This window comes from Triturus cristatus, chromosome 3_2 (genome assembly GCF_964204655.1).
Source record: "Triturus cristatus chromosome 3_2, aTriCri1.1, whole genome shotgun sequence".
In the NCBI taxonomy this organism is placed as follows: domain Eukaryota; kingdom Metazoa; phylum Chordata; class Amphibia; order Caudata; family Salamandridae; genus Triturus; species Triturus cristatus.
In genome coordinates this window covers 383,080,952-383,153,040 of record NC_140584.1, presented here as the reverse complement: position 1 = coordinate 383,153,040, position 72,089 = coordinate 383,080,952, and the positions used below count along the sequence as shown (strand labels likewise).

The 72,089-nt window shown below is 45.7% G+C and overlaps 1 long non-coding RNA gene across 2 annotated transcripts; it reads left to right on the top strand.

The window, feature by feature from the left end:
- The first annotated feature begins 44,717 nt into the window (after nucleotides 1–44,717).
- Nucleotides 44,718–58,156, top strand: LOC146857412 (uncharacterized). Of its 2 annotated transcripts, XR_014979905.1 has the most exons (5): nucleotides 44,718–44,827; nucleotides 45,312–45,417; nucleotides 45,551–45,652; nucleotides 50,765–50,882; nucleotides 55,825–58,156. It is a non-coding gene; the product is annotated as an uncharacterized LOC146857412 (long non-coding RNA). The 2 variants fall into 2 exon arrangements; XR_014979904.1 differs by lacking the exon at nucleotides 45,551–45,652.
- Nucleotides 58,157–72,089: the final 13,933 nt, after the last annotated feature.

Below are 72,089 nucleotides of genomic sequence, written 5' to 3'. Positions count from 1 at the left end.
GTTGCTCGACGTTCGGGGCGTATAAGGAGCCTCATAATATGTGTTGGCCATTAAGCCTCCCGCGAGCTAAGGTGTATCGCCCTGCCGGGTCAACTACTGCATCCGTGCATGTAAACGGTGTGCCCGCCCTCACCCAGATCAATGTGCCTCGGGCGTGTGCGGAATATGTGGTCCTAAAGAGCTGACCCCTCCAACGGGCACGCAGCCGGTCTATTTCAGGCTGTGTCATGTGAGTCTCTTGAAGGAGGGCTATGGCCGCCTTATGTCTTTGCAGATAAGCAAAAATGGAATAGCAACCCACTGGCGTGTGCATACCCCGTATGTTCCATGTGATTACGTTGGTGGTGGCCATCTAAAGTAAGTAAGGGCTGCAGGAGCGACGGGGCGGGGGTCTGATCGGTCGGGGGGGGGACATAGGCTCTAGGTGTCATGTCGGTGGGCTGCAACAAAGAACAGAACAAAAGAACTTTTGTGTGCTGCCGAGCACACGTAATGGAGATCGAGAACTGTGTAACTACCAGGGCAAATCCCCGTACAGGCATTCGTCCAAACTGCAAGCTAAACGCTTATGGAGTGAAACTAAGCCAGGTAATGGCTAACAGGTGCGCGGCGTGGCTATAGCTTACATAAGCTGCTCCCCTGCCGCATTACCCCTGCATTCGCCATAGGTGCCTTCTGTGATGCGGGTTTAACTGAGCGTGTGTGAGTAGCCTAACTGTATCCATCTACACCCCCTGCCACAGACCCCGCGCAGCTCATGACCCCCCAGAGCAGGACTTCCCACCACCACCCCACTCGCACGAGATGACCCAGTGAACTTAACTGCGCCAGCACACAGCACTGCACCACAGCACACATAGGAACCTGTAAGCAATCAGTCAACATGACACATTGTCCATCCCATGTTGACACGCATTCCAGTGGGCGCCGCCACCTCACTGCTCTTGACTCACACGATCTGGTTGGCAGTCTGGGGTGTCACCAGCAGCATAAGTTGATCTTCTGAGAGCATGGTGGACGGGGTAGACGATCTGCTGGTCTCGGGTTCGCTATGTCTGTGAACTTCCCCTTCGCCCTGACTACTCGCAGACCCAAGGGTTGCCACCGCCTCCACGGCTCCCTGATGCTCCAGCCGCATTCTCTCCTGGCTTATCGCCACAGCAGGGCCCGACTCCGCATCCGTGCGGGACTCCCTTCGTCGCTGCCGCCGCGGTCTCCTCTCCTATCGGCCACCAACTCCCAGGTCTGGGGCTTCTGTCTTCTGCACTGCCCCATCTCCTCCAGCCAGTCCCAGACATCCGATGGGGAGAGGAGTTGGCCTAATGGTTAGGGCGCTCAACCTCAGACCTAGGGGAACTGGGTTCGAGTCTCGGTAATGACGCTAAACCTCCTGTGATTCTGGGCAAATTACTTAATCTCCCCATGCCTAACAAAAAAAAATACAAAGAAATGTCCTCATGTAACGTAACTAGTGCTATGTAAAGCGCTCTGATACCTGATTGGATTCGGGTCAAGTTCGCGCTATATAAAACTCTGCAAAAAAATAAACAAAAAAAAAATGAGTCCCCTCCTTTGTGACCACCCTGAGACGCGACGGGAACAGCAGGGAATATGGGATCTCCAGGTCGCGCAGCTGGCGCTTCACTGCCAGATAGCTGCTCCTCCGCTTCTGCACTGTCACCGTGTAATCCGAAAAGAGCATCACCTGCCCACTTCCCACTGTGATGGTGCCCAACTTCCTGGCCTCACGGAGCACCACGTCCCTGTCTCGGTAATTGAGGAGTCTGAAAAGGAAGGGACGGGGCCGGGCCCCCGGCCGGGGCTTCTGCGCAGAGACCCTGTGTGCCCGCTCCACCACAAAGTACGGGGAGAGCACCCCCGGGGGGAGCATGTCCCGGAGCCATCCCTCGACATACTGTTCTGGGTTCCGTCCCTCCTCACCCTCCGGTAGTCCCACTACTCGAAAATTGTTGCGCCGGGAGCGACCTTCCGCATCCTCGGCACGATCCTCCAAGGCATGGACGCAGGTCTTGTAGGGCTATAGTATGATTGCTCACCACAGGCTGGACATCCTGGAGCGTTTGGTGTTGTTGGGCAACTGATTCAGCCAACTTGCGGTGGTCCGCATGGAGAAGGGTGAAGTTCATCACTTTGTCAATCCGGGACTCCAAGGAGGCCCTTGTCTGCTCCAAGGTGGAGCCAATCCGTTCCACTGCCGCTAGCACTGTGTCCATTTTTGCCGCAAGTGCCGCCGCCTGAGGCTCCACACCTCTATCGTGGTGTCCCGGCACGGAACCCCGGCCGTCCGCCTGTGACCGGCCCTCGTTCGACTTATTCTGCAGCCGGCCCATGACCAACTGCTGTGCTGAAGGCATTCGCTGACAACCCCGGCACCAGATGGGCGACCCGAGCTTAGGCCCCTGTTCCACCGCAGTGTGGGAGAGTTGACGCCACGTTCCCTCCACTAGTGTGGGGAAGAGGGAGGGGGTGAAAGATAAAGAGCAAGGACCCTCCCAAGATCGCCAGGAGACACCGGCTTTCTGCTACTCCCAGGCTCCGGAGGCCACCAGGCACGCTTCGTGCCGTCCCCGCGATGAACCAGGATCCCCTGCCGGGCACCTCTCCCCCGCCTTAGCGTCTATGTCCCGCACCGATCAGTTCTGGCAATTGTCCGCCGCTGCTGCCTACAGCCGCCGCTCCTGGGCCACCGTCAACTGAGGGGCACGCCCCCGCCACTACCGGCTCGGTACAGGCAGCAACACGGCCCAGGTGGCACTCCAGTCTCAGCTATGTCACGGCCCTCCACACAGTCTTCGCCAGTAGGGATGCTCCCTATGCAAAGAGCCCCCACTGGCCCGCCACCGCCAGCACCCGCAGCCCGGTCCGCCTCTCTCCCGCCTTCTCAGCTCCACGCTGGATGTGAATGGCCTCAGGCACCACCGCTATGCGCCGGCACCCCAGGGTACGCTGCAGGCCCAGATGCTCTTCTCTTCCCAGCACCAGGATGGCCCCCCCGCCTCCGCAGCTGCTCACCCCACTGTCCGTGCCCCATCCGTCCGCTGTCCGCTGACAGGGCCTCGGGCTGCAGGCCCCTCAAGTCCTGGGCCCCCGCTTCACTGCTGCGGGTATTAGGGCAGTCCACTACACCACAGTCGTCCTCACTGACCTCCGCCGGGCCCACCGCTCCACTGCAGCACACAGAGAGGCCCGCCGCACTCCCCAGGCCGCCCCGCTGCACCTCTCAGCCTCGCCAGTGTGCTGAAATCAGTCCCTCGCAGCTTATCCAGGTGGCTCCGTCAATCAGTCAGCCAGTTACCGTGCTGAGGCGCTCCAAGCGGCCTTGCAGGAATATCGTATGGCACCCCGGGGGTTTCTCAGCAGGTCCGCTCCACAATAGCACTGCGAAAGTGCGTGCTCTGCATCGCCGCCAGCAGGCTGCGGCCGCTTCCATGTCCTCCCCGCACTCACCACTTCGCTGATCACATCTCACGGGCCGTAGTGTTCCTGGCAGGTCACAGACGGGCAATCCTGCCTTACGCTGCTGCCACTGGTACCGGCCACCACGCAGGAGAAGCCAGTCGCCGTCCCGCTTCTACCACAGAGATCCCGACCAGCGCGGCCTAGTCACCTCGTGGCAAGCCACGGGCTGGAGTACCCACCGTGGCCGGTCGCGGCTCACCACCTGCTCCGCCTCCCTCACCGGCTCCAGCTCCAGCGTTGCATTACTGGAGCAGCGGGTGGCCGTTTCCTCCGAGCTTTGCTGTGGGGTGGCAGACAGCCTAGGTGTCATGGCTGACGGTGTCCAGCATTGTTGGTTAACCCAGTTGGCAGGATAATTATCAGGATGATATCACCGGGCGGCAGGAGCTTCACCTACTTACGATCATATTGTAAGTGCGCCACCTAGCGCCCCCCCTACTATTCAACCAAGTTAACCTCAAATCCTTTTACTTCCACACATCCCTGCGCCCTCAAGTCATACTCATCTCCCTTTACATATACATCTACACATCCCTAAAGGCTCAAGTCTTTCTCACCTCCCCTTACCTCTACCCCTTCCTGAGCCCTCAAGCAACCCTCACCTCCTTTTACCACCACCCACCCTCGAGTTCTCAAGCCCTCCTGGCCTCCCTTTGCCTTGACCCAAACCTGAGCCCTCGAGTCACCCTCGCCTCCCTTTACCTCTATCCATCCCTGAACCATCAACTCACATTCACCCCTTTTACCTCTACCTATCCCGAGCCCTTGAGTCACCCTCACCTTCATTTACTTCAACCCACTAGAGCCCTCAAGTCACCCTCACCTCCCTTTACCACTACTCATCCTGAGGCCTCAAGTCACTTTTACTTCCCTTCACCTCTAACCACCTCCGAGCCCTCAAGACACCCTCCCTTCCTTTAGCTCTATCCACTCAATCCCTCAAGTCACGCACACTTCCCTTTACCTCTACCCACCTGAGTTATCAAGTCACCCTCACCTCCCTTTACTTCTGCCAACCCCCAACCCTCAAGGCACCCTCACCTCCCTTTACCTCTAACCGCCCCTCAACCCTAAAGTTGCCTTTATCTTCCTTTACCTCTACACATCCCTAAATCCTAAAATCACTTTTTTTATGTAACATATAAATATGTTATTTAAAAGAAATACGTACGTGTGTGGTAAAGTACTTCATGGTAATGAAACAAATACTTACCTACGTGGTAAAGGAACAGAGTGGTAAAGGCTACAAGGTGAATGCTGTTTTCCCTAAGGCAGACACAAATGATTTGGGGGCACTTTGGGTTGTTCTATGCCCTTGAAGATGTTTAGTGTTTGTCGTTCTGCCCTTCAGCTGTTATTGCTTGCCACCAATCACCTTCCACCCCTTTCCTCTTCAATGCTTGTCCCCTCCTGTCCTGCCAGAAAAAGAGGTTTCCAAAGGTCACACCAACGGATGTCAAGATGCTACACAAATGCAAACTGGGCTGTACTAGCTGCTCTGTATTGCCTTGAAGATGATGAAGGCAAATTATAGTGCGCACAGCTACTCCATGGAGTGTCCTGGAGCGAAAAGCATAGGTCGGAAGGTGAACGACAAAAGTTAGTCCTGCACAGAAAGCTACGCTTTTTCTTGAACACTGCAACATCACTTACTGCATGCTGCTCTAGAGGTAACTGATTCCATGCAACTGAGCCCAGTTAAGTGAAAGAACTTCCACCCACTCTTGTGCGCTGATTTCTGGGGAGCGTTGCCAAAAGTTTGTTTGCAGATCTCAACTTTCTGGGAGGATTATAAAATCCAAACCTGGCTCTGAGATAAGCGCAAGTTTGATACAGGGCACTGTGCACTAGAAAAATAATCTTAAATCTAAGTCTTTTCCTGATGGGCAACCAGTGTAAGGTTTGCAGATAAGGCGAGATTCGTGTTCTCGCTGGCCAGTGGTTAATTTTTAAAAATATAAGTGCCAGCGCTCTAGTCAGGAGGCAGCTTTGACAAGCCCGTTTCTCCTGTTAGTGCTGCCTACCATAGAACCAGCCAACCTTAAAAGTGGGGAGAGAATGTGCCATAATGGCCCGAGCTGCCAACTTCAGAGCTGCGGAACCTGGTTTGAGTCTTGGCGTCGGCTCAACACCCTGTGATTCTGGGCGAATCACTTAATTTCCCTGTACCTACCATATATTAATGTGTCCTTAACTGGTGCTTAAGCACCCGTGTTGATTATTAAGTGCCAATGATGAGCACCAGAAACCACTGGCTCAAATTAAGCACTGTTGCTGGCATATTTCATAGAAGGTTGGAAGCAGCATTTTGGACCACTATTCAGCCAATGGTCCAGTAGTCCAAAGTATAAGGAATTTGCCATAATTATGTTATTAGAGCCTGAATGGCCAATTTTTAAGCTGGAAAGGACAAAAATGGAAGACATTATTTTAGGGGTCACATGATGCCAAAACAGGTGCTTGTCAAAGCTTTAACTTGAGATTTAAAGTACAAGCTGCTATCAAATGTAATCCCCGGATTTCTAACTATGTCACTTTGGGGTCATGAGGGGGAGGCATCATAGGGCCTGAAATTCTGCCAGAAGTCTGCTGGAATGTTACTAAAGAAGAGAATGTCCATTCTTTATTTATCATATTTGTGTTGATAGGTTGTTAACCAGTAAAAAAAGACACTGGAAAACAGGTTTTAATCTGTGTGACAATCAACTCTTCTCCCTTCCCTGATGAAAATAGCAGTTGTGTATCGTCTCCATAGGTGAATACTTTGGCTCCAAGGTCTTCTGTTGGTTGGGCCAGAGGGGTCAAGTAAATGTTAAAAAGGGTAGGACTTAGGGCAGAGCCCTCGGGGACTCCCACAGCAATTTGTGTGGATTGGCAGAACACAGGGGATTCAGACTTGTTGACCCCTATTTGCCAGAAAGAATGCTAGCCAGTCCAACGCCTGCCCTGTTACACCAATAGCCTGGAGGCAATCCAGCAGATTGGAATGGGGAACAGTGTTGAAGGCTGCTGATAAATATAACATAATCAGTACAGCATTTCCCACAGTATCAATAATGCCTTTATATGTTCTGAGATCTCCATCAACGCTGCATTAGTACTATAATGTGGTCTGAAGCCTGCATCTTTTTGGTGTTATCTTCATGGATCAACCTGTATCCAGCATGCTGCTTCCCTCACCACCATCCGGCCTTCTACCCCAATGGACATCTCCATCTCGGTGGATCCCTCCAGACCCAAGACCACCACCCTTGAGTGCAACACCACCTGAACACCTGGCTGAACGATGGCAAGAATTTCCTGCTCTGAAAATATGTAATATATAATTGTCCAAGCCTAATCGCTGTTAAAATGTAATCCTGAGTGAATTTGCAATTTGTATATATTTATATCTCCAACCACTAGTATATCTAGTAGACCTTTGTACTTACTACCATTCCTATGTCATTTTAGAGTTTTTCTGTTTGTATCTCCTCCTTGAGTGACTTTGCAACTTGTACATTTGCAATTTTTCCCTCCTTTCACTCCACTTGTATATATATATCTAACCACTAGTATATGTAGTAGACCATTGTACTTACTACCATTCCTATGTGATTTTAGAGTTTATCTGTTTGTATCTCTTCCTTGAGTGACTTTACAACTTGTACATTTGCAATTTTTCCCTCCTTTCGCTGCACTTGTACATTTGCATTTTTTTTCCTGCTTATATCTCTTATGTAACTCATGTAATCCAAAGTCCCTATGTAACGCAACAGTTTTTTTTGTAAAGCGCTCTGACACCTTCGGGTAATGTTCGCATTATATAAAATCGCATTAAATAAATAAAAATAAATAAATATATGGGTGCCAAACTGGCAAAATTCAGCTCAGACAGAAGATAATTTTTAGTGAAGGCAGAAAATAAACCTAGTCTAATATAAAGGATCACTGCTCCTCACAGTCAGTGCTGGCCACATCATAATGTTTTTTTTTGTCTAACTTTTAGCCATGCTGCACATCAGTGTGCTACTGTACCACATGGCTAAAAGAAATTGGCAAAACTGAATAGCTCTCCAATAGGTGACGCATATTGGCTTTGCCAGTGTTTGTTGATTGAATGAGTTGCATACTTCCACCTTTGATGTGGGGGAATATTTTGTATTTTATTATAGCACTCCATGTGAATGCATCACTTTTTTTGTTCTCTTCCTGTTCCCCCACAGCCCTGTTTAATTAATTTCTTTACTTATTTTATCAGGGCCTGACAGCTGCACACTGCTATGGGCTGCTTGTTTTGGCAATTGGCTCTTGCATCATTAAATCTCATCAAAGCCAATAGGTGGCACAGGGAAGGCTTATTGACTTTTCTAATGATTGTTCTTCTTTCAGTTGTAGTAATAGCTGAGGGTGTGTTTTTTTATTAGCCCTAGGATATGTTGTTGGAGTTGATAGTCTGTGCAATGAACCTTCCTGGGCTATTGTTGATTAGGTTTTGCCCCATTTGTTTAGAACTGTTATGCTCTCACCATTTCTGCTAATTAAGGTATTCTAAGATCAGCTTGCATAATTGATCTCAGAATTATTTATTTAAAATTAGAATACTAGCCAAATTAGTTGGAATAATCTTGAATTTAATGGACTACCCAATTATCATTGGGAGGTTACTGCCAAAAACAGGCATTTTTTGCTTAAAAAGAGTGCAAAATCAGACCCTCCAAGTGACTTTTGCAGTCATTGTTTCTTTGCCAGGTCATTGTGGGCGAATGTCAAAAAGGGCAGGTAAGGTTTGTGTTAAAGAAAGATTTAAAGGTTACTTAGCAGCTGTGACTGCTTGGTGATGCACTCTGACCACAGACCTAAAAATGTTACGTTGGTTGACACAATTATTTTTAACCTTCTACTTCATTGAGGACTAGACTGTTTTTGCAGATGGCCTGTGGTGGCTGTTCAAATAAAGCCTGAGACTTATGATGACAGCCATAGAAGAACTTTCTTCTTTCATATGTTAATGGATGGACAATGGATCTGAGCTATGGAAGGCACCAGGATTGCGGACTGCAGGTTAACCTTTGTTGGCTATCCATCCTTGTGTTGAGTAAGGGGGACACTCTAAAATCATTTTGGGATTTCTCCACATCTAAAAATGCTGGCTAGAGAGGACTTGGTGTCTACACCAAGATAGGCAATTTCTTTAGGTTTACCTAAAATTGGGCTCTACCTCCTGATTTGTTTTGTTTAAATGATAGGGATAGATGCCTAGGGATGCTTCTGATATAAACAGTCATACACAATGTGCTGCTGAGGTCTAGAAATGTGTTATCTATGGTGAATCTAGATAAGCAGTGCAGGGAAGGGTAGAGAAACAGGGAAATAATCTGGGTTAAGGGAATGTTTGGTGAGTCAGTTATTATCCTGGATTAGATCATTAGGAGACTTGGATATTGCGAAGGTGATGCATTATCTGGTATGAGAGAAGATTTTGTGGTAAGTCCATTACTGGGTATAACAACAACTGAGGTACATTTAGGAAATTAATATTGAGGTTTGGAGGGTAGAAGTGGTTTGATGCATCCTCAGATTGTGGATCAAAAGAATGAGGGGATTGTAGAGATAGAGTGAATTTCCTGGTCCGAAGTTGTACAATATGTGGGTGGGTGGAGGAATGCTATAAGTATTGTGGTATCAGTGATGATGTAGACAAACGGAGAGGGGAGATGTATCCTCAAGAGAAGCAGGTTTGAGATGAACAGGTTTTACAAGGTGGTATGGTAAGACGAGGTCAAATTATTGAGGGAAGTTAATGGTGAAAGTTGATGTACATAATGGGATATCAATAGTGTTGAGTGGTAGTCCAATCTGCTTTGTAGATAGGATGCTACTGTGCAGGACAGACCTGGGCCCAGTTTTTGTCTCGGCATGATCTGGTAGGGTGGTGGAAGTGTGCAAAGGCTGAGTAGAGTTTGTTATATCACATCGTGGTATGTTCATTTTTTGATGAAGCACATTATGCCATTGAAGGAGCATTATGCTGATGAAGAACTGCTGGAAGGACAGATGTAATAGAAATCAATTAGAAGAATGCTTCAGGCAGATTCGGACTCTCAGGAGGCCTTCTGTTGATTCTAAATGTCTGTGTTGCCAAGTAATAGGAGGAGCAACTGCCCATTTTGTTCCAATCTATGTATGGAGCAACCATCAGGAACTGGTCATCTGGATGCATTGAATGAATTGACAGTATTGGGTCAGCTTTGATTTTTAAAAAAGCCCCAGAAAGCACTGTGGACCATGCCTGGTTCCTTCAAACACATCCACCATCCCATCTGCAGCCAATAAAGTTGATTTAGTGATGTTGAAATATGCTTTACACATCTGATGTTAAGAAACAGCTGAGCAGTGTGGTACCTGTTTGTCATGCTCATGAGAACTCTGCAGAAAGTTGCAGATCCATCAATAATAACACCTCCCAAGGAAGAGCAGGCAGCAAGGTTACACCTGAACTAGCAATGGGATCATTGGAGGTATGTGAGTATGATTTGTTTCACAACAGAATTATTATGGCAGTAGTTATTTATCCCATTTGAGTAATGAAATATAGTTGCATTGAACAGATTGAGAATTTTAATTGCTCGGACCTGGGTTCTTTGAATTTAAGATAACTTGATTAGCATTTCCAAAAGCCAAATTTGTCCTTCCTGGGCAATTTATAAATGCCATAACAGTACTGTGCTGTTTGGTTTTACAAAATGCACTTGTCTACTCCTGTTAAAAAATGCTGGGGCCAAATTATCAAGGAACGGCGATAACATTATCGCCGCTTTAGCGGCAGGAAACTGCCGCTAAAGTGGCGATAATGGGCTTGATAATATGCCCTTGTGAATTCCCATAGAAGTCCATGTTCTGGTGTGAACCTGGGCTTCTATGGGAATTCACAAGGGCATATTATCAAGCCCATTATCGCCGCTTTAGCAGCAGTTTCCTACCGCTAAAGCGGCGATAATGTTATCGCCGTTCCTTGATAATACGGCCCCTAATTTTTTGTCTGCAGGTATCTGGAAAGTATTTACATAGTTATTGAACAAGATATGTAAGCTTCTTTTATTGGCTCATATTTTTTGTTTTTATTTAATTATTTATTTCATGTTTTGTAGAAGAGTGTGAACATGACCCATTTGAGTATCAGAGCGCTTTACAGGTTGCTTACGAGATTCGGAATAGGCGATCATGAGAACACTGCAGAGATAACAAGCTATTTACAAAGAGTAGGAATAGGCTATCATGGGTACACTAGAGGGAGATAAAACAGACGTTAGCGGGAGCAGAGGAGGACTGCACAACACCAGCCTCTGCTCAACAAAGTGAAAGTGAAGTAAGAGTGATGCAAAATGATGAGCAACGACCATGGTAAAAGAAGCGCATGGTTACAGCAATTAAATCAAAACCAGTTTACACAGGTAGAGTTCAAGTAGAGAGCAAAAGCATATCGCTGGGCCGCTGAGCTGTATATGCACCAAGAGTGTTCATGGGAGGAATTTGCCCAATATGAAAGTCTTAGCTTCCTTTTTGAATCGCGACAAAGGAGATATTCTTCTGATGTTAGGCAGGAACAAATTCCAGATTCCAGGAGCGGCCCCAGAGAAAGCTCTGGTGTATGTTTTTGTCTTCCGGAAGAGGAGTGGTTTCAGCACAAAATCCCTGGCAGACAGGGAGTGCCTGCCTCCTCCAGATACCATGATTTTCGGGGCAAGATACGCAGGAGAATTAGAGTGTAACGCTTTGTGTATGATACAGGCCAATTTGAGTTGGATTGTGGCTTTGTATGAAAGACAGTTCAGCGCCTTCAGGTGCAGTGAGATGTGGTTGAATTTTTGGGATCCTGTTAGGAGTCTAGCGGCTGCATTGAGACAAGCTTTTAGGGGAGCCATTGAGATCTTTGGTACACCAGAGAGGGTTGAGCATCCGTTTTTGATCCTAGAGATAACTAATGCCTGTGCTGCCATTTTTAGGTCCGATGTATCTAGGCATGGTTTTAGTTTTCTCAGGTGGCTCAGGTGAAACCTGGCATTTTTGGCAAGTGAGTTGATGTGGGCTCCCATGTTCAGGATTGTGTCCAGAGTGATTCCTAGTGATTTGGCTGAGTCCACTATGGTCGGGGTGCAATTCAGCGTGGTGATCGAATTGGTCCATTCCAGTATGTCAGTGGAATTTTTAGCGGGGAAATTAGCAAAAATTCAGTTTTTTGTGCATTAAGTTTACTTCGATTGGGGAGGTGTGGTGGGGTGGGGGTGTTTGTGAACAAACTCAAATGTATTATTTTTATAACGTACTTGTCAGTAATATAATCAAATCAGTTTTACAAAATAAAAACAACGAAATACTGTGTGTAGCTTGTGTTCTCATCTGAAGGACAGCCAGCCTGGCAGTTCAGCCTAGTTTATTCCTAGCGAAACAGAACGAAGACTGATTTCATTAAGATGGGACTATGTTTTGAATGACATAGTGGCTGAAAAATGATGGTCTTGAATGTGGACCAAGAAATTGTCAGTATAATATATTAATTTAAGCATTCCTTGAATCACCTTGTTGTGTCTGCAGTGAAGACCCTTAGTGTGACTGTATGCCCAGACCTGGTTCCCTTGCTCACTGTGCCTTAGGACCCAGCCTATACCTCACTGATAAGACCTAAAAAAGTCAAATCAGTCTAGGATTGCTTGTGTTTCCATCTGGAGGGGACCTCGCCTCGCAGTTCAGGTTGAACTGTTCCTACTCGGGCAAGACCAAGACTCATTTACATAAAACAAGCCTCTGGCTAGAACGACACACTGGGCAAAAAACAATGGTCTGGAATATGGCCCAGATCGATTTCCACTGGCTGAGGTTAATTTAAGCATTCCGTCCATCAACTTATTGTTTTTTCAACAGATGCCCTAAGTGCAACGGTCATGCCTAGACGTGTGTCCTGTGCTGACCTTACAGAAAGACTCAAGAAATACTTCACTGATGAGACCTAAGTAGGCTGAAACTGGTTTGTGGTTGCTTGTCTTACCATCAGGAGGAGGCCTGGCCTGGCAGTTTGGGATGAATTGTTGCTACTAGAACAGGACTACGGCTGGTTTGCATAATGTAGATCTCTGTCTAAAATGAGTCAGTGGGCAAACAACTATGATCTGGAGCATGACACAAAGCAATTTCTAGTGGCTGAGGCTAATTGAAGCATTCTTTCCATCACCTTGTGTTTCCAGTAGTAGAGATGTGTAGTACAGTAGAGAAGTGGCACCATTCGTTTCTTGACTGAAGGTCCATGGCAAACAATCTGGATCTAAACTTCTGCAAAGACAATACCCTACCTTTGTCCATTATCAAACTACTCAATGTAAACGTCCTCAAATACATTCCCCACATCATTAACCCTTTGCTTAATCAAGGAACATTTACAGCTACTGTCTCCTGCCATAGAAACCAACCGTGAATGAATCCGACCTTACTAACTTCATCCCCATAACCCACCTGCCAGTCTTGGAGTATATAATTGAAAAAGCAGTTGCCAGCTGGTTACACAGGCTCATCGATGAGAATACTCTTCTAATAATAAAGATTCAGACCACAATGCAGTACTGAGAGTTCCACACTTCAAGTAATCAACAACTCCTGCCTCTACAAAAGGAATGACCCCTGCTCTTTGTCCAGCTTGACTTCTCCTCAGTCTTCAAGACTATTGATTATCTTCTTGTGGTCTATACCCTGAGAGCACAAATGAAACTCTTAGGCACTACCCTAAAATGGGTTAGATGCTACCTCACCAAATGAAGCCATCTTGTACAAATGAGTTCCACAAGATCACAAACACTCCACATCTCCTAGGAAGGTCCACTGCACTCCATGCTCTCTCCTATCTTTAACTCACCTTGGAACTTCTTAGGTCCCATTAGTGAAGATAGCAACATCAACATTGATTAATATGTTGATGAAACCCAAAGCTAACTAAAAATATCCTCAGTGAATGACATGTGGAGGCTCTGATTCTGCCTCAGACTTATTCAGTCCCAGATGTCAGCTAACTTCCTAAAGCTGAATCCTCAAATAACCCAAGGTTTAAGCCAGTCTCTCCAGCTTTAATCTACTGGACTTTACCTCCTAACTTACAGATGATTCAAACTATTTGGGATTCCCCAGTCTCTAATTTAAGAACACATCAGCAGGAACGTCAAGATAGCTTAGCTTCAACTCTCCCTCCAGAAGAAAGGGAAGCTCTTTCTTTCAAAAGGCAACTTTTGAACAACAGTATATAACCTTAGTTCTCGCCCACCTAAAGAAAGGCAATGAGAGTGTTACCCATGAAAGGTATTTTACATGCAGCAGCTTAGCTCTTCATGTGCTCGAAGAAATATGACCACATCACCCTCACATTAGAAGACCTGGCTCCCTTTACCTGCCAGGATCATCCTCAAGACGAGGTGCATCACATATAAAGTCCCTAATAACATGACACTGGCTAACCTGGCTAACAAACATACCACATTCAGAGGAAATCACCAGAGCAGGAGCTGGAATAGCAACAGACTGGTGACAAAGCCCTGCAAGAAAGAGAGAACCTTCCATCCAAGCTCCCAACATCTTAATAGAACAGAACCAACTCTCCATAACACTGCTGCAGCTCTTGTGCAATTCAGAAAAAATATAAGGACTCATCTCTTCAGTCGCTCTGCCTCTCCCAGCTGTCTACCATTAATCTCCCCCTACAAGTGTATCTTACGGGGCCCATGTCCCTATATAGCACTCTACTGCTTTCAAAAAGATCTCTGCTCTATAAATACCCGCACATACAAACAAACATGCATATAAGGCCATCCCATAGATTTCAAAGACTCCAAAGTAATGCACTTGTCAAAGAACTGGATAAAGCCTCCAATATAAGAAGTCAGAGCTTGAGTTAGATTGGTTGAAAATAAAAATCTCTATTTTCGTCTGAGGCTTAGCATACAACGTTTGAACATGACTTCCAAATTACTCAGTTTGCCATCCAGATAGAGCACAATCTTGGAGGTGTCTCTGTCCATATACAGCCTGAAACCTACATTACATATAAGCACAGCTTGTGGCCTTATGTATAAGTTAGAGAGTAGTAACATCTCAAACTTCAGCTCTCTATTAAGTCATTCATTTGTTAGAAGCATCTCATATTGACATTGATCTGTGGAGAATGACAGAAGGTGAAGGTCTAGTAGAAGCTGAGGCTTTGTCAGGATACCCGGGAGTGAGCAGAATGAGGGGAATGAGGTGGCATTCATTGAGGAAAGAAAAGGTGATCCCCAGTTTTTAGGAAAGAATAATCAATCCCTCTATGAAGCCTATGCTTGGCAACCAGTTTGGAATATAGCCAGCCCCATGCTTGGCCCAACATCAGGGAAACCATAAATGGAAGGGAATGGAAGACTAGGTTAGAAAAAGAAGAAAGGAAGGTGACTCCAACTAGGCAGGTTTTGTTGCCCTAGATTAGAAGACAGGTGGGTTCTTGGATCACTAGCAGATCGAAGAGCAATTGCTGGAAAAGGTGGAGCCAATATTGGCTATTCATTACGGGCAACATCTTTGGGTGCTATCAGGATTCTAATAACTAATATCAGAAAAAACAGACACTTTTGATCCAACAGGTTTCACTTTTGCTAGCCGGCCAGAAATCAAGGGTGAGAGGATGGTAACCTGCGTTTTCAGAATGAATTTTTCTGGCTTTTGTCTCTGCATATGTTGTCATACAAAGTTCAGCCTGATAAACACTCTTCATATTTGGGTCAGTCAGCCAGGTGGTGCAAATGCACTAAAAGCACATGCTACAAGCTACCTGAGCCGAACTTTGGCAGGTTGGCAGGCTGAAAATTTCAGAGCCTTGTGGACATGAGCACCTCGGCATGGCAAAGAACTGTGTGATTCTTCTCCTCATGACAATGGGGGTGCATCACAATTACTTGGTCCTGGGCACTTCAGTTTTAAGCCCTGAAGTGCCCAGGGCTGACTGCTAATTAGTGACACCTCCTCACAGAGGGGTGGAGTCAGCAAAGTCTCTCTGACCCCATCCCACTCTGTAACAAGGAAAAAGGGTTCTTCTCTCACTGACTGATCCATGACAAGGTCAGCCAAAGAGCGTAGACCGCAGTCCCTTCCTCAGTCGTCTGGTAACCCATGAGCTTCCCTCCTGCCACCTGAGGTCACCACAGTGGCCCGAAAATCTTTATTAATGTTGGGTGCATGTGTGAATGTATGTCTATCTGTGCATGCGTGCTGTGAATGAGTGTGTGCATGTGTATGTGTTTACGAATGCTGGGTGTATGTGTGCACACTTGTGAATGGATGGGTGGGAGTGAGTGTGCATGTAGATAAGTGTGAGTATGTATGTGCGAGTATGGACTGCCCACCCCCCTACTTAGGCGAATTACCAGCTGCCACTGGAGTACACTCAAACCTTACATTTATAGACTGTCTTAATATATTATGTCTTGCAACCTCCATTTCGAAATAGAAAGAGCCTTGGACCTCTTACCCAGAGAGCAACATAAAAGAGTGCAATTGCTGAGCCCTTAATGAGGACTTTCCATTGTGCAATAAGAGGCATGGAAGTATGCTTTTTCTTACCAGTGGTTCTTTCAATACTCTGATGATACTATTCTACGTCTCATTAAATTATTCACCCCTAACATGTGTCTCTTCAGGTAAAAATAAGTCTGTCCAATACAACATTTGGAAAAATTCCCAGCATGAATAAATGGTAATCAAGGTTCTATTTACATTCAGATCAGTCATTTATCTTAATACCACGACCTCTATCCACCTGATGTCATGATCGACAACCACCAAGGTAGGTCTTGCATCAGAGGATGTGGATGGGCCAATAGGACAGATACTGTCCACGGAACACTTTGGAAATGGACACCAATTGCTGGCAGTTGTAGCAAATATGTCTTGCCTTAACACTATTTTCAATTGTTAGCAAGATACTGCTAGACAGCTATTCTTGGTGAGTTATCAGCCTAGCTGAACTTTCTGTACATTACTGTCTGAATTGTTAAGTAGATCACCCACTAAACTGTCCTGAATAATGCCCTCGAACCTTGTCACAATCTCCACATCCTAAAATTCATGACTGCTGTCCAGGACAATCTGTCATTCACTTAGTTTTCTTCACATGCTTTTTCAGCCACACCCCTAAATTGAGGTCTCTCTGATCTGGCCTTTGAATGATTTCCATCAGGGTATATTCATCTTGAGAAACTTATAGCACTATTCAAGCTTATTTCCTTCTCTCTGCCTTGCATGGAGATGCTGACATTCCTAACTTTGAAGGTGAATTGTAACGATTGTGACACTGATGTATATCATGTTAACCTGCTAAAAGAAGATAACACATAGGCAGGCGAAAAAAGGATTTTGTACCTCATCTTCCCATGGACCCTCAGTTACATAACTATAAGTAGCATAGCACCGTGGTATGAAACTTGGGAGCTTGGCAGCAAATCAGGATGCACACCTAGTGGGTTATAACTACTGTTAGAGGCTCGCCAAGGAAACCTTCCGTACACTCTGCAAACAAAAGCTGGCTCTTACCTGAAAGACAGTTGAAGAAAAAATGCTTCCCCAGCGCTCCCGCAGCCTCTTCTGAAGTAGCCATTTTACACGTGGCTGTTCTCACTCCTCCCTCTGATGCTGCTGCTTTGGGAAGCCAAATCAGTTTTGAGTCAGCCTCCAGCTTCAGAAGAGGCTGAGGTAGTGGCATGAGAGATGCAGCTCTTGCTCCTGCACCAATCCCTATTATTGACTGTTAATAGCCTTCTGCTTCCTATTTGTGGTCAATAACAGCTGTTAATTACTCTCCTTTTTTAAGTGCCCATTCCCGCCTTTCAAGGTGATAACTGCAGAGTGGGTAAATGACAGCCACTATTGTCTATAAGTGCGGGCAATAATGCTGAAGCAAACATTTCAATTTCATCTTTATATGGATATCTGATTTTTCTGGTGTGAAGCTCTAAACCCCCTCAATTAATATATATGTAATCTGCCCATCTCTGCCAACGACTTTTCTTTATCTTTATGGAGAGCCACATGGCATGTACCCCCTCATCGTCAGCATCTGGATTACCAACTCAACCTTGGTGATATTGCCAAATGCATTTGATGAGAAATACCACCACATTTTAGGACCATGATGTAGTTATATCTGTAATGAGAGTGGATAGGAGCAATTAGAAGGTCTGCTGTGGAAAAAACAACTTATTCTGTGTTTCAATGCCTTTCTCCCTGTCTGTTTCATGCAAGAGGTCTCACTTGATGTGCTGTACCCCTCTATGACCATTTCCATCAATGGAGCTAACAGTTAGCGAGGTGAGTGGTGGACTACGTTGAAGGGTTTGGAAAATTTGCTGTGTTCTTCAATATCTCAAATCAGAGTAATCACCTGTCTAGTCAGATGGTAAATATCAATAGGAGTGGGGGAAAGTGTGGGTTGGGAGGTGCTGGGCAGGGGGTGTGGAGGGATTTTGGAATAAATGGCGACTGTGGACTCGCTGAGGACAGTGCTGTCTGCTCCTCCAAAGGTGCTGAATGGGACAGACAAGGATTGGCTGCAACACTGCCCACAGTCTCAGGCCCTCTTCAACCACAGTTTCACGGGATGCGGATCCACAGCAGGTGAAACTGGATCCTGTGTCTCTAGACCCAGTAATTTCAGCTCACGAAAAACTGGACCTCTTATACAATGGTAGATTGTTATGAGCCTTAGACACAGACCCTTTTTGTATTAGAAAACACCTAATGTGAATAGAGTGTCATTACAAGACCAAGCTGCTAATGGAAGACTAGTTATATTGCACCAAACTTAATAGAAACTACTAACAGAAAAGTCAATATTTATTGTAAAAGAAGCTCTGAACAGTAAATTCTTGTGTGTTTGAAAGTTATTACAGTGGAAGTATTTACAATTTGAGTGAAGAGCTGCCAGATGTACTAAGGGATTTTGTAGTGTCAAACCATAAAATTCACAAAATCATAGGGTTTCTGACTGCAAAATCATTTTTTCCAAAGTATTAACCTCATTTTGTGGTTTGGAAAAGTTTTTCTAAATCACAAAATGGGGATTCCAACCCTTCTTAATCTCAGTTTTTAAGGGTCGTGTTCTGAGGTACAGATTAATAGTTTGTGACCTCAAAACCATTGATCAGTTACCGACTACTACGTTGGTCTGGTAACTGATTTGAAAAAAGGAAGGGGTCCACTTTGGATACCTTCCTCTTTGGGAATCAGACTGGTAAGTTCAGGGAATAGGCAGTGGTCCAGGGATCTATTTACAACTCTCACTGAAGGTTTTAAAAATAAAAAATATTTTAAAAAAATGTTTTACAGGGGTGCCATTTCCTTAAAGGAAACCATACTGCTTAAAAAATGAGGTTTCAATTATGTAATACAATTACGGTGATGCTTGTCTGCTGTCTAATGGAGGCTACCATCCCTCGGACTGTAGCCAATCACAGGGTGTCACAAATTGTGCACTGCCAAATGCATATTAATTAGGCAGGTCATTCTGCAACCCTCTGTGATTCCCTATTTTGCAAACCCACCTGCAAGAACATAGGTCAGTTTGCTAAATCAGATTGAATTCACTAAAATGTAGTATACTTTGCCTATTCTGAGCCTGATTTATTCAGAATTCATGAAATGCAGCGCTGCAACCAAAGCTGCATTAAAGAGAGAGACAGTGCTGGGCTGGACTATCAGGCATTCTTGCATTGCCACCTGGGCTGACTTAAAACGACCAATGTGTGGACCATTGTTTTGGTCCTGTGAGCCAGGACAGGCCCAAAAACACCAGCCCAACCCTGACTCTTTCAAAGCGGCCTACCTAGTGTGTCAGAGTGCCTGATAGGCCAGTCCAGCACTGGCGAGTGAACAGACCTGCATCACCTCCACTAAGATATGGTGCTGCTACTCTCTTTCCCAGTGCTCATGCACTTTAGGCTGCCTTGCGCCACTCATACACCCTTGCATCCTTGTGCATGATATCTAGCAAAGGTTTATAGTTTGGTAAGGATGACCCTTCCGTACAAAATACTATGGGGAAGATTTACAATAACTGGCGCATTCCTGCATATCAGCAGGGATGCGCCAGTTATTGTGCGTTGCATCCCTGCATATCAGCAGGGATGCGCCAGTTATTGTGCGTCACGGCTCCGCCACCATGGATAAGCCATATTTACAATGCGGTGCACCATGGGGCAAAAACGGACAGATGTGTGACGCATCTGTGCCGTAAAGGCGGTGCATTGCTGGAGTTGACTCACAAGCTCGACGCAGCTCCAGCAAGGCTCTGGGGTGCCCTCTCGTTACATTGCTGTGTCAATCCTTATGCCTGCTTCAAGCAGGCGCAGGATTTTGACGCAGCATGGGCTCAAAAGTGACTGAGTGAAATCTTGTAGATTTCGCTCTGCCACTTTTAGGAGGCGTTCCTGCGATGGAACGCCTCCCCCCCCACCCCCCCCCCCCTGCACAGGAACGCCTATTTCTGGCGCAGGGCTTTACAACGTGATAGTAAATAGTTTACCAAGACTTTGCACCTGTTTGTGTCACTTTATGTGACACCAAACCAGCACAAAGGCTTAATAACTCTCGCGCCACGAATACAATAGTGTAACATATATAGAAAGCCTCCCTTGTATGAGTTGCACAGCGATTTGAAACCCACAGGGTTCAGCCCATGTTTTATAAAACATAAAGAAATAATGTTAGCCTCCAAAACCTAATACATAATCAATGAACCATGGAGAGCATTAATTATCTACAGAGAAAAGCCAAAGCTGTTCTTCATTTATGAAAAAAGTTTGTGGCATGCAGAAACTGTGATGTATTATTCTTCCTCCATGCAAAAGATCAACTTATGTTTTAAGTAAGTAAATGAATATTTCCTCTTGTTTGGAGATAGGGATATTTCTGGTTGCCATCCATCACGCACCCATCCAAACAGTTTGGTTTCCATGAGCAAGATTTTAAGAAAAATACCAGCTCATGTTGCCGCTTCCTGAACATGTTTTGAGTGTTTATTTTATAAAGCCTGTCTAGTCGTGTTTCCCAAAAAGTTAGATTCTTCAGTGACTTCTGAAGGTGGTGCTTTGATCGGCTAGTCAATGCTGAGCTGTAAATCACAGTGGATGTGAGCCGGTTGGATTTTCCTTTTTTTTGTAGAAAAATCTGATTACAATGAAAACAATTGCCTTCTTCGATGCTGGCCGGGATCAGTGACGTGCCAGCAGAGGGAGTGCAGCAGACCAGCAGCTTGCCATCTTGGACATCTGACATGCATTCTCTGCTTGGATTAATTTTTAAGACCACAAATTAAGTTTGAATCCGCCTGCAGTGTGCTGATTAAACTGTGCAGTTGCCTTTCACTTGTGAAGAAGCTGTGCTGGATAAATAGATGGATGAACGTGGCGCTAACGGAAATGTGGTTGTCTGGCACTAAGGAGCTAGACCCGTGTATATCAGGATATTTCTACGTCAGATTTCGAGGCAATCACTTTACACAGTCAGTAACACGCCTCCCCCCTACTCCGGTGCAAGGATTTTTGAAGCCCTGAGCAAAATGTTATTCCATTTTTTTAGACGTCCCTTTCTCCTCGCAAATAAGGTAATTTTAAGTCGAAAAAGCAACATGGGCTTCCAAATTAAGTACTAGTGTGCAAAAGGAGCCTCTTAGAGTCACTTCAGTTATCTATGTGCTGAACAATTTTGCACACCTTCTCTTTCATATTTGGTATTGGAGCACGTTTGTGATATACTTTTTGGTCGGAATATTCATTACTCAGCTATTTGATTTCTCTGGTCACAAATGCCTGCATTCCTGTGTGTCTAGGTCATTTGGATTAACACCCCTTTGTACACTATTTAATGCAGGCAATTTTTCGACAGATCTAATTATTTGCACATTTTCACTTTTTTGAGGTCTATGGCTATGAATTCAATCATTACATTTGCATGTCGAAATTCTTTTTTTAAGTTTAGTGTATTTGTCGAAGAAAAAAGAAATTACAAATATGTTCTGACATACCAATATATAGAAAGAACCTTGAAATAATTTTCAATTCACGGGGATTGAGGCAACAGGGGCTGCACTTATCTAAATGTAGGGATAGTCTGAACTGATCTTTGGTGCACAGAACCAGAAGTTCAATATCCTTAAACCTCCTGAGTTAAGAAACCCTTCAACATATGAATCCACTAATTTGGTCCAGCACCCATCATTGTGCCATAAACATGATTTCATTTTCATTTGAGTTCAGCAAAACATCAATACAAATCGTATACCATGAACCCGATGCTATCATTATACAAAACCACCAATCAAACATGTCTGTTTTAGGATCCTTTGTTCATGATTCTTCTTCCTCACAATTGGTTAAAAACGTAGCCAATGCGTTTCGTTCTCTCTGACTTCTTCAGGGCATTGGATATGATTTCTTGTAACTTGACTACACAATGTGTATACCAATTCCTTTTTTCTAAACACATATTGTTTTAACCTCCTGGATAAAGTATCTTCAAGACCTGATGAATCAGAAAAGAATGTTTAAGCAAATGTGGGCGTTTCATACAACATATACAGATTGGGCATTTCACTACAGTTAGTGGTGCCCCATAGTTCCTGAATTGAGACTGCCGATCGGTAGGCAAGCAGGGTTCCCACAATCGTTTGAGGTGAAAACGATTGTGGGAACCCTGCTTGCGTACTGATTGTCCGAGAAGACGAAAAGCATTGGCTACATTTTTAACCAATTGTGAAGATGAAGAATCATGAATAAAGGATCATAAAACAGACATGTTTGATTGGTGTTATGTAAAATGATAACAAGGGATTCGTGTTATACTATTTGAATTGGTGCTTTGCTTAACTCAATTGAAAATGAAATCATGTTTATGACACAATGATGGGTGCAGAACCTTGAAATAACATTGCAAACATCAGAGACGAAAGTCAAACCACTATCAGATAAACTATTAACTTCATTATATTGGTGACCGGATTAAATATAGAGTGATATAGGAAAGTGGGAAAAATAACAGAAATAGAGAAAGATGGAAAAATGGAAAGAAATGATAAAAGAAGAGAGAAATTAAGTATGAATACTATAAAATTGTAGAAATAGCACCATAAAATCATGTAAATAAATAATACATTATGTACTAGGTAAGAACATATTTAGTTATATAAAGATAAATCATCAACTAACAATCCGAAATCCGAAAAGAAAAGCAATATGTAATTAAATTGGAGCACGAGCATGCATAGACAAGTATTTAGTCAAAGGTTCCCAAATTACATCACTCCTGCCAACAAAGATGAAGAGTGTAGATAATAGTGATCTAAACTGTGATTATGACAAACTAAATTATTACACTGTTGTAGGGTGATATTCGCTACAGATTTCCAATTAGCAGTGATAACCTGCAATGCAATAGCAATAAGTAGATCAACAAGCTTACAGATTGATTTATTCATAGGCTATATACAACTTAAGCCGCCTAAAAATAAAACATTACTAGAGAATGGACAGTGAACTTCAATAATATGTACTATCCTTGTCCACAACTGTTCACAAAATAATAACAATTTAGGGCATAGGAAGAACATATGAAGGTAAGAACCTGAATTAGAGTTCACTGTCAGTAAGAGTCAGCTTGAAGCATTTTACACTTGAACAAAAATGCAGGTGCACTGTATAACCTATTATAAAAATAATAAAATGTTTGAGTGAGGTTGGTAGGACCAACTGTACTGTGAAATTTCTCCCATATATTCTGCCAGAGTGTGGAAGGCCAACTAGAGTGTAAGTCGGATTCCCGTAAAAGTTCTAATTTCGATTTTGGCCTATCTAAAGGCAGGGAGAGCAAAGTTCTGTATAATACTGAGGCCTTGGAGGATTGAAGTATTCGGCTGAGAGGGGATTGCGAGTAAGAACCTCGATCAGAAGAGGTAGGGTGTGACTGCAATATGGGGCCAAAAGAGACACTAAAATTTGATATTGTTGGAATGACTTCGAAGGGAGATTAAAGGAAGAGGAAAGAGGTGAAAGAGAATAATGGAATTATTGTGTTGGACAAATGGAGAAACAGTAAATATACATTTCTTTAGCCAAGTCCGCCAAAATAGTGGTTTACCATTAACAAAAAGACATTTATTATATCAAAGAGGACTGTGGAGAAGCTCGTCAGCTAAAGAAAGAAGGGCAACCAAGTAAGGCTTGAAGAGAATACAAGAATAAGATATGAATGCAGGTACCAAGAGCCTAATTTATGAGGCCCCTCGCGTCGCCGTAATGTCTCTTTTTGTGATATTCCATGGTGCAAGAGCCAGCTGCATATTTACAAGGCAGCACTAAGCCACTCTTTTTGGCTTAATGTTGCCTCACAAATATTGTTCCCTTTAACACAGTTTTCTGCATTAAAGGGGTGTGCAATGGGTCGCTTTTTGACACTGCCCCAGATTTATGAGAGGTCGTAAATCTGTGCCAAAGCCCAAAAGGTGTGCCTCCCCAGGGGAGGCGTAAGGGAGGCACAAGGAGGAGCAATAACTTTGTTTCTCCTCGTTTTTTCTTTTTCTATGTGTTCTGCATTATGCAGCACACTTAGAAAGATGAAAAAGCCTCTTGTGATTATTTTTGTGCAGTAAGGTTTCCCTTTCTGCACAAAAATAATCATCCCCGCAACACAGGTACTGTTGCACCATGGATCAAAGGTGCCTGCATTGGCACATGGAAGCCCATTGTGCACCAGCGCAGGGGAAAAGGACAGGAATGCGCCATATCTAATAGGTTTGGCGCATTCCTGCCCTTATCTTTTGCCGTAAGGCAGCGCAGCAAGAAGGTCTTAGGCGCTTCCCTGTGACAAAACCTCATAAATGAGGCCCCCAGTGTTTAGGGAGGTGGAAGATGTGAAGATGTGAATAATATGGAAATGACAAAAGGGGAGAATAAGGTGTAACTCCAGGAAAAACCATAGTTTGGGTGGGCAGTCTGAAAGGGCAAGAAAGCTATTTTGACATTGTTTGATACTGAAAGCTTTATGATAAGAATACACATTGGGAAAGTTAACTCCACCAACTGATTTAGTTGATTTTAGACAATGTAAGGAAATATGAGGAGATTTACCATTTCAGTCTATAAATAGCTGTAAAGTACTTTACAGGAATTTTGATAGGTAGCATCAATATGTAAAAATTGATGATAGGAAGTAGCATCATCTTAATACTGTCCTAGCATCCCCACCAAGTCAGAAATAGAGGGGGGCCAACCCTGCGTCAGCTTAGAAAAGATGGCCAGAAGGATGTCCATATTAAAGTGCAGGGTATCTCTAAGGGTTTTGCTGTGAACTATACCTAAGCACTTGATCTTATCAGGATTACAAGCAAGACCCATTCCAACAAAATATGTTTGAGACAGAACTTAATCAAAGGCATCACTTCAGATTTTTCAATGTTACGTTTATAGCCTGAGACTTCTGAATATTCATAAAGGACTTAGAAAAATGTAGGAAGTGATATTTCGGGCTTTGAGATATAAAAAAGAATATCACCCACTTATGCCATTAATTTAACATGGATCTTATTCAGCTGAAAGCCAGAAATGGCATCTGAGTGTTTCAACTTATAGAGAAAAGGCTTGAGGGCAAGCATTAAAACCATGGCCCCTAGAGAGCATCCCTGCTACATGGCCCTATGAATGGGAAAGTAGGAAGACTGAAAACCATTGACCAAAACAGAAGAGCATAGGGAGGAATACAGGAAGAAGATTAATTGCTCGAGATGGTCCCCTGATTGCCTCGCACACTTGAGGGGACAATAGTTTGGGGTAGCACAGTGGTGGCGGCGGCTGAAGTTGGAGCCGGCCTCAGTTCTCCCTAACAGAGTTTTTCCGGGGGAGGGTGGTTACTCTCTCCGGGATGGGTTGGGCGACAGGCGCTCTGCTAATTGGGGCAGTGGGTAGTTTAAAACCTGCGGAGCAGGGGGCAGGGTGGGGGGGTTTGTTTGGGGGGATGTTACAGTGGATGTCGTAGGGTTGTTACGAATGACGGGTGCGGGTCCACTTGAACTGGCCCTAATTGTGATATGCATCGCTGTGGTTTGTTGGGGGGGTGAGTGGGAGGGGGGGACGTTGGACGGTTGGTATGGTCACACACTGATGGTCGGCAAGGGGTGGCGGGCAGCGCCGGTTCTCGGAGACAAGCGGGGTTCTACAGTAAGGACTATGGCTAGTTGTGGGGGGGACAGCCTTAGGGTCCTCAGCTGGAATGTCAACGGGCTGGGGGATGGGCTCAAACGTACCATTGTCCTGCAGTTTATTAAACGCCACCTCCCGGATGTAGTGTTCTTGCAGGAAACGCACTTGATGGGGAATACATGTCAGGCCCTCAATAGATGGGGATATACTCTAGCGGTGCACTCCGGCTTCACCTCTGGTTCTAGGGGAGTGGGGATCCTGTTTTGCCGTTCCCTGCCCCTCCACATCGACCACACGGAGACAGACCCACTGGGCCGATTTGCGGGCCTGTCGGGGAGGTGGGCGGGTCGCCGGGTTAACTTCATTTCTACATATATCCCCCCCGGCCTTCAGACTCAGGCGTACGTAGACTTGGGTAGACTCTTGCTCTCCCTCCCTGACGGAAAGTTGTTCATCGGGGGATGACTTTAATGCTGTGGCCTCCGGCACCCTTGACAGGCATCCACCCAGGGAAACGCTCTCGGGGGAAAGGTGTTTGGCGAATTTCCTCGAAGCTTTCGGGTTCACGGACGCCTGGCGGCTGATGCACCCCACGAGTAGGCACTTCACCTTCCACTCTGGTCCACATCGCTCTTTTTCACATCTGGACTACGTCTTAACTTCCATACAGCCAGACATGACCAACCGGGAGGCCTCCCTCCGTGCGTGTGGCATTTCTGATCACTCGCCAGTATACATACAGTTCGCGCTAGGGGGTGGCCGGGAGGGATGTGTTTTCCCCATACCCGCTTGGCGTCTCAGGAGTGAGGACATGCGGAAAAAGCTGTCTAGCTCCATTAAGCGCTACTTCGAGCCTAACGTCGGATCGACGAGCTCCTCGGTCGCCCTGTGGGAGGCTTTCAACGCGGTGCTACGGGGGAGGCCCTTTCGGCCATCGCCGGCAGCCGTAAGGAACGAATGGCGCAGGTCGCCTCGGTTGAGGCGGACCTAAGAGCACTTGAAGAGGCCACTTGTGAGGATACGGAGCCGGGTGTGCAACATCGGCTGCGCCTTAAAACCGCAGAGTATAGAGAGCTGGTCACGCACGCTGCCCAGACTGCCATTAAGGACAGGGTGGGCAGGATATATGACCAGGGAGACAAGGCAGGCAAACTTATCGCCTGGCTGGAAAAAAAACAGCGGGCCACGACAGTGGTGCCGGAGGTCAGGACGCCGTCGGGAGACACGGTAACGGAGCCCAGAGAGATTGTTGCGGAATTCGCTGGGGGTATACAGTAGGGGGTCGGACCACCCGGAGGAGGACTCTGACGACTTGCTGGCAGATATTCGCATGCCCTGCTTGTCGGAGGCCGACCGTGATGCCCTGGAGGCCACCCTCGCCGCGACCGAATTGGAGCGTGCGATCGTGGACCTTCGCCCGGGGAAAGCTCTAGGCCCCAATGGTCTGCCTATCGAGCTCTACAAGTTGAAGCCTGACGTCCTTGGTGTGCATCTCCTCCGTATGTTCGAGGAAAGCTCAGAGGTGGGGAGACTGCCGCGCGATCAGCGCCTGGCCACTATAGTGGCCATACCAAAAGAAGGGAAACCAAGAGATGCCTCCTCCTCGTATAGGCCGATCTCTCTGCTGAACGCAGAGCCGAAAATACTTGCTAAGACTCTTGCTAACAGGCTCCACTCAGTCCTCCCCACGCTGGTCCATCCGGACCAATCCGGCTTCATGCCCCATCGTAACGCGGCGCTAAACATCCGCCGCCTGCACGGTGTATTGGGGAGGTGCCACACGATTCAGGAAGACGCGGTGGTGGTGTCGCTTGACGCCACCATGGCATTCGACACCCTCGAATGGCCCTACATTATGGCAGTACTCCGCAAAACGGGCTTTGCTACGCGCTTCATGGCTTGGGTCCGCCTCCTGTATTCGGAGCCCTTGGCCCAGGTGGTGGTCAACGGCAAGGTGTCTGAGGTGTTTGGTCTGGAGAGGGGCACCAGACAGGGATGCCCGCTCTCCCCTCTCCTGTTTGTGCTCTCTCTTGAGCCGCTGGCGTCGTGGATCCGGCAGGACAGCTGCCTCACAGGGCTGCGGTGGACGGACGGTTAGGAGGACAAAATATCGCTTTATGCCGACGATATCCTCCTTTACCTCTCCCAACCACAGAGATCTATACTGGCGGCGATGGATATCTTTGTCAGTTTTCGGAAGAACTCGGGATTCTGCATCAACTGGGCTAAATCCGTCCTCTATGTCCTCCATGGCGGCCCTCCCAGGCTTCCCGACAGCTGTCCGCTTGCTGTGGCGGAGGAAGGCTTCAGATACCTCGGAGTGTTTGTCACACTGGATAAGAATCTCAGGTTTGAAAAGAATCTCTTGCCGCCGCTGCAACGGCTCCAGCATGACTCAACCTCGTGGCAGCAGCTGCCGTTGTCACTGCTGGGCCGTGCGGCCCTCTTTAAAATGATGGCACTCCCTAGATTTCTATATGCTCTCCAAAACCATCCAGATTTGGTGCCTGCCTCCTACTTTGCAGCTGTGGAGGCAGCGCAGCGGACCCTCCTGTGGTCGGGCGCACCTAGAATAGCGCTGCAAAAACTCACTCTGGGGTGGTACGACGGGGGGATAGCCCTCCCGGATATCCGCAAGTACTATTGGGCTGCTCACCTCTCGGCGATCAATCAAGGGACGTACTGTGACGGGAATGACCCGGGTTACGGGATGGATAGATGGTTGCTCCCGCGGGGGAATTATGAGGTTGCTCTGTACTCCAGACCGGGCAGGCTTCACCTCACGGGGCTGGCGAAGCACTCGGTGCAAATATGGCACGCCGCGCACCGTACATTGGGCTGGTCCAACACATTGACCCTGGCCACACCCCTGTGGGCATCGGAGAGATTGGGTAGCCTGCGACACACAAAAGGGTTCCGTAGCTGGGATCTTATCGGGATCTCCCGGGTGGGGAACCTTTGGGGGCCGGAGGGGTCAGATCCTTTGCTTACCTCCAGGGGACTTATGACATGGCGCTTACGGAATATTTTAGATACCTACAGGTCCGACACTCCCTCCAAGCTAACATCCCCCCGGGGACTCGGCCCCCGCGGGCCTCCCTGCTTGAGGACAGGTTGCTGGATGGGCACATGCCGGAGCATGCTATTTCGCTCACATACAAAAAACTGATCAACAACCCCCCTGATCCCCTCGACTCCCTGAAAGAGAAGTGGGTGGCAGATGGACTTGAGATTGACGACGAGGAGTGGGTCACCGCTCTGGCGTCTCCAAGGGAGGTGGTGATATCTGCTAGACTCCGACTGGTGCATCTTAAAATATTGCACAGAGTATATGTTTCTTGCACCAGGCTACAGGCGATGGGGGGGGGGAGGGACTGTGCCGGCGGGGGTGTGGGGAGATTGGCTCCTTCTTCCATATCTTGTGGGAATGCCCAGAGGTGCAGCGGTACTGGAGGCGAGTTGTGTCCTGCATGAGTGAGGTGTGGGAGACTGACCTTCGCACAGAGGCTAAGAGGTGTCTGCTTAATATTTGGGAACCCACGGACTTGTCCCAACGAGGGAGACTTTGGGTCACGCTTGGGCAAATGGTGGCAAAAAGAAACATAGCCCGTCTGTGGGGTGCATCGACTCTGCCGAAACTGGACTGGCAAAAAGATATGGACTGGTGTATGCTGCAGGAGAAGTTGGTATATACGGCACGAGGGTGCCCCAGAAAGTGGGGGGAGGTGTGGTCGCTCTGGAACACCTACAGAGGGGACATAGTTGAGCCTCCGCAGGCTCGCCTGTCCGGCCTGGAGATCGCGGACGGAACCTAGGCTGTTGTCCGAACTCAAGTATATAAGTCTAGTCTTGCTGCTGTCTCTGTATGTTGCCGGTGCTGTGGCGCCCCTGATGTTAGGGTGAAACGATCTGTCTTGTGTGACCTTGTTATTTTTTCAAAAACAATAAAAAGATTTAAAAAAAAAGAAGATTAATTGCAGAAATTGAGGGCAACACCCATGCTAATGGAGAGTGTACATTAAATAACTCCACTCTACCCGAGCAAATGCTTTTTTGGCATCTAAAGCCACAGCTGCCAGGGAAAGGTTAAGGTTGGCTGCTTTACTAAGACTCATGATTTGTCTGTAATGTTACTATTTTGGACAAAACCTGATTGCTCCATATCAATTTGATCTGTCGTAAAATCATTAAGGCATAAGGCCAGCGCTTTAATGAAAAGTTTACAATTTGTATTACTAAGTGATATGGGATGATAATCTTGCATACAAAAAGATCTCTGTCTCTTTTGTGAACAAGACAAATCATAGACTCTGTAAATGAACCCAATGCTCTGTTCAATGAGAGGAAATGAGAAATTAACTTAAATAATTTAGGGAAAAGTATTTTGGAAAATTAGTGGAACGATTCCCCCATGAACCCATTCGTTCCCTAGCGGAATGCGTTTAATAGCAGAAAGTCATAATCTCGTAGCAAAACCTCAAGAAGGGACAAATCAACAGGTGAGGGTATGCACATTAGGAGTGAGAAAAGAATGAGGAAATGGAATCCTCAGATGGCGTGGCTTCAGGTGTATACAGTGTTTGATTATAATCAACAAAATATCTAGCGGAGGAGCCTAGCGCGCATCCATGATGGTCGCGTGAGCACAGGGCTCCCCGGACCCTCGCTGCTCCTCGGAACTTATCCTGACTTTATCCTGACTTGGTTGACGGATTCTGGAAGATGAACGTTGGCTGAACCCTAAACTCTTTTCAGAAACCAAATCGGACCTGGGAGATCTGATCTATGGTGGTTTGAACTTTTGAGGCCCAACTGATGGCTGTGCCCGGTGCGAAGGTGAACTGTGGAGCCGGGGCATAGTTGAACAACAACGGCATCGGGGCTGTGCCAGCGGCCGTCCCATCACTTTCGGTTTCACTTTTGGATCTCTGAGTGGCTGGACCGTGGAGTTGCTTTGTGCGGCTGGGTTTTCACTCGGCCTTCGCTTGGTGCCTTTGCCTCCGTCTGATACCAGTGTGCCCATTGACTTTGATCCTCTCGCACCGCCACATTGCGGTCTCTGGTACGGCTCGTGTCTGCTTCGCCTGTGCCCCTTCGACGCTCGCTCGGTGGTCCCCTTCGGTGAGCGTGGTTCAACATGGGTGGCAGGGGGGATCCCGAGAGGCGTAAGACCAAGACATCCCTACGTGGGGGACCGGTCCAAACTAACAACATGGACCGCTACACTCAGGGTAAAGGGTCCCCTGGGACGGCCAGTGTTCTCACGGATGATGCTGGTGGTGTTTCGTCCGTCCCTCCGGATTTGTCATTTCAGGACATCATGGGCGCCATTAACGGCATCAAGGAGACCATCGCTAAGCAGTACGAGGCCTTGGCCCGTAAAATCGACACGGTGGCCATTGATGTTACGCTAATTCGGGCGGATCTCTCTAAGACCAATGAGAGGGTTCAATCGCTGGATTTGCGGACGTCCACCCTTGGTACGGATGTGTCGGACCTGCAGACTGCTCTTGGCGACCTCAAGTCGGCCAACAACCTGATGGCCCGGCGGCTGGAGGACTTCGAGGGACGGGCTCGACGCAATAACATCCGCGTCATAGGTGTTCCAGAGACCTTCGACAATCGCCCGGTTGATCTTATGGTTGAAGATCTCATCCTCAACCAGCTTGCCCCCGCTGGCCTGAGTAAGTTCTTTGCCGTGGAGCGGGCCCATCGAGTCCCAGGCGGTAGGCCGCGACCGGGAGCTCCCCCGAGGCCTATTGTTGCAAAACTTTTTCACTACAGAGACCGAGATGCGATTCTGCAGGCCTCACGGGTACATGGCCCGGTCCGATATGAGAACTCATCCGTTAACTTTTTCCCGGACTTCACCCAACTTGTCTAGAAACAGCGGATGGGCTTCCAGGGGGTGAAGCGCCGTCTCCGGGACCTGGGTTTTAAGTACTCCATGCTTTTTCCTGCTAGGCTCCGAGTGGAATACGAAGACCGGACTACCTTTTTTGACTGTCCTGCGACTGTGAGTGACTGGTTGGATTCTCTGCCGGACCGGGGTGACCGGCCTGGGTCTTCTGGTGGTACCGAGGGTGGCGGGCCTCCTTTGGAGTGACTTTTGGTCCTTGACTTTGACATTTTGTTTTGTTCGGCGGGGTTCTACTTCTTTTGTACATTTTGTTTAATTATGATCTGTGTTGGGGGCGGGCAGGGACGGGTCCCTCTCCTCCTCCGGGGTCTTTTCATAGAATGGGGTTTGTAGGGCGACAGGCACACTGCAAGTTGGGGTGGTTTTTTGGACTGCAGGGGTGCAGGGTGGGGGGAGTTGAATTTGGGGGGGGGTTGGTGGGTGGGAGGGGTTGTTTGGATTTGTGTTTTTTGTTTTCAAGGCGAGGTATTGGCTCTGTTTCAGTTTCAGGTGTCGCGCTATTTGCTGGGGGACCCTTGATCTACTGGGGGGGATGGGGGGGGACGGGTTGAGATTGATGTCTTGGAACGTCAACGGATTGGGGGATCGTATCAAACGGGGGGTTGTGCTGCAATATTTGCGTCGTTTGACTCCTGATGTGGTATTCTTACAGGAGACGCATTTGGTTGGTAATGTTTGTCATGCCATGAACAGGGGGGGCTACCGACTTGTGGCCCATTCCGGTTTCACCACCGGCTCTAGAGGGGTGGGCATTCTCCTACGATCTTCACTTCCGCTAGAGATCACCAGGGTTGTCCTAGACAATAGAGGGCGCTATGCGGCCCTGACTGGGAGGTGGGAGGGACAGTCCCTTTCCTTGGTTTCGGTTTATGTTCCCCCGGGCCTCCAGAACTCCACTTTCTCAGACTTGGGTCGTATGCTGCTTGAGCTTCCTGACAGTCTTTTGCTTATGGGTGGGGATTTTAATTCGGTTGTTTCGGGTGATCTGGATCGCCACCCGCCCAGGGCCCTCCCTGCTGCCCAGGCGTGGCTCGGCGGGCTCTTGGATACCTTCGGTCTGGTAGATTGTTGGAGGTTAATGCATCCGACACAGTGTCAGTACACGTTTCACTCTGGGGCCCATGGGAGTCTCTCCAGATTGGATTATTTTCTTATGCCCGCGGCCCAGACTGCCTGGATTCGAGAGGTTAAGCACCTGGCCCGGGGTATCTCTGATCATTCCCCACTGTGGTTGCTTTTCGACACCGGGACGCGGTCCGCTGGGCGGATCGCCCCTATTAACCCTTGGTACTTACGAGACCCCAAGATTCGTGATAGCCTGGTTAAGTCGATTGATCAGTATTTTCTCGAGAATGAGGGGTCGGTGTTGTCCTCAGTGTCCCTGTGGGAAGCCTTCAAAGCAGTGCTCCGCGGGCATGCCCTATCCCAGATAATGGAGGCTAAGAAGGTCAAGAATGAGGCGGTGGTGAAGCTGGAGATCGAAATATCGGGGCTGGAGGCAGCTTTGGAGACGGGTGTCACTCAGGATGGGCTTCATGCCCTCAGCTTGAAGCAGTTTGAATATAAGTCTCTTGTTATGGACGCTGCCAAGACCATGTATAGGGAGCAGCAGGGTAGGTTGTATGATGCCGGGGACAAGGCGGGTAAACTGATTGCTTGGTTGGATAAGAAGGAGAGAGTGAATCGTGTGGTCCCGGAGCTTCGGAGTTTGGATGGAGTGTGTGTGACTGACCCTGGTGAGATTGTGGAGTGTTTTGCGGACCACCTCCGGGCGGTGTACTCCCCGGTGTCTGATAGAGATGAGGATGACTCTCGTCTCTTGCTGCGGGATATTGCCTTGCCCGGCTTATCCGTCGAGGACCGTGAGCAGATGGAGGCCTCACTGTCTGTCGACGAGATTGCTACCGCGATTCGTTCCCTTCGCTCGGGCAAGGCTATGGGCCCCAACGGACTGCCGATTGAACTGTATAAACTACGCCCGGATAAAATCGCGCCCTTCCTCCGTCGTATGTTTCTGGAGTCGCTCGAGCGGGGTTCCCTCCCCGACGACCAGCGTCTGGCTACTATAGTTGTGATTCCCAAGGACGGTAAGCCACGAGACCGCTGTGCCTCATATAGGCCTATTTCCCTACTAAATGCCGAACCGAAAATCCTCGCCAAGGTCCTCGCTAATCGCTTGCTGAGAGTTATATGTGATTTGATACATCCGGATCAATGCGGCTTTATCCCTCATCGGAATACCGCTCTCAACTTGCGGCGTCTACATGGCGTCCTCGCTAGGGCGGAGTACCTCTCTGAACCGGCCATATTGGTTTCCTTAGACGCCACGATGGCCTTTGATACCATCGAGTGGCCATTCCTTTGGGCCGTCTTGGCGAAGTTTGGCTTTGGGGAGGGATTTATTAGTTGGGTTAAGCTCCTCTATGCTGGACCAATGGCTCAGGTTGTTGTCAATGGGCGGGTTTCTCGGCCCTTCGCTCTCGGGAGGGGTACTAGGCAGGGGTGTCCGTTGTCCCCTCTGCTCTTTGCTCTCACCTTGGAACCGCTCGCTGCCTGGCTCCGCTGGGAGCCCTCGATCAGAGGGATCCGGTGGGCCCCGGGCTTCAAGGATCGGGTCTCGTTGTACACGGACGACATTCTTTTGTACCTCACCTCGCCGCGGAAGTCGCTCAATGTGCTTTTTGATGTCCTTACTTCCTTCGGGAGGAATTCGGGGTTGATAATTAACTGGTCCAAATCTTGCGTGTATCCTATCTCCGGTGGCCTTCCTCTCTTACCGCCTCGGCTTCCGATTCAAACATCTCAATCCGGCTTTAAATACTTGGGGGTGTACGTTTCGTTGGATCCGGCGGTCCGCTACGAGCAGAATCTCCTGTCTCCCCTCCGGCGTTTGAGGGTGGATACGGCTCGGTGGTGTAAGTTGCCCTTGTCTCCACTTGGTCGCGCAGCACTGTTTAAAATGATGCCCCTCCCCAGATTTCTTTACGCACTCCAGAACTCCTTCGATATCATTCCGGCGGCCTACTTTAGGGAAGTGGAGAGTTTGCAGAGGAGACTGGTTTGGGACGGTCGGGCGCGTATCGCTTTGGCAAAGCTGACTCTTCCCTGGTATGACGGGGGCATCGCGCTTCCTGACATTAGAAGGTACTATTGGGCCTCCCAGCTGTCTGCCATTAACCATGCTACGTACGCTCCTGGTTCGAACCCGGCATATGAGATGGATAAATTCCTGCTTCCCGGCGGTAACTATAACAGAGCGCTTTACTCTCGATCTGCCGGGAGGACCCTCACGGGCCCTACTAGGATTGCGGTACGTGTGTGGAAGGCGGCGAATGTAGCTGTGGGCTGGAGTGAGCGTTTAACGTGTGCTACTCCTTTGTTCGCCTCAGAGCGCTTGGGAAGCCTCTGGACAACGAAAGGCTTTGAGCACTGGGATACGATCGGCATTAGCAGAGTGGGGGACCTATGGGTTAAAGGCGCGGTTAAATCCTTCGCGGCGCTTCAGAGCGAGTACGAGCTTAGTGAAAGGGAGTTCTTCCGCTATGCCCAGGTTCGGCACGCCCTACTCTCTGTCTTTGGGGAGGGGACCACGGTCCCTGTTGCTTCGCCTCTCGAGGACCGTATACTCGACGGACACGTGCCCGACAGTACTATCTCTCTGATTTATAAAAAACGAATAAATAATCGGGCTGATCTCTTGGTGCGTCTTCGGGAGGCGTGGACGGGGGATGGGGTTGAGTTGGATGACGAGGACTGGCAGTCTGCGCTGTCATCCCCTAAGGAGGTTGCCATCCCGGCCCGTCTCCGTCTGGTCCAGCTTAAGATTCTCCATCGTGTCTATGTGACGGGTCCCCGTTTGGTCTCGATGGGGTTTTCTGACGACGGGCTCTGTAAGCGTGGCTGCGGGCTCAGTGCCACTTTTCTCCACATCCTCTGGGAGTGCCGCGAGGTGGCGGAATATTGGCGCCAGGTGCATGATGTTATGAAACGAGTCACTGGGGTCGCTCTGCTGCCGGAGGTGCGCCGATGTGTTCTGAATGTGTGGGAGCCCAATGACTATAATGCGGCCCGGGCTCGGTGGGCGGCCCTTGGGAACATGATTGCAAAGAGAGATATTGCGCAGCTTTGGGGTTCCCAACGGCCTCCCACCGTGTCCGTTTGGAAGGAGAACATGGACTGGTGCATGTTCAGGGAGAAGACGGTGTATGTGGCTCGTGGTAAACCGGGAGCATGGGGTAGAATCTGGGGTCAGTGGAATGTGTATCGAGGGACTATCTGTTCTCCCCCCCTGGTGGATGCGTCTGAGGTTGCCTTGTCCCCCTGATCCTTGAGGGTTCCTTGCTTAATTTGTTCATCTGTGTATAGGTTTGGTTTTCCCGTGGCCCCCCCCTCCCTCTCAGACCCCCTTTTTTATTGACCACCCTATGGTGGTCGGGTGTGGAGTTCCTCTGCTGTGGTTAGACGCCCTTTCAATGTTTCTCGCCTTGCTTTTTGGTTTTTTATTTAATTTTCTTACAAAAGGGTGTATCCTGACGTCCCTTATGTGCAGTCTGATCTCCTGTAATTTAGCGGAGCCCCTGTGGGCCAGTCATTGTTTTTTGAACTGCTTCAACATCTCTGAATACTAGCGGCCGGCCCAGGAGGTTGTAGGCCCGTGCTTGTACTCTTTTTCTCTGCACAATAAAGCTTTTTTACCCACCAAAAAAAAAAAAAAAAAAAAAAATATATCTAGCAATATCTGAGTCATGAAAGAATGTAATTCCTGACTGATCGATAATGTAGGCAATAGAGGATTTTTCTTTTCTACTTTTAAGATAGTTGTCTAGTAAAGTCGTGGTTTGACAAGCGCGAAATATAATGAAGCGCGCACTTAGGTCTCGGCCCCCCGGGCGCCCAGGCACGCCCCCCAACACGAAGAACTTCCGGGTCAACGTCATGACGTCACTTCCGGCCGGAGGCGGCGCCCCGAGGGGGCGAGGGCCTATTTAGGGCAACTTGCCCGTGTCCTCGCCCTCTCTTATCTTGCTGCGCCGGCCCCGGGATGTAGGGGTCTTGTTTGAATCTTTTATGCAGGTCGTCGAATTATGCGTCGTCGGAGGACCGGCGTGTGTGGGGTTAATGGACGGCAGCTGGGGAAGCGCATGATGGCGGGTCCCGACGCTTGAGGACAGTGGATTGCCAGTATGGCCAGAGGTGCGGCGCGGTATAGGAAGAGGAGATGGAGCCGTGGTGTGTTGGTTGAGCAATGAGGTAGAGGGAGCCCGTGATTATCTGAGCGTTGGAGGTGTGCAGTGATTTTGTTTTTGAAGGCGCGTGGGGATGGAGCGTTGGTTTGGTCGCCGGTTACCCGCGGTCTGTGTATAATTACGATGGCCCAGCGATGGATGGGATTGGGGGTTTCTGCTTCTTTGGGGGCTCACATGTGTCTACACTGGTGGGGGAGCGGGAGAGCTGAGAGCGTTGTGGTGTTGTGGTGGATTCACGGGTCTGCTGCGTTGTGCAACGTGTGGTGTCGGAGCTGCAGTCCGCTTAAGGTTATGGAGCGGTGTGTGCTGGGCCCGGAACATAGGTGAATGGTCAAACGCACGTTGACTCTCATGGTGGCTTGTCGAAGTCCCATTGTCTCTGTCCGGTTCGGCGTGGGATCTGTGGCTGCAGTGGCCTAGGGGGGTTAGGGTGTGTGATGTCTCGCAAGGTGGCATGTTCGTTTCAGGCGCGAATGTGCTCGGGCACTGGGTTAGCTAGGGTAGACAGGACCTCCCCCCGACGGAATTTTATAGCAGGAGCTTGTAGCGGGGGGTGTATGTTCGCAGGAGTAGGCACACTCACCGATTACCATGGCAGACTCTCGCATAGTTAGGACATCGAGCTGGCAGGGTTATTTCCCGCAGATGAGGGTGCACCTTGGTTGGTCACAAGATTCAGAATTAGAGCCGCGACATGCGCAGCAGGATAGATATGACTAGGGTCATGAGTTAGGTAGTGTGGTAGGAGTAGTATAGACCCTGGGGGGCTGGCCTGTGAGCAGGACCGGTGGGGCACGTGCTACACACGCAGTGGCAGCGGGCGCAATGACGTCGTGTGGGACTCCTGTCCCCTGGGTGGGTTATCTCGCATTGCAGAGGTAACAGGACTGACGAATCAGGCCATTTGAATCAGTCATGCTCCAGGCCTGAAGATTGTCGAGAACTCTAGAGGTCACAGGTCGCTTGGGGTGGGGTGGGTGAAGGGCGGTCTGCCCTGGTCCCCCTAGTGGCGGTAAAGAGGCCACATAAATTGCCTTTACATTGATAAGGGGAGTCCTCCGGCATACCCCGTATGCCAGCACTGAGGTGGAGGGACGGTAAGCTCACCCCAGAGAGAATGGGACACCGGCTGGGGGCAAGGGCGTCAGTTTAAAAATAGGGCATGGGGCTTCCGCCCCTGGGTATTCCCTACGAGCCCCGATGAGCAGCCTGGTGGTGGAGGGGTGGGCCCCTCAGGTGGCGGACCTAGACCAGATGACAGGGGCTCACCCCTCAAGGACGCAGGTGGGTTGCGCCTTGCGTGGTTCTCAGTTGGTTGGGCGAAGCGAGCCAGAAGGCCCCTTAGTGCTGGAGCAATAGACAACGTTTTCCTGGTGAATAAATTGAGTTCTGCCCGACTAGCGGATGGAGCACGAAGCTAGGGGCAACTTGAATATAAATGGTGTTTTGAACGATTGAATTTGATAAATCCATATCGTATCAAATTGTATGATTTATATACTGTCATGTTTGTGTGATGATTTGTAATAAACATGGCCTTTTTTAACCCACAGCTCTGGTCGTCAAGCATTGATTTGTGGGTTTGGATGGGGGCTGGGCTGGGAGCCATCCTGTGGGGTGCAAGTCCTATGACAAGCGTGAAATTTAATGAAGCGCGCACTTAGGACTCGGCCCCCCGGGCACCCAGGCACGCCCCCCAACACGAAGAACTTCCGGGTCAACGTCATGACGTCACTTCCGGCCGGAGGCGGCGCCCCTATTTAGGGCAACTTGCCCGTGTCCTCGCAATCTCTTATCTTGCTGTGCCGGCCCCGGGATGTAGGGGTCTCGTTTGAATCTCCCACCCACCCGTCCCTAAAGATAGAGTTTGGGGAGGGGTTGGATATGGAATAGTGTGTGGCGGTAAAGAGGCCACATAAATTGCCTTTACATTGATAAGGGGATTCCTCCGGCATACCCCGTAGGTCAGCACTGACGTGGAGAGACAGTAAGCTCACCCCAGAGAGAATGGGACACCGGCTGGGGGCAAGGACGCCAGTTTAAAAATAGGGCATGGGGCTTCCGCCCCTGGGTAGTCCCTACGAGCCCCGATGAGCAGCCTGGTGGTGGAGGGGTGGGCCCCTCAGGTGGCGGACCTAGACCAGATGACAGGGGCTCACCCCTCAAGGACGCAGGTGGGTTGCGCCTTGCGTGGTTCTCAGTTGGTTGGGCGAAGCGAGCCAGAAGGCCCCTTAGTGCTGGAGCAATAGACAACGTTTTCCTGGTGAATAAATTGAGTTCTGCCCGACTAGCGGATGGAGCACGAAGCTAGGGGCAACTTGAATAGAAATGGTGTTTTAAACGATTGAATTTGATAAATCCATATCGTATCAAATTGTATGATTTATATACTGTCATGTTTGTGTGATGATTTGTAATAAACATGGCCTTTTTTAACCCACAGCTCTGGTCGTCAAGCATTGATTTGTGGGTTTGGATGGGGGCTGGGCTGGAAGCCATCCTGGGGGGTACGAGTCCTATTGTTACATCCCCTATAACATCTAGCATTAATTTTCAAAAGTGTTCTACACTCATTATCTGTAGTGCACTTATTAAATTGGATCGTGGCTGATACAAGCTTGCCAAGATCAGTTTTGTTATTCTTAGATGTAAAATATTTATGCCCTAATCTCTTAATTTTGCTAAGAATGGCCACTGATTCCTTCTCTGTAGCTTTCTGTTTGTTAGAGACCTAGGCAATAATAAAGGCTTTAGATGCAGCCTTAAATGCATCGGAAACAAAATGAAAAGATGTTTCACCTGTATAATTAATCTGAAAAGATTCCTCAACAAACTCCTCATAAAAAGAAATAAAAAACTTCATTCGAGAGCAGGTGATTATTATTTCTCCAAAGAGATCGAGATGTGGGAGTGCAATGCATATCTAAATCAGTAGACAAGAGAGCATGATCCGAAATTAAAACTGAGCCTATCTCAGAATTAACTAAATGTTGTATAAGGGTCTTGCTAAGAAAGATAAAATATTTACTATTCTGTGTTTTATGAGGAGCGGAGTAAAAGGAATCTTCTTGAAGGGCACGATGAGCTAATCTCAAGGAATACGGGAGGGAGTTATGCAAAATAGCATTCGTAAAAGCTTTGTGAGCTCTATGAGGGAGAAATCTAGTGGGTGAATGACGATCAAGAAAAGGTCCATAATTTAATAGCAGGCACCACCTAAAATAAAGTTATCATAATAACTTTGAGTAACCAATTGTGTAATATGTTTACAAAAACATAGGGCCTGGGTTTGTGGAGCCATATACATTAGAAATCAAAAAAGTAACATCATCAATAGTGAGTCATACTAAAACCCATCTACCATCTTTATCACTTTCCTCAGAAATGAGAGAAACATTTAAAATGCTATGGCATAGAATGGCTAAACCATTTTCATGTTGGTAAAGAACCACCCATTGTTTTTTGAGTTTTGTGAAAATCAGAATTAGTCAGATGCGTTTCTTAAACAAACTCGAGCTGGCAGCACAATCTAGATAAATGAGACAAAACTCGTTGGCATTAAATAGGATTCTTCAAACCTTTAACACTCTAGGTTGTGACTCTAAGCGGCATATGAGGCAAATTCATATCTGAACATTGGGAATGAATAGAGACATGAGTGTATCATTAGCAAGAAGTATCAGCACAGAATATACAGAACGAGAGAGATAAAGAAGTAGGAGGACAGAATAGCAAAAAAGCAAGTGGGGAGTAAGGAACTCCTACGAAGACAAAAAGAGCAAAAAGTTAACACGGGAAGCATAACCCTAGTTGCAAAAAACACCTTACATGTAAAAATAATCATGAGGGATAAGAAGAGTGGCAAGTAACTAAAGGAGATGGAACCAGACTCAGCTCTGGCATACATGAAAAAGAAACACAAGAACCACAAAACAAATCAACAATTTCCAACATAGAGAGTGAGAGAGGCATGTAGAAGCAGAATTAGACAAACACAAGGAGATGATGGACGGATCCCTGAAACCTTTCAGACACACACCCCCAGTCACAGATCTGGGATGAATCCATCATCGTTCTTTAGTTCACCTCGTCACCCCAGTTTAGACCCAGCCATATACAAATCAGTATTGGCCCGGTACCTCATAGGAACAGTCCAACCTGAACTGCCAGGCCAGGTCCTCCCTGGACTGGAAACAAGCATCATGGGACCGGTTTCGGGGTAGCACCCTTCATCAGCAAGGCTAGCTTGAATCCAGTAGCAATGTGAGCAAGGGACCCACGTCTGGGCATACCCTGCCAACATAGGCCAAACAAAGCAAACACAAGGAAATGATGGACGGATCGATTAAGCTTTCAGACACTCTCCCCCAGTCACAGATCTGGGTTGAATCCATCATTGTTCTTTAGCTCACTTCGCCACCCAGTTCAGACCCAGTCATATGTAAATCAGTCTTGACCCTGTGCCTCATGGGAACAGTCCAGCCAGAACTGCCAGGCTTGGTCCTCCCTGGACTGGAAACAAGCCTCCTGGGACTGGTTTTTGGGTAACACCCCTCATCAGCCATGGCTAGCTTGAATTTAGTGACAAAGTGAGCAAGAGACCCACGTCTGGGAACACCCAGCCAACTGAGGGCGAACAAAGCAAACACAAGGAGATGATAGACAGAGCGGTGAAACTTTTCAGACACTCACCCCCATTCACAGATTTGGGTTGAATCTATCATCGTTCTTTAGCTGACTTTGCCACCCCAGTTCAAACCCAGCCATATGAAATCAGTTGACCCTGAGCCTCATGGGAACAGTCCAGTTCAAACTGCTAGGCCCGGTCCCCCCTGGACTGGAAACAAGCATCCTGGAACGGTTTTGAGGTAGCACCCCTCATCAGCCAGGCTAGCTTGAGTCTGGTGGCAAAGTGAGCAAGGGACCCAGGTCTGGGCATACACTGCTAACTTAGGGTAAACAAAGCAAACAAAAGTAGATGATGGACAGAGCGCTGAAACTTTTCAAACACTCCCCCCAAGTCACAGATCTGGGTTTAATCCATCATCATCCTTTATCTCACTTTGCCACCCCAGTTCAGACCCAGGCATATGCAAATCAGTCTTGACCCTGTGCCTCATGGGAACAGTCCAGCCTGAACTGCCAAGCCAGGTGCTCTCTGGACTGGAAACAAGCATCCTGGGACCGGTTTTGGGGTAACACCCCTTATCAGCCAGGCTAGGTTGAATCCAGTGGCAAATTAAGCAAGGGACCCACGTCTGGGCATACCCTGCCAACTTTCCTTGTGTCTGCTTTGTTAGCACGAAGTAGAATAAGAACCAATAGTATAAAGGATGATAAATACAATAGGATAAAAAACTTGACAACAAACTTACCATGAACTACGATAGATGAATGCTGCGGGAAAACAAGTACAGTGAGGGGATGGCGATATGAAACGGAACACGACATATACAGCAAATGATATATTTGAGCTGAAAGACAATGAAAAAAATATGAGTTATACAGAGTACAAATAGTAAGGAAATACAATTCCTGAAGGGAAGAAAAACATCATGAGCACAAAAAGATTATCAAACAAAGTATATATAACAATGAAGTCTTTGCAGCAGTGCTAATTTCCATATATTCAAGACAATGTTGACGAAGGAAGTTCTGTAGTTTAGGTGGGTCTTCAAAAGTATTAGAAGTCTCTTTATAAGTTATTTTGAAAAAACATTAGTGAACAAGTCTGTATTTGATGTTCAAGGCTGTTAGTTGTGGATGAAGTTATAAAAAGCATTTTCTTTTTGCAGCTGTTGCATTAGAGACAACCTGCGAGAAATACACTTTGTTAACAGACCAATGTAGTGGACCTGGTCGTTTGGCAGCAGACAAAATATGCATCAAGTCAGTATGCTGAAGAAAGAGAACGATGATACTCCAGGGTTCACGATGAGGAGAACTTGCAGAATATTGAAGACCAAGACAGTGGGCTCTTTGGGCCAGATACGACATGATTTTGCATGCACAAACGGGTTTGCGACCCGTTTTACCATGCAAAATCACTGTGGGCTATGTACAAAGCCTATTTAGCGAGTCGCAAATTATTTGTGACTCGCTAAATAGGTTTTGCGACTTGCTATTAGCAAGGGGCATTCCCTTTCTGATAGCGACCGCAGAGCCATGTATGAATGTTATGTGACCGCAATTGCAGTCGCAAAACACTCGCAAATTAATGCCCTCTTTAAGAGGGTGGCAATGGAGTCGCAAATGGGAAGGAGTACCCAGGGGACCCCTTCCCCTTTGTGACTGGCTCCAAAAATATTTTGTAAGGGCAGGCAGTTTCCCCAGGGACCACTGCCTGCCCTTAAAAAATCAAACGAAAATGTTTAATTTTTTATTTTTTTAAATTCAGCCCATTTTCCTTTAAGGAAAACGGACTGCAGTTAAGAACAAGAACTGCTTCATTTAAATGCAGTCCCAGACATGGTGGTCTGCTGAGCCCAGCAGGCCACCATCCCGCGGACGGCCTGTCATTCTAAATTAGCTCGCAAATTGCGAGAGGCTCATTAATATTCAAGAGCCTCGCAAATTGCAACTCCATTGGGAATCGCAAACAGTGTTAAACACACTGTTGTGTTTGCAAAATAGTACCTCGCAAATTGCGAGTCGCAAATGACTCGCAATTTGTGAGGTGCTATTTTGCACGTCGCACATCTGGCTCTTTGAATATTAAGTAGGCTTTGGTCAGGTAGATGCACAATATTAGGAATGATCTTTTACAGGGTAAAGATCATGTTACATCCTTGCAAATTTTCCAGAATTCCATAGACCTTTAAGTTGTTTCTCATATTTCTATTTTCCAAGCCTTCTGCCAATCAATAATCAATCACGCGTTTGTTAAGCGTGACTACTCACCCGTAAGGGTTTCAAGGCGCTGGGGGGGAGAGGAGGTGCAGGTTCCAGTCCATCAAGGATTGGGTCTGTCGAAGAGCCAAGTTTTAATGGTATGTGACAAATGATTGTCTGTACTTTCTTATTCTCTCTTTTTCTTCGTTTTTCTTTTCTCTGATGGTCTTTCTTCCCTTTTACGAGTCACCATAATATTTAATATATTGCGTCCTATATATTTACTATGGTCTTGCCAGTTTTGGTGCAGATGAATTTGGCATATTTGACTGGACATGCGAAGTGAATCACACTTTGTCGTTTTAGGATCGGTTTTTAACCATGCGATCTTTTGATTAGCCTCCTATAATAGTAAATAGTAGTTATATGATGACCGCTTGGTTCTTTATTTGTATGACCGCTGTTACTAGTACTTTGCAGTTTTTTGACGATTTCATATACACTATAATATTTTGGGACATCATTTATGATTTGATGCCCGTACTTTTGATCCTATCAGTTATATGGCTGTACGTTTCCATTTATAGGGTGCTCAAACATGAGGGAATACTGCCCCCCACATTCTTTTGACATGGATCATATACAATCTTACTCCTTTGGCAGTTATACCTATTTCAAGATGGCCGCTGTTTTTTGTATTTTAGAAATGTGTGCCTTCTTCTCCTATTCTATTACACTACTATACTTTAAAGCGCGCAGTCGTTATTTCTTATTCTTATTTTTATTAAAAAATGCCGGTTTTGCGGTTATTAGGTTGCTCGTTTCTTTTTGATTTAAATTTTGGAATCTAAGTACTCGCTTTTGGAGGTAAACTGTTATATTTTTTTGGGCTTGTCTGTTGACATAAATCGTTTTGGTGTACAACTCCCTTTCTATTTATGCCCATTCTAAGATGGCCGCTTACTTATTCAGACTAGAATTGTCCTTCCTTTTTTACATTGCTCCATGGCTACGCAGCGTTACGTCTGGCCGTTATATTTAAACCCAACCCGAAAATGGGGGTCCGTTTGCTGTGTCGTTTCACTGTCGGTTATCATGCCGTCCGTTATATGCTGATTTCGGAGGTAAGCGCTCTCGAGTCTGTTTTTATCTGTGGCCATAAGAACGTTTTTGTATAGAATATTATGGGTTTTTAACTTGTGTTAAAGATAGGGATTCTTTGGTGTTTCTTTAATTGTGCATTACTTAGCCTGCTTTGAATTCGTTTTTCACATATTGCAATGATTATCATATGTGAATGGTTTGGTGCTTGACACGGGGTTTTTTCGGCTGGCTCCAAATGGATAAGTGGCTTTCATTTAAAAATGCCTGGTAATATGATGTGAGGAGCTTGTTATCTTGTTTGAACGACACTTTTGCTCTGTTGACACGTTAATTGACAATCTTTTATTAACTTTGTAACTGCCCATGGGGTACATAAACAATGTTTAAAATACTCTTATAATCAGATATTAGGTATGATATATTCGTTTCTGATGAATTGATATCTTTGTTTACAAGGCTTTGATGAATAGTTTGTGGTGAAAATACTTTTTCTTTCTCTTTTAGATCTTTTGGTCCAACAGAGGACTTTTTATTATTCTGAGGGACTACTCTTTGTAATATATCAATTAAACTCTCTCAAGGGGTATTATCTACACCTTCGTATTTGAAGGTGAGTTTATTTTACACTGGTTGTACATTTTAGAATTGTGCGCTTGTGCCATATACTCAGTTTTTCAATTATGATGCCATTGGGTTTCTTTATCCCTATGATGCCATTGGGTCTTTGTATCCTTATGTTACAGATGTTTTTCTGAATATTGAACGTGTGACACATCACACTGAGTTGTGAATAGTTTGAATCATACAATATGGAATGAGTATATATTCACGCAACTAACTATACGGTGAGCTTTTTCTCACTCTTCTCTTCCCTTCTGTCAACCCCACTTGTCTATTTTTTGTCTTATATGAAATTGTTTTGTCCTTTTTTTCGTTTATCAGGTGGTAACTCTCGGAATATAAGTAGCAGTACTTGAGTATTGTTTTTATTGAGATCTCCAGATATTTACTCATGTCTTTGACGTTTCTTTCTCCCTTTCTCTTTGTATCTTTATTCTGATATATATCTTAATGTTTTAAATTTTTGGTGTAAGACCCTCCCATGGTTATGGTAATATGGGATATATATATTTTTTTATCTTAGATAGAAGATTTCAGATGTGAAATATTCTATGCACACAAATTTTAACACAATGATATGTGTATATATATGTATGTTAGGTTGGTCTTGTTATTCATTGATTTGTGTTTAATGTTGTCATTAATATTTATATGTCGTTTTTTAAGTGTATTGTCAGTATATATGTCGTTTTTTATACATGTTGTTCTGTAATTGATAACAGCCCTGAAGAAGTTCCTGTGCTAAAGGAACGAAACGCGTTGGCTGTCCGCTATCTTTAACAATAAAGGAAGACTAAGCAAGTTTTGAAAAATATATATCAATCTGGACTTTGTTCTTTTGAGTGCACCTTCCGTTATGTAAAAAATTTGATGTTTCTAGTGAAGAAGGAGAGTGATGTTGTCTGTCTGAGGTGGAGTGGTAGGGCATTCCAGGATCTGGCCGTGAGTAAGGAGAAGGAGCGGCCTCCTGATCTGGTCTTTCTGGTGCGGGGGACCATGGCGTAGGAGAGCTGGGATAACCATTGGGTCCTTTGGGGTCATGGAATTTGAGTCGGCTGTTCAGGTATGCAGGTACTGTGTTGTGGAGGGCTTTGTGTGTGTGGCTGAGGATCTTGAAGGTGATTCTAGTCTCGATGGGGAGCCAGTGGAGTGTGCGCAGGTGCTGGGAGATGTGACAGTGTCTGCGCAAGTTGAGGAGCAGTCTTGCGGCGGTGTTCTGGATGATTTGTAGTTGCGGGTGAGGTTTTTGTCTATTCCGGCGTAGAGTGCATTGCAGTAGTCGAGTCTGCTGGTGATGAGGGCATCAGTGACGGTCTTTCTGTGCTCGAGGGGGATCCATTTGAAGGTCTTGTGTAGGAAGCGTAGGGTGTGGAACAGGAGGATGCGACGGAGTTGATCTGGTGGTCCATTTTCAGCTCGAGTCCAGGATGATTCCAAGGTTGTGTGCGTGGTCGTGGGGGTCACCAAGTGTCATTCCAGGCATCGGGGTGTGGGCCCATTATGAGTGATGAGTACTTCTGTTTTGTCGGTGTTGAGTTGTAGGCAGCTGCTTTTCTGTAGACCTTTTGAGCAACTCTATTTCCTTCGGCAGCTGAGATATCACCTGAATTGAATTCACCACATCACTGATCCTCTGTTCAATAGCTGAGATGCGCTGGTCATGTGTGGACCACCTCTCTTCCATGTGGATCAGGCAGGCATTATTTGCAACTACCAAAGGTTTCAGAGCTCTTATTTCCTTCATTACATCATCTAAGGTTAAAGGAGAGGGTGTTTTAGATGGTGAATTGTAGTCTTTCTTTTGTTTTTTTACTGAAGAGGGTGGTTTCTTGGGCAGGGCTCTGGAAACAGAAGAAGAGCATCCCAAAGCGGTCACCAGAACTCCCCATAAGTGCTGTGAGGGACTTAGCGTCTATGTAGCTTTGTTGAGGTTTGGGATGGGTGATGAGTTTAGTAGAAGACAAAAGGGGTGACGACGTATCCTTCTGTTTCAGAGTCCTACCCATAAAGACAGGGTAAAAGGCAAGAGACCTCCTAATATGAAAAGGACTAGAGGCAATACAATGTAACTGTTCTAAATGAGACTAGGTAAAATCCCTTAACGCAGTGTAATATTGGTAGCAAGAGGACGAGCGCAGAAACACCAATGAGGTAAAATGTAGTGAAACTATGACGAGGAAATTCCTCAACACAGCAAAACAATAATTCCGACCCTGCCTAGCTTAGAAAAAGAGGAGACTTTCAGACAATATGCTCCAGCATCACAAGAAGGACTATATGGAGTATGGAAAGTTACAGCTTCACAGCCCAGAGTAAAACCTGAGGTACAATTAAAAAATGTGCTACCATAAGTTGATAAAAGTACGATGTACCTTGAGCCAGCGAATGTAGAAATGAAGATAGGGTAAACTTAAACTGCAGAATACTTCATAAGTGCAGAATAAGCAGCTATCGCAGCCATGACGCAGCACACAGAACCTGAAGAAGAACTGAGTAGAGCATCAAAATGGCAGCACGTCCTGACTAGAAAATGCTTTCATCAGGGATAACATGTCAACCAAGCAGATAAAAACTCTGCAAATAACCCAAAACGAAGGTGACAAACTTCAGACTGCAAATTCCGCCCTCGTAACAAAAGAGCATGGGTGTTGGGAGTAGGCCTGGGTGGTAAATTTCGTTCCGCTTGCGGAATTTGCGATATTCTGACATTTTGGCGTTCCGCGGAGATCACGAAAATGTCAAAACTTTCACAATCTGCCGCAAAACTGAAGTATTTTTCTCGTTCGTGCTTTAAAAATGCGTGGTCGTGCAAGCGGTCGCGACTTACCGGGTCCCTGCGTTCGCTGACACGTTTTCCTATCCGTTCGCGTATGCCACGAGATGTTGGATTGTTGGTAGCCGGTCGCGCTATCCAGCGAGAGTTTGCGATCGCGAACACGTCATTGTGACCGCGAACACGTCATTCAACCCGGAACAGGAAATAAGCATTGCGAGCAAGATGGCTGCGTCCATTAGCGACCGCATGGGCAAGTTGGAGATATATTTCCCCGCGAGCATGCAAAAACACATCGCGAACGGGCGGGAAAAGCAATCTCCGCATCTTCGTGAAAGTTCCGCGTGCTCGTGGAGATTTTGCGCTATTTCGCGATTATTTGCGAAAGTCAGTTTCGCAAATTCCGCCCACCCCTAGTTGGGAGGCTGGACTTCTAAGACGAGCCGGAGCTGAGCAGTAGCTTCTGGGTCCAGTGGCCATCCTGTGCGGTGCTTGCGTGCATCTTGAATGTCAAAATTCTAATGCAAAGCAGGGCCTCATGTATGAAAGACACAAATAAGAAATCGCAACATTAGAATGATACCGATCGGGGGCGTGGCTTGGCGCTGACGGGTGATGGCGGCACTCGTGTGAGGCTCCGGGGCGGTGTTGGGAGACACGCCGGTTCCTGCTTCGTTTTCCGAAAGATGACTAACTGACGGAATGTCGGAACATGCCCTGACCCCATCCGTCTTTGACGAAAGTGTTTTGGAGTTCGCGCGACGCTGCTACAGTCACTTGTAAGTCCTGTAAGGATTCTCTCGGATGCGGCCGCCATTTTGGGCCCGTCGAGCGACGCGCATTATGATGTGCTTCTTCTAATGTAAGCCTAACGCTCTGCATGCTTGAAACACACGTTCCCAATGGCTTATAATTTGCCTGCCTGGATGTTTCCTCACTCCCACACGGAGCGTCTGCATTATTAGTTTACTACTTCCTTCTCAAGTGCAAAGATAACATCTCCTCATGAAGTGCTTCTGCTTCACCTGCCTGCTTCTGTGCCGCCTCTTAAGCCACGACTTTATTGTCGCCCTGTGTGGATTTCTCTCTGATTTTCTTTGTAAGCGGCAAGTTGTCTCATTATAAAATGCCAGGTGGCCCTCTGCTGTCAGCGCCATCACTCACTGCAGACTCCTGTGAGTAGGCCTCTTCCACTTTTCGTATGTGCTTTGACGACTGCTTTCACTTGAAGTGATGTGAAGCCGGCTGCATTCCTTTCTTGCAGTATTCCGTTACCATCGCATTTCTGCTGTGCTCTTTCTTGTGCTGCCTTCATTCTTGCCTCCTGTGACCTCCACTGTGTTAGCCATTCCACGGATTTGCTACATGGGCAGACTTAAGTCAATGTCGCGCTTGCCTCGCTCTACCAAGCCTCAGATTGTGAAGAACTCCAAGGTTTTCTCTGCTTTTTCGCAACTAGAAGATTCTCTCAACTCATCTGGCTCAGATACGCCAATGGATCCTCCCAGGAACCCGCAGGATACTTCTAAGTCTAACACAAAAAGACTCAAGTCAAACTCTCTTTCACCTCCAAAGCATTCGGGGCAAGTATCCCTGGAATTGTTGCTGGATGAGATAAGGTCCTTGCGTCCTTTTATGGAAGAGACCAATGTCAAGCTCCAGGTCCTCACGGATAATTGGTCGCAAATGGAAACGAGAGTATCTTCGATTGAAAAATCTGTTCAGTCGTTCCAAGAGACATCCTCTGTGGTCTCCAACTTGAAAGCTCAAGTGTCAGATCTTCAACAACAAATGGAGCAGTTGGAAAACAGAAACTGGCGCAACAACCTTCGTATTTATGGCCTGGTTGAGGGACTTGAGGGATCTGACCTAATCACCTTCTTCAAGTCGTTCCTCCCCAAGCTCTTACATCTGGCACAGGACAAGGCTCTCAACATTCAACGAGCTCACAGGCTGGGTCGACCACCTTCCTCTACTTCTTCATCTCAGAGGCCCAGAGGGGTCATCATCTACTTTTTAGAGTACACTGACCTTTTGATGGTTTTAGCGGCGGCCAAATCAACTCCGAATTTAACCTGGTCTGGCTCGTCCCTATTTTTCGCACAGGACTATGCTAAGGCTACTGCCTCTCGGCGAAAGGCTTTTTTGAATTTAAGAGCGGATCTGCGGGCGATGGGGGCGCGATATGGCCTTTATCACCCATGTTTATTCAAAGTTACTCACAATAATAAGACTATAACTTATGAAGATCCAGTACGTTTACAAAGTTTCATCAATGCCCACAAATCATCCGCCATGGATGCCTCCGGATCATCTTCCTCTGCTTATGGCTGATTGCTGCTCTTGTAATTCTCATATGGCTATTGCATTTTCTGATGTGTTTCTTCAGAACTTTTTCTTGGTTGTATTTCACCTGAATTTTTTCTGATCCTCCAGTTGCCCACTTTGTTAACTCTTTATTGTCAAGGCATGACGACTGTTCTTTGTTTTCCTTGTTCGTCATAGTTTCAACATGACTTCCTGGTATGTTTTAATCCTTTGTTCTCCTTTTTTCGTCTTACAGGAATTTGTCCCTGTGTTTGATGATGTCTCTTGACCCCTGCCTCTCTGCACCCGGATGTGCTGCCCCACCCTTGTGGTTCCTTCCTCCCTCCACCCTTTCTCGTATCTCTCCTTCGTAGGTATGTTTCTCCCCTATTTCCTTATTTGCCTTTTTGGTGCATCTGTTGGTTTTTCCCTTTTTTCTTCCCTTTTCCCCTTTTTTTTGTTCATGTTCTTGTTCACACATTTTTATTGTAAGTTATTATCTCTGATCGAAGTCTTTTGTTCATGTAAGCATTGCATTCCTTGTTCTTCTTGGTACACTCGTTTCTCAACTTTTTTCCCCTTTACGACTTCTTACTCCAGCACCCACATTGTTCTTCTATACTCTCCTCTCTGCGCTAGTGCTTTTGCTCCTGTCTTTTGTGAGATTTACATTCCTTGTCTTTCTAGCTCCATTTTTCTCTCCACCTTTTCCTTATTTCTGGCTTTTTGGGTCATTCTTGACAATGTTCCATCCTACTCTTCCTCCCTTGCTATGGCTCACATTTTTGATCACTTACTTTCTTTCTTCTACTTCAACGTGTTTCCACCAGTTTTGCACTTTTCTCTCTGTCTTCTCTACTTTTCATGAGTTTTTCTTTTACTAGCTCTGTTCTTCACATTTTTTATAGATAAATTACTGTTATGTCGCTGAATATATTATCATGGAATGTGAAGGGTATTAATTCTCCGATTAAGCGTCAGCGGATTCTGTCACACCTTGCCAAATTGAATGTTGATATTGCATTTCTCCAAGAAACGCATTTAACTGAAGCAGAATCTGTTAAGCTTAAACGTGGTTGGGTGGGTGAACTGTTTTACTCGCAAGGTGATGGTAAACGCAATGGTGTGGCAGTCCTCTGTCGCAAGTCTCTTCCTTTTCAGGTCCTCACCCATGAATCGGATACTTCTGGTCGATGGGTTTATGCCAAGTTATTACTCAGAGACGTTCCAGTCTCTCTCCTTAATGTCTATGGTCCTACCACGGGTGAACCTTCTTTTTGGGCTGATTTCTCTCCACTCTTGACTAAATTTATGGACCACAATTTTATTCTAGCGGGGGATTGTAATCAACCTCTCGATCCTTTTATCGATAGGATGTCTATGGCCCCTCATATTCCCAATAAACCCCACAAACTGTTTAGTCATGCTATTTCCCAGCATAAACTAGTAGATTCCTGGCGCCTTTGCAATCCAAAGCTGCGAGAGTACACTTTTTACTCTCCCTGCCACCATTCCCAGTCACGACTTGATTACATTTTTGTCTCCCACAATCTCGCTCAATCACTCTTGCACTCTGAGATAGGCCCGATATTGCTTTCTGATCATGCTCCTGTCCTTACAAGCGTTGATTTACTCCCTAAACATGTTGGCCCTAGGAGATGGCGTTTCAACAATTCCCTTCTTGCAGATCCCCATTTTATAACCACCTTCACTTCCTTTTTCGATGAATTTTTCCTCCTTAATGACGACGATACTCTCCCTGATCATACTATTTGGGATGCTTTTAAAGCAGCTGCACGTGACTTTATTATTAGTTACGTTGCGGACAAACGCAAAAATGCCCGTAGGTTCACTAAAAATCTCCTTGTTGACATTAAGAAATTGGAACATGCGATATTTCACCTCCCATTCTGCTGATAGCCTGACAGCCCTTGTTGCAGCAAAAATGAAGTTTAATGAGAAGTCTACAGAGGATGCCTCTTTATACCTGTTGAGGTCCACTGCTAAATTTTATGGGGGTAGGAACAAAGCAGGAAAGCTTATAGCTAATTATTTGAAGATTAAGCATAATAAGTTAAATATTGAATCTGTTTTTGACCCTGATGATAATTTGAAACATATGGATGTTGATATTCTCGCTGAATTTTCACGTTTTTATGAAACTTTGTATACCTCTGAAACTCAATCTTCTCCCAGTTCCCTTGCTCGTTTTTTCTCTACTATTCATGCACCAGCCAACTTCCCTCTAGATCTCTCCTCTCTAGAATCAGACGTCACACAAAAGGAATTACTAAATGCATTGCAACATCTCAAACTCAACAAAGCCCCTGGCCCTGACGGTTTTACCGTCGAATTCTACCTTCACTTTTCTAAATTGTTGATTCCACGACTCTACTCTCTTCTCCATACTTTTATTACCTGCGGTGCCTCCTCAGGGACATTTTCGGACGCCCATATTTGCCTCATACCTAAGCCTGGTAAAGACGCACAATACTGTAAAAACTACAGACCCATATCCTTAGTCAATATTGACTACAAACTCTTCGCTAAAGCGTTGGCAATTAGATTGGACCACCTTCTCCCCGATCTTCTTGGCGAGGAGCAATCTGGGTTTGTTAAGGGCCGCCATATTACGGACAACAATAGACTTTTATTCAACATCTTGTCAAAATCCTCCCGCTGCCAGCACTCACTTGCAGCGATTGCCCTCGACGCCGAAAAGGCTTTTGACCGGGTTGAGTGTCGTTATCTATTTCACACCCTTACCTGGTTTGGTTTCAGCCCCAGATTTATCTCTTTAGTCTCCCTGTTATACTCCCGTCCCAGAGCGGCAGTATTTGCAAATGGTCAAATCTCCTCCTATTTTGACCTAGGCAGAGGTGTTCGCCAGGGTTGCCCTTTATCCCCCTTTCTCTTTAACCTTGCTTTGGAGCCTTTTCTGTCCAGGCTGCGTCAAAATCCTGCCATCCATGGTTTTCAGATTGCAGACTCCCATATTAAACTCGCTGCTTATGCAGATGATATTTTACTCTTTCTTTCCAGCCCTGCAGAATCCTTCCCTGCCTTTCTGAATGAAGTCAGAAATTTTTCCTCTATCTCTGGGTATAAGCTTAATCATGACAAGTGTGAGATCCTTCCCCTGACCAAATTTACTTTCAAGCAAGAATTTAGTGCCTCTCGGTTTACTTGGTGTCCCTCTCACATTAAATATCTGGGTCTATACATTTCCCCCTTAATTTCAGACACTGTTTCTTTATGTATGTCCAAGTGCGCACAAAAGGTTGCAGACCTCACTGCTAGATGGCATCCTTTATATCTTTCCTGGTGGGGTCGTCTCGATACTATTAAAATGATGATCTCTCCTATTATTCTCTATACACTCTCCAATATCCCAGTGCCCATCCCAACGAAATTCTTTACAAAGATTAATTCAATGTTATCCTCATTTTTATGGAACCTCAAGAAACCCAGAATGTCTCTTGCTAGACTCATCCGTCCTGCCTCTGAGGGTGGTGTCAACTTTCCTGACTTCCCTGCATATCAGAAGGCCTTTTTATTGCGTCAAGCTTCCCTCTGGTTACAAGATCCCACTTCCCCTTGCCCTCTATGGACTAAGGTTGAACGTACTCTCCTCTCTCCGTTTTCTTTTGCAGAGTATCTTGCCTTCTCTCGTAAACCCTCCTTGATTCCTACTTCCATTCACAAATATACCCTTAAGCTTTTATTATCGGCTGCTCCTGATCCCCCTAAGACCGTTGCTGATTTCCTTTCTTCCACTATCTGGCACAATAAATATCTCCTAATTGGTCGTAAGCCCTTTTATTGGAAATCTTGGAGATCCCGAGGTTTGATTTGGATTTCGCAGCTCTTCTCTGGTTCTACCTTTATTTCTTTTCCTGATCTCTGCTCTTCCTTTGGCTTACCCCAATCCTTTCTTTCCAAATATCTTCTACTTAAAGCTGCTGTCCTGGAGATCCATGAGCGACTCTCGGTTTCTCCTCCGTCCCCTATTTCACGCGCCCCTATTTTCCAACTTCACTCCCTCTTGTGCACAACCCCCAAAGCATCTCTTGTCTATAAACACCTTCACACACATGAGTCACCTAGACCTAAATCCAAGGTTGAACTTCAATGGGAACCTGACCTTGGTATAGACTGGCCGATATCTCTATGGGACAAAATCTGGACAAAGCTACGTAAAACTTCCAGAGCAGCTTCCTTGACACAATCCCTATTTTTTATTTATAACCGATTACTTCTTACTCCTTCTACACTTCACAAGCGATTGCCTACTACCCCAGACAAATGCTGGTCGTGTGAAGCTCCCAATGCTACCCTACTTCATATGATATTACTTTGTAGACATGTACACGATTTTTGGTTACAGGTGTGGGCTCAAGTCAATGTCATTTTTCATACGTGTATTCCCTTTTCTCTCACTCACCTTTTCCTGGGTAGTCTATCCCCTAGCTGGAATAACGTAGACATGTATGCCTGCATTGTTGACTTGTTATTGGCTGTTGCCTTTCAACAGATTACTGTTAATTGGAAAAATGCATCAAATATTTCTTTCAAAGCGTGGTGGTATAATGTCTGTCATAACCATAGACTTGATAATGTCTTTGTCTTTCCTGTTCAATTAGCAGCTAAACGTGCTGACTTGTGGCTCCCCATTACGCTATATTTAGATAACTGTGTTGCTCACCCCCTTCGTCCATCACCTGCTCAACAAGAAGTTCCTAAGCCCCCATGATACCCTCTTCACGTTCAGAATTTTCCAACCTGTTGTTTTATTCTCATGCTCTTTACAATTAGCCGCTTAATTATGATTGATGTAATTTCTTTTTCTTTTTTTTTTCAATACCCATGATCCCATGATCATTGTTTTGTTGTGTACTTTCTCTTACATATTGTATTTTGCAATTCCCTTTTTTCCCTTTTTCTATCCCCTCCCTCCCTCCCTCCCTTCCTAATTGATACTCTGTATTGCATTTTCCTTTTTCATTACTTAATAAAATTCTTTTAAACTTAAAAAAAAAAAGAATGATACCGATCCCGAATTTGCAATTTCTTGTTTAGAATGTATCAAAAGTTACCCTCCAGTGTTAAATCAAGCATTTTTATTTGGTAGTTCTAAATAAGTAATTGGTAAAATCATACAGCAAATTGCAAATAGCAGTCACAAATTGCGAATGTTACCATATCCATTCAAGATGACATCGGCCAAACCAGGAAGTAAAACGGCAGAGTGCTTGTGTTTGCCGCAGAGGAGCAAGTTTGTTAAGCAGGCGCTAACACTATCCTATTATGTTCAAGATGCCAGCAGAAAAAGGAAGCACAATTTCAACGATGCTGAACTTGAAATACTGGTTGAATAGTGCGTGGCTGAAAAGGGAAACCTTTATGGAAAGGCCACATTCAGTGTCCCAGAATCTACAAAACAATTTATTTGGACGCGAATCTTGGATGGTATAAATGTGGCTGGAGTACCTCAGAAAAACTGAGAAAGAGGTGGTATCACCTCCGATTACAAAAAGGAGAGTTAGCATCAATGCGAAGGGACACAACTGCGACTGGAGGACCCAATTGGAACAACTATTCTACTAGAATTGATCAGTGGTGTATCTTCATTTGACAGAGCACAGGAGTCACTAGAAGTGGCAAGTGCAATCTTATATCATTTCTATCACATTATGTTTTGGTAGTAAAATGTTTTGTACATGATAAAAATGGTAAAAAATATAAATGCCAAACTATCGATTGATATTACTATATGCATATTTATATATTTAGAAACATTGCAAAGCATTGTGGGACTTGTTGTCTGGTATATGTTATTTATTGCAATAAAGCTTAATACTATACAATACATAGTTAAATAACAATCATCTACATATAACAAATATGAGAGTGTATTGTATGACGGTATCATGCATGCATTTAGCATGCATTTCTTTTTAGCGCCAGCATTAGAACGAACGCGTTGTGTTACATCGCATTCTTTTTGCATGCAAGTCGTTACAACGACTTGCCTTAGAGGGGCGCTGGACTTTGGAATACTACTATTTACTATCCATCTCTAGTCTGCACAACAGTAGGAAGGGTGTTTGACTTTAATTCCAACACCACTCCACCAATGCGCCCCCCTAAAGCAAGTCATTAAAACTTGCATGCTAAACAAATTCATGCTAATGACGCTTCGTTCTATTGCCAGCGCTATTAACGCACAGCCTGATTCTGGCATTGTGCTAAGTGATCTTTCCCATGAGAGTATTCAAATGGGACAGAAATATAAAATACGAATATCTATTAACCCCTTCGCCGCGGCACGAATTCCGCCGCGGCGCTGGGGGGGTTCGGGGTCAGTGCGGCGCCGCCATGCTCGTGACGGAACCACTCCGTCATGAGTCACGGGCGAGCTGTGCTCATGACGGAGTGGTTCCGTCACGACTCCGCCCACTTGCATTGATCGCCCGCACAGGCGGGGAATCAGTGCCGCGTGGGCGGAGCGGCCGCCAATGGCCGCAGCATGACGGAACCATTCCGTCATGAGCACAGCGCGCCCGTGGCTCATGACGAAGTGGTTCCGTCATGAGCAGGGAAGGGGTTAAAGTTTTCTTTTAATGTTTTGTCATGCAGAGAAACAGTCAACACTGTCACTTCAGAATGTCAGGAAGAGGCAGATGCAACATTTTAAACAGAAGAACCACAGCTTACACCCACAAACATATTACCACCACCAACATCTCAGGACACAATCATCCAAAGCATTACCACTTCTGCTGCTGTTTCTGTCACACAGGGACAGTTGGACTGGATTCTGTGACAAATAGGTTGAGGCCTCAGTGATGGGAACAAAATACAGAGGAGGATGCAGGACCCTTAGCCCAACATTTTGGCAAACTGGATAGTGCAATGTTAACTATCCTAAAAAAACAGCATGTAGCGATATTAGATTTGCCACGCAGGGTAACTGATTTACAAAAAAATTCATTACACAGGTTTCTATTATTGTCCAAGGATATTTCACTTATGGCAGATGCTGTACAAGCACTATGTCAAAACTTTATAGCAAAGGGGAACAAACAGAGATGTAAACAGCGCAAGTCTGATATTTCCTTAAAAAAAATTGACTGAGTCTGTTGGAAAACTAGCTACTAGCACTATAGTAATGTGACACAGGTCACTACATTTGCATGCCCAATTAACTAGACAAAATATTTTGATGACTAAGACCTTAAAAAAAATTGTAATGTTTTGGAGGTTAAAGTGAGCCCTACTGCACATCAGAGGTCTGCCATTACAAAAGCAGAAAGTGACGAAGGTACAAGTGGCCCTAATTTATCTGTGCATGACACGTCCTATGAGTAGAAGTGGTCAAGTAAACCTCCGGGTGGTCAACAGCCAATCAGCAGACAAACAGGTAGGAGAACATGCACAAATAAATGTATAATATTCCGGAGACATACATGTATGTTTGAATACAGTAATGTCAAATTATATTTTCTTATTGCCGTATTTATTGATGAACAGAGAATGAAAAAAATATCTGTGATGTAACAGAAAAATGTTAACATATTTTATTCAACCTGAGGCACAAGTCTAATAATCTCTTTTTTATATAATGCATCTCATTAAAAATAAGCATCTGTGATCTCTTGTCTCCGGTCTCTTCCTTCAGCTGAACACAGAATTTTCTTCCATCATCCTTTGTTGGTTGGGAAGGGGACCATCATCACCATCTGCTTTGTCATCAATTATTTATTGTGGTAATTCACTCCACATTACTATTGGACACACAGCTACTAATTTACATTCAATTGATCCAGCGCGAAACCGGGGAAAAAGGGCAAAATGTACAACTTTCCTCCCTGCGTCGCAGACCCGACGTCACACTAGCTCATTCACACATGCAGTCATTGGTGGGGCCCATAACACTAGCACTCATACGTCTCTCTCTCAGGTCTGCACACAGGAGGAGGGATGCGCCGGACATGTGGGGGTGCACTTTATAACCTATAGGGAAGAAAGGTTATTTTACAGAATATACATTAGCATCACCGCCTATAGGATCCTAACCTTAAACATCACGGCACTCCACCAATCGGTCGATGGACCAATTAGTTGGACTGGTTGATGGTGATTTAGAACCAGCTAAAACACATTTGAGCCTAAGAATCCTCTAATCTCTTCATTGAAAAACCACAAACTCGTAATTTCTGTTAATCAATTATTTGTTTATCTAAATTTTGTTTGCAATCATTATTAGCATTTTGGTCAGTCAAAGTTTAGATTTTTGTTCAATCAGCACAAATCGCATGACATTTATATTTACCTATTCTTGCTATCTGGATTTTTCCTAATTCATTTGGCTCTGCATAACCGAATTTAGCCGTTTAATTGTCCCATTAAGCAGGCCAAAGCTCAAAGTCCGAAAGTTCTTTGCTCAGCACGTTACAGTCCCAAAGATCTCCAAAGGACCAGGTATCGTGCAAGCATCTGTCATCGCCTGTGGGGTCGATAGGGGTGTGCAGTCATTGAAAACCGCAGAATGCCAGCCCCTCCCAATTCTACTACCCTTTTTATAATGAAATTCTGTATAACATGAAACATTCTTAGACTAAGGAAGCAGATGATTGGTCAACTAGATGAATTTTGTAATATCGTCCGATTTTCACGTCAGTCTGGGTTCTCATGGATTTTGCTGGTTCACTTACTCTGTCCATGTTGTCCTCATGCAACATTGTAAAGTTTTGCTTGTACGTCTCAATTGTTCATTTAGACCAGATTTTACTGACTGAAGTTTGGCAGTCCTCCATGTACCTATCCTTGACCAGGAACACTGTGCTTCTACTTGAGGTTTTCCTGGAGGTCTACAGAGCCATCCGAGTCTGCGCAGTAGGCATCGCGCTCACGAGACGATGGCCACTTCTGAACTCCATTTTGGACGCCATGTTTTGGTAGGCCCAAATGCCAACTTAAGCAAAACAGATACAAAAGAATAATAATATACAGAAATGAAGAATCTAATGTTAAACCCTCACTAATGCCTTTATATGTTAGTATTTTCCTAGCTTTTAGCGACCTTTAAAGCAATAAAACTCACCCTTCGGTCCAAAACGGGAACGCAAACATCACAAAAGCGACATAAATCATGCGATATCCTATTAACACATATACTTCTATTAATAGGCATACAAATTTTACTTATTAGAGTTACTCTGCCATGCAAATAGCAATAAGTCCCACGTGTAATTGGTGTTTAATAGAGGTGCAAATAGTTGATTAATATAACACTGCAAACAGTTAATTCAAATTATAATGTAAATAGGTTATGTAATTAATATTTTCATACAAAATAGAGGAGGTATACAAAATGTTGCTTGACCTGCTCCATCAGAATCTCTGATGTATACTCCGAAGCAACTCATCTCTATGAAGGCATCAAAGTCTCCTCTTCAAAATCCCAAAGGTTCTTTCAATCACATTCCTGGTTTGTTTGTGTGCAGCATTATAACACATTTTCCTGGTGGACATTGGCTGCAAATAAGGAGTCAAGAGCCAAAGATGAAATGGCAGAAGCAGTATCACCTATAACAAAACAATAAATAGTAGTAAATCTTAAGTACAGTGTTTATCTGCTATGACATGCTACATACTTCAAGGGCCACATGTACGACCAACACATTTTGCGAGTTCCTAATTGTGACTTTTTGCAACTCGCAATTGGGAAGTCACAAACTGCAATGTACAGCAGTGTGTTTGACACTACGATTACCAGTGGGTCGCAAATGGGCCTGCCTCATCAGTATTCATGAGGCAGGTCAAAATTTGCAACCCATTGGGAATGACCAAAATCACAGGGATGGAGCCCTTCTGGGGACAGCAGACCATCATGTCTGTGTTTGCTTTTAAATAAGGCAACTTTTTTTTAGGCAGTGGTCTGTAGGACGCTGGGGATGTCTTCCCATTTGCTACTAGCTTACCACCTACCTGAAGCAGGCGTTAAACTGTGAATGTTTTGTGATCACAGTCCAGTCACAAAATGTTCAAACACCCCCCTCCAACTTGCTATTAGGAAGGGACACCCTCGACATGACTCCTTCTTAATACCAACTGGCAAACCCTATTTTGCGAATTGGTAATAGGTTACTGACGCGCACGGTTAGTACATGTCAAAGGCGATTTAGTAGTCGCAAACAGCTCAATTCTCTATACGGGACTGCTAAAACCTTTTGCACATGTGGTCCAAAGTCCAGTTCCCTAGCAGATACCCATCTCCCATTTCTCCTCTAGTTTGTCGTCCGCAGAGTGCACAGTTGCGAAAGATGAATTAGTCATGAGTGCTCCAGGATAGCAGGCAACAATGTCCGCAATAATATAATTTGCATTGAACCCAACTTGAATATTGAGTGAATGCTGATGCTTCCTGTTTCCGTAGAGGAACTCAGTTGCTGAGGGCGTAATTGTAAGGATGTGAGTACCATTCACATATCCTATGATGATAGGAAATTGTGCAATTTGATGAAGATTTTCTTTAGTAGACCATTACATCTAAAACTTTTCAAAACACCCTGGACAATGCACTCTGGGATATACCACCAGAAAATGCAACAGTATTTTGGTAACTCTCTGATGCAAGCATATGTAGGGTGCATATAACCTGAACGTGCATTGGGATGGCTCAATTGTATCCAGTGGGCCTTGAAAGCGTTGGCTCCAATTCATTGATGATTTCCATAATGACGGCCTTGATGAGTCTGTATGTCACATACACCTACTAAGTTTGATCAAATAAACGTATATGCTGCCTGTAAATGATCTCCTGTCTCCTTCTCAACCTGTGCAGAGCTTCCAGGGCACGCCTCCTGACCATCGTCGCAAAGAGTTTAACCATTGTGGATGTCAGCTGTCCTTTCATACCTGCCACCTGGTTACCACCGGGTTTAACTTGGAGGTAATTTGCTCATGCTATTCAGCCTTTTTTAGAGGAATCGCAATTCACAAATATTTGGTACATAGGAATACAAGATTCGCGAATACTTCTCTATTTAGCTATTCCTCATTTATTTGTGCAATTTTAGGGAATCCTTATTTGTACCCATTGGAACATAAAAGGATTCCCTGTTGCAGCATTCGCAAGCTGGTTTGTGAACGTTTTTTGATTATCTACACCTTTTAACATGACGTCCCTAGTGTTAAAAAAAATTGCATACCCACATTATTACACAGGAGCTTAAAGGTAAGGACCAAGGAATGAATGAAAGCAGGAGACCCTGGTTTCATAAAGTCATAAAGACCTGTGATAATCTTCAGAAAGCCGTATTATCCACGAACCAGAATAAACTACCTTTCTCCACCTTTTTTTTTGCTTTGTGCCTTGTGAAATGCTCTAACACCTTCGGGTCTAGCAAGCGCTATGTAAATAAAAATAAATAAATAGCCTCTTCTGAACTGCTCCATTTTACAGCCTAAACTTTTAGGGAAAGTTGTGTACAAAGAATGAATTAATTACTTTTTTATATAGCACAAACAAATGCCTGAAGGCGTCAAGGTGCTGCAAACAGTTCCTCTATCTGATAGGAGCATAGTCTTCATAGATCAATTTCTACAAGGCTAAAAGCCAGGTCTTCAAGGCCTTTCGAAAGGGAAGATATGATTCTACACCAGAGATAAATGGAGGAGGAGTATTCCAAAGCATAGCCGCAGTGACTGAAAACGCCCTTCCTCCCCATCGTGACCTCTTGTATCTGGGAAGAACAAGCCGGTGTTTGGTAGCCGACCGCAGTTGTCTAGTGGGGGCATATTGTTGAAAGATGTGCCTGATTACCTTAGGTCCTTAATTATGTAATGCCCTGTGCACAATGTACAGGGCATTAAACAGAATTATTTTTTCGGCTGGGAGCCGGTGTAATTTTTTCATGGCAGCCAATATTGAATGATATTTAGGAATATCTAGGACCAATCTTGCTGTCACATTTTCTACTAGTTGTAATTTATTGATGGGAGCCTTCTTTATATCTAAGTAAAGGGCATTACAATAATCCATCTTTGATAGGATCATGCTACTTGAGCTCGCTTCTGTGCAGCCAGTAAAAGGCACAGAAATATCTTTCTACAGGTTCTTATGACCCAAAAGCAAGATGACACAATCTTATTAACCTGGTGATTAAAGGATACATTGATGTCAAGATTCCTTGCTGAGTTAACTGGGTAGGGATATGATCCCAGCATTTCAGGCCACCAAGAATGTGTCCATGGGGTATGCTAATTTCCAAACATTAGAACCTCTGTTTTGTCCCCGTTTAATTGAAGATTGTTGTTTTCCATCCATGATGCAACTGACGTCATGCAATTGTTAAAATTAGCAGCCAAGGCTTCTATGTATTTGATAATGGACACAATCAATTGTGTGTCATCTGCATAAGATATTACCTCCAATCCAAAGGATCTGACCAGTTTAGCCAATGGGGAGATATATATATTAAAAGGGTAGGGCTCAAAGACGACCCCTGTGGAACTCTACAAACAGTAAGGATGGGATCCGAATAGAATTGGTCCATCTTGACTTTTTGTATTCTGTCAGTAGGGTAAGAAGCTATCAACTTCAGAGCAGAGTTACCCCAAATTCCTGAAGCCGGATAATCAGTTTGTTTGGAGAGATTTTATCAAATGCTGAAGACAAATCCAATAAAATCTGCAGCACTATTTGTCCCGCAGCTACCAAAATGCGAATATTATTTACTGCTGTTATTAAAGCAGGTTCCATCCCATGGCAGCTTCTAAATCCAAAATGAGAGAGATCCAGAAGCTGCTGTTGCTCCAGATACATACTGATTTGTGCATTCAGATGTTTCTCCAAGATCTTGGCAGGGATGGGAAGGAAGGAGATGGGTCGATAATTTTTAATTTCTGTAGAATCTAAGTTGTCTTTTTTAATAGAGGCTTGATGAGTGCTGTTTTCCAATTACGTGGATAACATCCAGAAGTGTTGGCCCAGTTTAGTGTCGCTGTAAAGTGAGGGACAATAATCTCTCCACCTAACATCATTACCTTTGGGGAGCAGGGTTTCAACGGGGAACCTGATTTAATCCCTTCTAAAAACTGTCTGGTCTGTTCATTAGAAAAAGGGAGAACGGCAGATAGAGAGTGTTCCCTTTCCATATTAGAAGAAGAACTGAGAAAGGAAAAATTTATATTATAATCAGAGTTGAGAAGCTTTGAATTAAGATTCTCCAGAGAGGAATACATTTTGGCAATCTTAGAATGGAAATAGTTAGCCATTCCATCACAAAAGACCTGTGAGCACTTGTGCTAAATGGACATACGAGGGTTTGAAAGTGAGCTAATTAGACTAGGAAGATTAACAGGAGATTTAAAGGATGATGTCATCTGAGTAAAAAATGATGATTCTCCTGATTTAATAGCTAATTTATATTCCAATAGCCTAGCTTTGTGCTTTATTTTCACCAAAGAATCATAATGTTTACACCAAATGCTTTCTTGATGGCGACAGGATTGCTCAAGTTACTTAAGCTTTTCTGAAAATCACTGGGATGTAGGCTTTTTACTACCTATAATCACTACTTTAAGAGGAGCAAGAGAGTCAACTGCTGTCCCAAACCAGTTTGAGTACTCTATGGCTGCCAGGCTAGGGTCACTATATTCCACCCATAGGTGTTCCTTAAGGGCTCTAGGGAAGGCTTCCTCGTTAATGTTTTTAAAGTTCCTTTTAAGCATCTTCCTATTGTCCTTCATTGCAACCTCTTTAGTTACCAGGAGTACCAATGTAAAAGGTATTGCATGATGGTCTGACCAAGAACGAGGGAGGGATTTCCCTACCCTAATACAAAGGTCACTGGAGAAAATGCAGTCAAGGATATGTCCTGCATCGTGGGTGGCAGCATCCACTAATTACGTGTAACCACAACTCGACATTGTTTCTTTAAAGGTTTGCAAGATCTTGTAGGAGACATCATCCATATGATAATTAAAGTCTCCTAAAAGAGTAAAAATATGTTTTCCAAGGTGTGGCTCTATAAGGTTATAAGGTAAAAAGCATTCTTTGTGGATTTCAGCAGAGGTTTGATTTATTTTATTTTTAATTTCTCAAATCCTCCAGAACTTGTGCTCTGTGTTTGTGCTGTTTTTGCTATGATTAACCCCTTCCACGCGTGGGTAAATCGCCCGCGATGCGGGGTGGCGGCGGTGGTGGCGCTGTGCTCGTGACGAGCCCAGCTAGTCATGAGGCACAGTGGAGCGGTGCTCATGACGAGCTGAGCTCGTCACGACCCCGCCCACTGATTGATTCTCCCGCACAGGCGGTTAACAAGCTACCAGATGTGCACTGGGCGATAACGGCAGACTGATGGATCTGTAGGGATGTTGATGACCTTCTAGAAGCTGTGAGCATTTTTGGTAAATGTCCAGGCAGCATCAGCTGCTGTTTTTTCAGTTTCAGACTTGCAAAGGTGCTAGTCAGTACGATTACATTTTATTAGGTGATGATTTTATCATGTTTGTGACTAAATGAGGGGAATGGATATTTCAAGAGTATACAATGAAAGATCTAGCTTAAGGGATTCAACTTGCCTATTGTGGTTTAATTTCAGCTCAGATTAAAAACTAAGGGGCATATTAACAAGGGTTTTATCTCCGCTTTTTTGTCTTTAAAAGCCAAAAAAGCGGAGATAAAACTATCGCCCTATTTACAAGGGGGTGCTAACATGCATAATCGCATGTTAGCACCCTTTTTCCCAACTCTAATGAGATGCAATGTGGACATCACTGGGCAGCACAGCCTTGCAAATATCGCTGATGTGCACATCGCGATATTTACAAGGCTGCACCAGCATTTTAGCAGACGTTAGTTTTTTGAGAAAACCGCTGTTTGCTCCAAAAACTAACGTCTGCTAAAATCCTGACTTATTCATCCCTAACATAGGGGGTGGATTATGCTGCTACGACCATAGGGTCCTATCAGCAAGGTTATCGCCCTTTTGCAGGTAACATCGCTGGAAAACCAGCGATGTTCCCTGCAAAATAGCGATTTCCCCCACTATCTCTGGAATTTTTATCGCCCTGGAGCAACGCGTTATTGATAACGCGCTACCAGGGCGATAAATTCCAGAGATAGATGGCGATGAATAACAAAGCGCTAAGCACGCTTTTTGTTATTCCTCGTCGTTCCTTGCTGATATGTCCCTAAAACAGGCATGAGGTGGAAATGTGCTCTAGTAAAAATGTGAGTGAACATCCGGTTAGAAATCTTGGGCCCGATTCCCAAAGGTAATCGGAGACAAAAGTCTAACTTTACGACTTTTTGTATTAACAGAGGTAATTTATGAGTCGTATCTCTACATCTGCAGTCGACCCCAGTAGAGCTGTAGAGCCGGCAATGCAGTGGTGCAGACCATGCCGGGTGTCAGCATGCCCTACCTTCTTCCCCTGACTGTGATCCCACAGACGACCTAGCTGAAAAGAGAGTGGCTCTTGTGCCGGGGTGTGTCTGCTGTAGCTGCTCATCCATGCTGGCCTTGTGGTGACGAAGGCAATGGTTGTGGCTGGGCAGAGAGGAAGCCCCGTGGCTGGTTTCGGCATAAACTGGGGATGCCTCATGAGGACTTGCTGTGGCCTTCCTGAAGCTGAGAGTTGCCCCCCACATGAAGAGGACAACTGCAGCACTGAGAGGAGATGAAGCTGCTCCTGGGTGGACAGTATCTCAACGGCTGTCTGAGAGTAGCGCTTGGCTCTAGCCAGCTGTGGACAGTGCTGGCTCTGGGGAACTTGGGCCAATGGGAAACATTTGTAGCGGTGCCGTTGGGACCCCAGGTATTATGCACTTTGCTCCATTGCCTCTGGAGGCCTGTGTAGCTGCTGCTTGGGTGCTTTTGGACCCACCTGGTCCCCATATCTCCTCAGGACCCAGCTATCTGGTCATTGGCTGCTGCAACTGTGCCCCCCTACATCACCAGTGAGGTGCCATGTGTGCCTAGGGCCATCGTGCCACCTCCTAGTGAGGACCCGGTGGGTACAGTGTAGAGTTAGTGGTTCTCAGAGAGACCTCTGTGGGGGGGTGTTGCCTCTTGTGCTGCTAGTCCCACCCCAGTTGCGGGACTGGAGGGCCTGATTTTACCAGCTCCCTTAAGATGGCTAAGGATAAACCAGCCACTAGGGAAAGCAAATTGGACCATTACGCCAAATCCTAGCTGCATCTGCACACGGCACCTACAAAAATGCTTGAACCATCTGCCATGGAGACTGCGGCACATGGCCAAATGGTGGACAATGCAGTCCAGGTTGGCCCTAGAGACTAAAATTGGGGAGATCGGGGCTGGTGTCTCACTACTCCGCCAGGACTTGCGAGAAATAACAGGCCATTTCACAGAGGCTGAAAGGCGCATCTCAACCCTAGAAGACCTGGTGCAGGGGCTGCAATGGACAGTCCACATCCTGCAAATCATGAAATCTGACATGGGACATTGAATAATCTCTGATTTGTGGACTTCCTGGAGGGAGCTGAGGGGCCAAACCCTGAGACATTCTTTGAAAACTGGCTATGGTACCTACTGCCTACTTATCTCCCTGCTTTCTCATTGAACAAGCACATATATCACTCTTGTGTGTCTCACCCCCGCAGAGATGGCGCGTGGGGAGCAGAGGATCTCACAGATGCAGAAATATTAGGGGTGGAGCCCAGAGATGATGGTCTGCTCTGTCTTGGAGTCCAGAGAGGCCCGGAGGTCACAATGCTCACAGACCGGGCTGGACCAGGACGTGCAGGAACAACTTACCCAGGCACCAGCTTGGGGCCCCAGTGATTGGTATTTAAGGTGCACCCCATGTTTTATTGTTTGATTACTGTGGTGATAGTAAGTATAGTTTGGTGGGCAATAGATGCTCGGTTTTGTATTGTTCACCGATTCGCTTTTTTCAAGGCACATGCAACAGACTCCCGCCAGTATAGGTGTAACCGTCCCACGTCCCACTCTCATTGTCCCGATGGGTCCCCATCTTCAAATACTAACCTGGAACATTAAGGGCCTCCATGACAAAATAAATTTAGGCGCAGTCCTTAGATATGTTAAATGGCATTTTTACTGCCCCAAGAGGTCCACCTAATGGGAGACAACTGCTCTGTCCTTGCCTGCCATGAATACACTAGAGTGTTCCATGTGGCTTTGTCAGAGGAGCTAGACGAGTAGCGATACTCTTGCATCACTCATGCCCTTTTGTCGTTGTTGTCTCTCATTGTGACACACAGGGAGGTTAATCTAAAAGGACCATGTGCCTCCAGCATTAGTGACTGCCACGCTGGCAGATATTTCCAGTATACTACTGCAGACACAACCAGGTACCCTCATACTCGATAGGGACTTCAGTTTCATTAGGGCCAGAACACTCAACATGTCCTCTGCAAATCCCTCCTCTAGAACACAAGCACTCTGTAGATGAGCACACTCCCTAGGATTGGTGGACATATGATGTAGATGGCACCACCAGGGCATTTACACATTGCTCTTCCTCATATATGACACATTCTTCGCCTTAACTATTTCTTTATGTCCAAACACACCCACATCCTTCCCGGGGAACTGTCCGACCATGCCGTGGTTGAAATGCAGTTGAGAACAGGGCACACAGGAATGAGGGGTGTTTGGAGACTTATTGCCTGGTGGCTTAGGGAGAAGTTCCTAGTAGATCTCTTGAGAGCAGCCATTACCCAATGTTTTTACTTCAACCAACAGGTAGTGGCCTCTCCTGTGTGTCTGTGAGAGGCACTGAAACCAGTCCTTAGAGTTAAAGCACTGGCGAATATTCAAGGCCGTGAACGTGGTAGGGTAGACTCCTAGATTTCAAGATCCTTGTACACATAGAAGACTTCTGCAAGACGCTGAGGCACAGACTCCTGGATTTGGCCCACACTGCCACCTTCCTATTGCAGTAATGGCTCTATGAACATGGCAATACGTCTGGCAACTTGCTCTATTGGTTATCCCAGAAACGAGAAGGGCCCTGCATTTTCTCTGCCATTCTCACTCCAGAGGGATGCCTCACGTTTGAACCCACTGAAATTGCAGACACATTTGTAACTTACTATCGCTCACTTTATAGCCAAAATTAAGTTTTTAACTCACAATTCTAGAATACAAAGAACATTTAGTAAAAATGGGTTTAAATAGGTAAGAGGGTTGGACATGCATACCAAAATATCTTCTAAATATGCATATAATTTTACTTCCTGAGTACCATGTTTAGATTTGATATTTTAGGGTTGCATCGAATTCTTTCCAGAAAGGGTTCCAAACATAATGAATGAATGAATGACAAACCACTTGTTAAGCCCAACAGCTGCTTCCAAAGAAGCATTTTGATGCTGAGCTAACCAGACCACTAACTTGAGGTGGTCAATTATCCCTGAATAGAACTGTTTTCAATATGATCTTAAGCACCCCTTCAGCATCACTCTTGCGTAAGCTTCCAGGTAAGTCGTTCCATAATCTTGTCTCCCTGAAAGAAAACATTTTTCACCCAGCTTGGGCTTTTCAAATCCAAGGGATTTGAACAAGTCTTTGGCTACCAGAGCAAAGAGCCCTGTGAGGTTAAAGGCTCTCACTCTTTTTTTTAAATGCCAAGGACCCTTTTTTATGGAGGGTACAATGAGTTAATGTTAGTGCTTTAAATGTGTTTCTTTGCCTAATCAGAAACCAAAGCAATTCCTTTAGCCCTTCCCTAGCCAATTACCTAGTGGGAGTGTTAAGAATGAGAAGTTCTGCTGCATTTTGGCCCTCAGTCACTCCGTGAAATAGCACATTAGCATAGTCTAGCCTTACCATAATCAGAGAATGGAGATTATCCATTTGTGAGTGAGCTGAGAGAAATTTTAATATCAAGGCAGTAGAAAAGATAAATCCTTGTTGGATTTGATTCCTACCTTTTTTGTCACATTGGCCATTATTGGGGGATCCCCAACCCTGCAGGTCAATTCTGCTCATATTTAAGTGTGCTGAGTTGTCTAAAATTAATATCTCTGATTTATGTGAATTCAACTTTAGGGAGCTACTGAGTATCCAGTTGGCGACAGGCGAGAGGTATCCCTGAAAGTTAGCAACTACTAACTCATCCAATTCATGTTAGGTGATCCTCAATTGCATGCATATTATCTGGATACAACACAATATTAAAGCCCCATAGTTATAGTACTCTTGCCAAAAATAAATATAAATAGTGAATAGAGTAGGGCTCAAAGATGAGCCCTGTGGAACCCCACAGCTTAGTTTCCTGTAGCTCGAGATATAGGAGGTAAATAGACCATTTGTTCTCTGTTTGACAGGAATGATTTAAGTCAGTGCCAAGCTTTTCCCACAAATCCTCTCTCATTGAGTCTTTCCAAGAGGCTCTTGTGGGAGACCATGTAAAATGCGGCCAATTGAACAAGCAAAATTAGAATTGCTTTCCTTCTGTGATAATACTTAAACCGAATACAGTCTGTTACCTATAGTAAATCAATTTCAGTACCAAACCCTGATCTGAACACTGATTGAGAGGGTGGAGTACATCATTATTCTTAATAAACTCTGCAATCTGGTTATTCACCAGCTTCTACAACATCTTTCCCATAACTGGCAATAGAGGGATTGGTCTTTGATTGCTTAAGCAGCTGGTGTCGGCATTTGTTCTTTTCAATAGAGGCAGGACTAAGGGCTTTTTCCAATCTGGTGGTCCTGCACCGTCTTTTATTTATAGATTAAATAGAGTGTTCAGCACACTATTGATAGGGGGAGCCATCTGCGGCAAACACTTACGAGGGCACAGATCTAGAGGAGATTCTGATCTTGCTCTGCCAATGATCATTTCGGATTCCTCCAAGGCGATCTTTTCAAAAGCAGCCAGTTTGGCTTCAATAGAAGAAGTATCCTCTTGACCCTCCATAGGAGGCCTCCCATGTGCCTCTTTCCTAAATTTGGCATACATTCGATCCACCTTTTCCTGGAAATATAGGGAGAGATTCTTGCATATGCTTTGAGATGCTGGGATGGTTTGTTGAGCCAATCCTGAGCTACGAAAATTTTTCACTATCCCAAAAATAGTCCAAATTAAAAAAGGAGTGCTCACTGATTCAAAAAGAACAGAAAGAGTAAGAGCACATGTAACAGGGGCAGTCCTCCTGAGAGGTTACTAAAGTTCAAAAGGAGGGACTACTAAACCAATTCACCAATATAAAGCCTGCATTTACTAGGGACAGTAAGACGAGCCAATTGAAAGGAGGTCCAGTGCCTAAAGCCCATATTCTAGGAAAAGCCTGCTTCGAAGAGACAGAGCATGCGCTGCCTAGGTGAGACCTAAAAAGGGGAATGGTATAGGAGAGATAAGGGAGCCACTGGATAGCACCATTCTAAATCGTCACTCTACTGGGTGTTGTCATCTACTCTGGTTGTAGCAAATCATCTAAAGGCAAGAATTCACATTTAATATCATGACTTTATGAACACTCATTCAAAATTAACTATATTATTTTATATCCCTCCAGAATGTTTCTATAGCTCAGGCTTTTGTGATATTGGTGAACTCTTGTTTTCATGTACTGAAAATATACTTTTAAAATGTTACATTATGTTTGTAGACAGAACAGGAACATGTTTCAGCTTTTCAATCAGCCTTTGTCACCTCAAAGAGCGCTATTTTTTCACTCATTTAAATACTTTCCACAAGTGATATCAATTACATGAACATAAACAAGATACTCTCTAATCTCGCTTTAGCAGTATATTTGAGGCACTAAGTTACTTTCTGACAGCTCTTGATTTATAAGTAGAACGTTCTAGCAGCTACATGGGGAAAGATCAATGCAAGTGCTGATGTTTAATAATTTATAGGAGATTTACATGCGCCCGCTGGTTGGGAGCACTCCTACAGGAAGGAAAACAGAACACATATAGCTCCCGCCAAGAAGGGAGCATGAAAAAACACAACTGCTCCCTCCAGGCTGGTGCAATCCCACCTCTAGCACCATGCAGGGAGCTGGCTGGGATCATGAGGGCCCTGGAGCTCCCCCTGCTATCCCCAAAGTGATGGTTGGTGTGAGCCCTGGGTGGGCATAGGACCACCCACCTATAATTTGTGCAGGCCCCAGGGGATGGGGTCCCTGGGGCCTAATAAGTCTTGAGAGAGTCCCCTCCCCTTTATTATTATATATGGCTCCAGTGGATGGAGTCCCCGGGACGAGAAGGCTCTAGAAGTGAGGCCACATGCCACATCCCCTTGATAATAACATGAGATCCCTAGGGATGGGGTCCACACAGCCTGGTATGGCTAGTGGAGGGGGTCCCTCCCCTTTTTAATTATATTTGTCTCTGGGACATTCGGTCCCAGAGGGGGGCTGCATGCCCTCCTCGCCTTAGAATTTGGCCTGGGAGAATGAGGTCTCTGGGTCCTTTTAAGGGTTGGGGAGGCTAAACAACCCCATCCCCTTTGTATTCGAATTTGCTCCTGGGTGATTGGGTCCCAGGAGGCAATTAATGCTCATGGAGGGGGGCTGCATGCTCCCCTCCCTTTAACTTATATGTCTTGGCCCCAGGGGA